The 72089-nt window shown below is 35.2% G+C and overlaps 1 protein-coding gene across 2 annotated transcripts; it reads right to left on the reverse strand.

Annotated features, from left to right (window-relative positions):
• Positions 1-6029: 6029 nt before the first annotated feature.
• On the reverse strand, positions 6030-52395 carry Vgll3 (vestigial like family member 3). 2 transcript variants are annotated; one of them, XM_071615140.1, is made up of 4 exons: positions 52256-52395; positions 40602-40884; positions 31250-31786; positions 6030-10374 (listed from the first exon to the last, which is right to left on the reverse strand). In XM_071615140.1, the coding sequence occupies exons 1-4, from the start codon at positions 52379-52381 to the stop codon at positions 10331-10333; spliced, it is 990 nt and encodes a 329-aa protein (XP_071471241.1). In that variant the 5' UTR covers positions 52382-52395; the 3' UTR covers positions 6030-10330. The 2 variants fall into 2 exon arrangements, with proteins under 2 accessions (XP_071471241.1, XP_071471240.1); XM_071615139.1 differs by having other exon boundaries at positions 40602-40887.
• Between the last annotated feature and the right edge of the window lie 19694 nt (positions 52396-72089).

Consider the following 72089-nt stretch of genomic DNA (forward strand, 5'->3'; position numbering starts at 1 on the left):
ATTAACAAATGGATTTGTGAAATTCTAAGCTCCTAGGATGTCTAGTATTCAACAACCATTTATATATTATCCCATTAATATACTGATCCTGAGATATATGTCTTTCTATGTGTTTTAATTATTTTCCCATGTTAAACTACCGGTAAGTAGAGGGTAAAATTTAAACAATTTTTCCTTCAACCTCAGCTTTGCAACAGAGAAGCTGGAAGTTGAAATAATAAATTTTTAAATGATTCATTCTATCACTTCCAGTCTTGCCCCAACTCATATTTAGGATGTGATAAATGAAGGTGCTTGAAAATATTCCCTTTATTATAAAAAATAAAATTAGGATTAAAATAAAGTTTTATTTTTTTAGAAGATTAAACAAGAGCTCATCACTTAAACAAATCAATAATTGACATTTTAGATGAAAAATAAGATGTAAATCAAAGAGACTGTAACTCTTTTGACCCATTATTTACTATTTTAATGAGATTTGAAGTTAACTTCAGTAGAAAAAGAGCCACAGTCCTTCAGACTAGAAGAATATGTTGAAGGAATTGATTCTGCATCCCCAAATTGAAAATAGCATTCTACAATTCCAAAGCTTGTCATAGGTGTATTTGGTTCATGAAAGTCACATTATTCTTTCTTACTCTCTCAAACTATCCTATTCTTTCTGGCCATTTTTAATAGTTCCTGTTATTTATTTTAGTTTGATGAAATTATTAAAATATGCTCACAGAAAACAAATTTAGATGCAACAATAACAAAAACCATTGGGATGGTGTGATGCTCTTGAGATTCTTAGACTGAACTAGAGTTTAAACTCTGGGGCTCAATCACTTGCAGTTAGGTGCCCTTAGGGAGTCCTTAACTAGTGACTTTCTCAATTACTGAAAAACAAGATTAAAACAGAAGTACTAGCTTTTGCTTTGTGATAACCAGGTTACATGCTCTGATTAGTCCCTCCAACAACTTTATATGAAGTATTACCTTTAATGCCTTCATTTCACAAATGACCACTCTAAGATTTAAAGAAATTTAAAAAATTGTCCAAGAATGTATATGTTCTAAGTAGCACTGTTAAAACTATCATATTGCTAAAAATTTTTCAAATAATGCTCTCTACATACTGCTACTCATGAGATTTAAGATAAATTCATGTAACACTCATGATAAATATTGGTTCCCATTTCTTGGAATCTGCACAGTACTTTCAGTCTTTCAAAAGCAGTTAAGATTTCCTATTTTATTTGGTTTGCATTGACAGATAAAGAAATTGAGGTACCATGGGACTAAATGATATCAATAAATTACCATGGTGTCTGTTCCTAGGATGTGGGCTTTTTTTTCTTCACATTTGTCACCTTTTCTTTTCTAAACCTTCATTCAGCCTGTTTAAATCCTGTAAGAAGACACTTTCAATTTTAACATCTTTTGAATGCTCCCTTACTTTCATTGCTCTGAGGAGAAAGGCTTTTATTTATTTTCACAAGTTAATCTGTGCCTTAATGTTACAGAATCTGATAACACACTGAAAATGATTATTCCATAATCTCTAGGATCATCCATCGCTGGAAGGCCACTCACAACAGGACTTTCCTGCCCCTTGCAATGACAAGCGTTAATGGAATCTGGCCTTCTAACCGTCTGCTCTGTGTATGAGGCTGGTGTCAAAAGCAAGTCCAAGCAAGTTCCCTTGATGCACAGCCTTTACAACATCTTATAACTCATAAATGTTCCTTCAAGCCACCACCCACCTTTCCCAGTGGGAATCTAGTGAAACCGTTCTCTTGGAAATAGCATAGTTGTATTGGGTGGGAGGAAAATCCCTGCCTTTGAAGGAGATTGTGGAGGAGTGAGTGGGTGGAGATGAGGGGGGCGGCTGGGGGGGGATTTGAACAGCAAAGATGGAAAAAATAACCACCACTGCCACCAAAATATTCTGCTCAGGGATGAGGGAGTACACCCTACAGCTGTTAGCACTGTGCAACATATTTTGCATATTTGCATATACCAAGTATTTCCAAACAGCCTTGTGTTTGTTTAAACTCCCCCCAGGAGATGTCTGGTAAAGATGTTATTGTAGAAAGCTATTTTCTTTGTGAAGTTTGCAAAATTGTTTTCAAATTGCTTAGATATATACATATATCTGAAGCTGAGAACAGCCATTGTCATTAGCTACATTATAGAGAAATGTGGACTAGTCCATCTACTCATCAACTCTTAAAACAAAGCACCCATGTTGTACAAGGAAAGAAGGTACCTTGTTAGTTGAAGCTAATTAAAAAAAAAAAGTGGAATTGTGGTTCAATTCAAAATGAAACACAGAATATTACCCAGTGATCCTTGATTCCTCCTGAAGCTGCCAAAAATGGGATTTTCTTAGTTGCTCTTAACTCTCCTCTTTGAGTTACAAGTATTTTTCCCTAGCTTTAATGAGGTATATTTAGCAAATAAACTGTATATTCAAGGTATACATGATAATTTAATATATATTCATTGTACAATGATTACCACAAATTAAGTAATACTTCCACCATTAGAGATATTTCATTTGGTAAGAAAAATTATAATACTGAGTCGATTTCTCATGTAGCTGTTTACTTTTGGAAACATAAACCACTACAAAACCACACATAGCTCATTTGAAAAAGACTAGTGAACTTTCAACACAAGGAATGGGGTAGTTTAAAACTATATTTTCCTTTTAGCAAGATCCACAAGAAAAAGGATAGAGTATCACGCTTAAAGGGAAACAGATTTTGTATTTTTTGGCAAGATCCTAAATCCTCTATTGCTATATTTGGCTCTCTACAAATAGTCTCTGTACAAGTGCAAAGCAAAGATCAATGCTGGTGTTCTTCATTCAGCTATAGCCGAACTTGGTATGGAAAGTAAAACAATTGTGTTTGAATGTTGTTTCTAACAAAAATTTGCTTCTCATCTATTGATTAGTAACATTGCATAGTGTGGATACTTAATTTGCACATTACATGTTCACTTTGCTGTCACAGTTTTTCCACTGTTTAACTGATAACAGATGGAATGATTCAATCTGAACAGAAGTGTTAAAGCTTTACCACGTCAATGTGGTCATCTGTTGCTATTGAGTCAAATGTGTATGGGCAGGTCAAATGAGATGCTTGGAGACTTAGGACATCACAGGATGGGCATATGTTCCCAAAAAAGGAAGCAAAACAATTGAGTTATAGTTGGTTGTCCCCAGAGAAAACACATTTCAGCTAGGAAGAATCTGCAGTAGATGACCAGCTTTTCAACCCCAAGTGCCTGTCTTACATAAATACCACATAACCCCTTGGATTCCAAATCACCATAATAACTACTTGAAACTTTTGAAAATGCAACGGGCGTTTTCTTTATATACAGTTGTTCAAGTGAATGAAGATGAACATGAATGCCCCTGCAAACATTGTGCCTTGCTAGTTGCAGTGAAACATAAAATCCTCCTGTTTATAGAGCTGATAAAAAAAAACAAAATTCTTTCAGTTCAATAACTGTAATAGTGACCCCAATGATATTGACATCCCAATCTTCAGAACTTGTGAATATGTTGTCTTACAAGGAAAAGGGGCTGGGAGATGGGATGATTGCTCTGAATGGTACAGGGGAAGCCAACATAGTCTCACAGATCCTTAAATACCTAAGCAGGAGGCAGAAGGGAGGGTAGGAGTGAGGCTTTGAAGCAGGAGAAGAGGGCCTTGTGCTAAGGATTCTAGCATCTGGAAATTCTCCAGGAGAATCAAGACAGAAAACTGACTGCTCTCTGTAGCCCACCAAGACAACACTTTGGCCAATGTTCGACTCACCAAATTGTAAAATAATAAACTTGTTTTAAGACAACTTAAATATTTTTAGTAAATTTATAAAAAAGCTATAAGAACATTGTATGCTAGTCAAGCCTTATATGACAGTTAAGATGGCCATGTAAATTATTTCACTGGGATACTGGAGGGTATACTTATTTAAATATTGATTTCCAGACTTTTGCATTTTCACTTTAAAGATTCACTTAATACGAAAATAGAGGAGCCCCATCTAGGGCCCACATCCACACCTTCTTTCATTCAAAATACAAGGTCTTAGAATTCTTCTGTGGCACTTGTTCAATGTCAATGAATCATAGAAAAGTTTTTGTCAGTTTGTCTTTTCATACTACTTATAGCATGTCTGTGTCAATAACTGAAAAACAAACAAATATCCCTCCAAGGATCAAATGAATACCTCAGAAGCACTGTTTAAAAACAAATCTTGATTCCTGCTGTTAATTAATTTGCATAAACCATCCCACTTTCCCTTTCATTATAAACATTTGTTTTCTACACCACTCTACACTGCAACATATAAGTGTCTTGGCTCTAAATATTAACCTCATAATTTGAAAGCCTATGATACAATTTTGAAAGATATATTTATAAGTTGTTTAAAAATGAAGGAAACAAAAAAAGAATTTAGCCAATTCTTAAGAAATTCAGATCAAATCAACATTAAAACTACATTAAAATATAAACGTTAAATTCACATTAAATTATTTATTGAACAAATTGAAGATAATGACATCTGTTTTCATTACAAAAATTTCCATCATTTTATATCATTGACACATAGGTATGAGTCCTGCATTTAAGGAGCAAATAGAAATGAAAAAGTCTCTTCCCCAACCTCCCACAAAGAAACAAAACATATGATTTCATAATTATTTTATAAAGCCAAAAGTTTTATGAATTATATATTTTTGTTAATTAAGAATGACAGCATAACTAATATTAGTTAATTTTCCTCTCTGAAATCAGGTATAATTAAGGTAGGATAATTTCTGACAAAACTAACAAATCTGGATTTGAATGTATTTCAATGCCATAAGATAATATTTTTGTTATGAGTTTTCAGATTACCTAATCAAGTGAATAAAATAAAGTGTAGCATACTGTGTATTTTTTTCCTCTATGAAAAATTTGACTTTACCTATGTTTATGCAATACCAAATTTACTCCATATTTCCCCTTTAAATATATGCACTTTAAAATTATACAAATAATTCACATGAAAACATTTCCCTATATTGTATATCCTGAAAAAAAACTGAATGGAATATTTTAAAATCAGATAGAATATTTAAGATTGTACATATCCTAAGAAATTAAATCAAGTGTGTAAATAACCATTAACTTTTGCTGTAGCCGCAACATAGAAAATGTACAACTCTATTAGTATAAAGAGATCAATAGAAAACTTCACATCTTATGCATATACCGAACAACTAACTAAAGAGTCTTGTATTCTCAAAAAATTATTCTTAGACCTAAATTTAGTAGTCCAGAAATTGTTAAAAAGGAAGATAATTGATGATAACCTGCCTTTTTCAAGAAGGTGTCCTTAGACAAAGGAATTGGTGAATGATACTTAAATGTATTAGAATTTCATGGAATTTTAAGAGATTTACATAAATTTATTAAATCAAATTAATCTTGAGATTTCAAGTGAATATTAGTTTGATTATTTGAAATCATAAAAATAGTTTTCAAGCAAACAAAAAAGCACAACGGAAATAAGAAAATTAAGACATTTAGCAATAATGGCTACTCTAAAGGTTTAAAATCCCCAGAAACCACTAAAAGAAAACTCTTAATGCAAACTTCTAAAAAAAATCTGTTCTTTGACCGCTCTCTATGACCACATAACCAAGACATTAACCTTTTGAAGCTGTTGAGATTGAGGTTTCCTTGCAGATGCCACTTATATCCCCATCACCAAAGTCACCCAACTCTTTTATAGCTTATATATTCATTTTCAACATAAATTTTGGATCAAAACATGATCCTAATTTTTCTAAAAACATTTTAACCACATTTTTAATGCCTTGATAATGGATTGAAAGAGCTCTCAAGCCTTTCAATGTTTCAAGAGAGTAAACTATAATTTCTCTCTCACACAAGTCTTATATTTTCTGAAAGATATATATATATATATATATATATATATATATATATATATATATATATATATATATATATCTTTTATCCTGCTGGGAGGAAAAAAAAAATCTGAGTCTTTATGGTCCTGTCCATTAAAATTGGCAGGCTGATTTCATTTTGGTCCCATAGTTTCTACTGTCCTGTCAGCTGTGAAGGAGATTCATCACAGGGATTCTAACTGCCATCAATACCCTTTGTAACTGCAATGGTTCGAGTGAACTCTTTCCATCTTCAATAACTGACACAGTGTCAACATCTGCTTCCAATAAAGTTGTTTCTTTTTTTCTCAAGTAGAATAAATTTGCTGACTGAGATTGTAAAGGGTTGTTTTCCCCCTCCTTTTCATGAGTTCATGGGGGGATATATTTTCCACCATATTTTGCAACTTTTCCTCCAAGGCAAATTAAAAAAAAAAAAAAAGAAAAGAAAAACTTGGATAACTTCAGATGACACGTTCTTATTCCAGGTGCCAAATAAACTCAAAATATAACTGAAAAACATAAACTTTCATGATTTAATGTCACTGTCCTCTTAATTTTGGAGATAGCAATATATAGGGACCCTAGATGAATAACATTTTGAAATATGTGAGAAAACTCCAAGTTGGGCCTTCAGAAAAGCAGTCATGTATCTATTTGGTTGCCACGGAAATGCATATGGAAAGTAAAGATAAGGGACATTTGGCCGGTCAATTTAATGACTTAATTACTCAACTCATGGACATTTTTTGGAAGCTGTCATTTGTTGAGCACATAATGTGAGCCAGCTTTTATTTTTATATATGTATGATTTACCACTTCTGCAGCCTGTTAGGAATTAGTATCCCATTTTACTTAAGAGGTAAATAAGTGAAGTCCCAAATCACACATTACATTGTGGCTAAGCCAGAATTCAAAGAATGGCCTAATATCCAAACTTTCTTCCATTAACTTATTCTGTTCCCTACTCATCTCCCACTCAAAACTCAAACATGTGTACTTTCCTTTTCCACCACTTAATGCCACTGCTCCCAGTGGCTTAATTCATCAAATACTATTTAACAAAAGGACACTGAGGAATAGAATGTAGCTTCTTAAAATACAGTTGAGATTACAACTTTAAATTACAAATACAATGTCAAGCCAGACAGAAACTCAAAGACTAGATTCTGTCACATATTCTGCAAATCTCAGGATAAAAACGGGCAAACATTATTGGCATAATAAATAATGACCACCTTAAGGGTATCATTTATAACAGTGTCTAGAGTTCTTTTCAAATGTTATAAAGTCAAAGAAATCAATTCCTTAATTATTTGCAATTCACTAATTCTCATTTTGTACATTTTTTGAACAATCTTGGCCATTTTTGCTTAGCATAATATAAATAAACTTATGATCAAAGAGTAAGAGAAAAATTAAAGCAGACAGTTAAGAGAGGGTGGCTGATCTAAGAAAACATACTGGTTTTTAAAAAGTTTGCACAGTCTCTTTTCAAATTAACAATGAAGCATCACATCTCTTGTTAGGATCCTAACTTGCCAACATTATGTTGTTTCTTAGCTCCTGGCAATTTAGTGATGGAAGCACAGATTAGATTGAGAATAAATGAGAAGATTTTCCAGTACTTACTTCTTAGGAGTTTTAGATAGTTTCAGTGGAGCATCCTTTGTAAAAGATTCAAGGGTCTAAGTCAAGTTAGGGAGACCACTGATAGCCTTCAGTAAAGTAATTTAGAAACCTATAAGTTCAACTGCAGCATTTTGATGGGAGAAAAACAGACCTAGAAAATGATAGCATTTTAAATGTAAAGGAAATTCAGATTATTGTGCTAAATTACAAACTATCCTGTTTTATAACTTCTGGTAGTAATGGTGACATGGCAGGACTAAGGGATGCCAAACAATTAAGAGAATTTGTAAGTAGGCTCTGCCTCTTTCTACTCAAATTTGGTGGCAGTGTGCTAACAATACCTGATCCTGTTCTCAATGAGATAGCTTATTGATGGAAATTTTCCTATGTAAAAAAGAATTGGGGTTCTTCATTTTCTCAGGTCGCCACAGCCAAGAAATGTTTTGTCCATAGTTAACAGAGGGACATAGAACAAAGTCTAAAATCAGGATGAAGCCAGTTGTTACTCTTTCAACTCAATTCAATGGAGACAAAGGAAAGAAGCAAAGAGTTAATGCTTTTTTCCCCTCTTCTTAATTGAGAAAATCCAATTGAATGATCTGAATGAGTTCAAGTATGACACTGTTCTAAGAGAAATTGCAAAGGAAGTTAATAGATTCCAAGGGAAGAGGAGGTAAATAAATAATCCCCAGTGAGTCATCCCATGGGAACTATTGAATGCTTGTTTTTGAAAACTCAGAGAACTCAAGACAAAATAAATTGTATAGATTCGTCAAACTGTGTGCTCCACATATTTGGCAGATTACAAAAAAAAAATGCATCAAATCAAATTATAGGTCAAAATGTACATAGTTTAATCAAGCCACTTCCCTGGAAAGTGAAGTTTATATTATAAGTGAGTGGAAGTTTCTTCAAGTTTGGACTTCACATTGGTAAAACTGTGTATATTGTTGAGAAGAAGCAAAATACGGAGTGATGAAAATACAAAAGAGTGTACAGGTTTACAAGTCAAAGAATGCATCAGGAAAGAAGACTAATGCACAAAACATAGCCAAGATAATATTTGAAAATTACATATGAGAACTCTGTCTACCTAAGCATGTTGTCAATGTTTATTCACACATATTATAAATGCAACTAAAGATGCTAGTATCACTTCACTGAAAATGTGATTTCTTGTTGGTAGAGAGAGATAGGAGAAACTTGAGAAACTTTTTATCAAATGAAAACACCTATATTACATTGACTTTTTATATGAAGCCCTGAAAGCAGTTGAAAAGAGGAGAGAATTTTGTCTTTAAATTCCTTACATTATCAATAACTTCCAACTTCTTAATCCTAATCTTTCCCTAATAGTGTCATAATGATAATCTTTACTTTAAAATTTTAGTTAGATCCTGAGGGCCACATCAAATTGAATCCTCAAATTTAAAAATTTTAGCCTAATTTCAGTAACTGTGGTATCAACATAATAATCCCAATATAAATTTTATTTTGTCCTAAATTTTTAAAAGGATTGAAACAAAACTAAATTTGAACAATAATAAAAAATGGCTTGCACAATGCTATTGAAAATATTGCATATAGATTTTTTTCCAATTTGCAATGATGAGTGGCATGATCAGAAATAGACAGGGCTTTGTGATATATCTAGTATCTTTCTAGATATTATTCCTTCAAACTCCAGGAAAAAAAATCACTTAAAAATAACTTTTGAAATTGCAACTAATGAGTAATAAGAAACACAGAAAATAAGTCACTGGCACATACAGATCTCATGGTTAAATGTATTTTATCCCAGTATAAGTAGTTGTATTAAAACTCTGGTTTGATTTATCAAAGTTGGATGGACTAAAAAGAGGAGTGTACTATAGGTAAACTTTCCATCTAACTGAAAGTTTGTGCAAACTTTCTTCTTAGTCAACTTCTAAGGACTCTTTGGGAGAAATCAAAGTAATGAAATACTCTTTCTTTAGTGTGCTCCACCCCCTGACCAAAAAAAAAAAAAAAATCTCCCTTTCCAAGTTATATATATCACTCAAAACTAAGTGAGCTAGCATGGAATTAAATCTTCACTGAGGTTTAATGTAAAAACAATACTGCATTGGTTTGGCTGTGGTATAGCTACTTTTGTTGAAAGGAGAAAATACTGAACACTTGAGGTAACCTAGAAAGCACAGACAGGAACATATCACACACATTTGAAAGATAAGCATTTAAACATTTTTGCCAGTGCTTCTCTGAGATCAAGTTCTTTAAACAGAACTCAACAATTGTTACAATATTAAAAAAACATACATCCCCCCAAAATAGCCCATCAATGCTAAACCAAACTTTCTGTATTTCTACAAAAATAGATGCACACAGAACTACAAAATTGTATTCCTGAAAGAATGAACATTTTCATTTGTGGTTCATCTTTTCCTGACAAGGTGGCCAGTTGGAAAAAAAAAATGACACAAAAACTATCCCAAGTACTGGTAAAAGCAAGAAAGTAAGGAAGAGTTGCACAGTTGACAAAGGCTCAGATGAGGGAAAAATTAAAACTGCTTTTCTTCAATGACTAGGACCCACTCTGCTTTCTCCAGAAAAGGTTCAAAACCAAAGTAAACTGCCTGCCACTTCCGCTTCTCCTTCCACGTTTCTTGTGTCCCATTGCGGAATGGAATTCCCAATGGCTTCTTTTTCCAATGGGCCTTTGGATTCAGGCTGCAGCCTGACTTGCTAACACTGGATGCTTCAGTACCAGGGTGATTCCTTGCTTTTATCTTGATGCTGCAGACCTAGAAAAGAAGAATGTGGATATGAATACTCACTGTACTCAAAAATGTGCACAACCTGCAATGCACTGGATATAAAAGCCAAAAAGAATACAGGCAGCTGTGAGAAATGACCTCAGGACAACCTAGTCTCTAAGAAAATCCTGGGCTTCTATTCACAATTTTCAAAAGGCATACCAACACAATATGTGACAAAAATTCTATATAAGTGTCATTTTGTCATATAAGTGTCATATTATTGTATAGTAATATATATTATATATTATAAAATATATAGACAGATACATTAGCTATGGTTTTTTAATTCTCCTGGTGTTGAGTAAATAATATATCCAAAAACATAAACAATAATTTTATTTGTAATTTCAAAAGGAACTGATATTTTGAAGAAAAAAATGATAGCCAAACTTTGGGGTATATTTAGCAATATTTTAACAGTTTAGTCACTATCAAAAAATGATACTTCAGTAATAAAATGAAAAACAAATTATATTGTTTTGAAATATATTCCACAATGAATTTAGTATAAATTATAGCTAAAAGCCAGATTTATATGAATTTATACTAAAAGCAATGGCACAGATTTTGTAATCCTAGCAACTTGGGAGCTGAGGTAGGAGGATCTCAAGTTCAAAGTCAGCCTCAGCAACTTAATAAGGCTCTTAGCAACTCAGCCAGATCCTCTCTCTAAATAAAAATTACCCAAAAAAAGGACTGGGGATGTAGCTCTGTGTTTAAGTACCCTCGATTCAATTCCTAGTCTCAAAATAAATAAATTATGGCTAAAATGGAGTTTAGAATTGTCAGTGAAAAACAAAACAAAAAAAAAAAAACAACAGTATCCAAAGGAAGATATGAGAACATAGATTCATTTCAACTTATAGCTCAAATTGGAAAGTTTATCAAAGAATAAAACCAGAAAATATGACTCTGATGTAAGTTTAATGCAGCTGACTGATATCTGATAGGAGCAATTAGCATAGCATCCCTAGCTTATATCCACTTGAAGTCATTTAGATTTTGTTTTGCATTTTTCTTTCCAGCTTTATTGAACTATAATTGACAAGTACAGATGTATATATTTAAGGCATGCATGTAGCACAAGGCTTTGATGTACATATATACTGTGAAATACCTACCACAGTCAAATTGGTTAACATATCTATCACCTTTTCAATTCCCCTTATTTTTGTATCTAAAGCATGTTGTTTGGAAGAGTGAAGACCCCCCAAATACTCTTAAATCCTTTAGAATCAAATATCAAAATCTAAATGGAAGCCTTACAAACAAGTGGGGAGGAATGGGATTTGACTGCAGATATGTGGGTGTGAGGGTCTCAGGATATTCTCCTGACTCTTAACACAAAACTGTTATAAATCTGGGTGGACATCAAAAATTAAAGAGTTAAATGACCCAGTATGGTTTTAGGGGTTTATTGTTACTAAAATATTTCTTCTTTAATTTTTTATATTTGTTTTAATTAGTTATACATGACAGTATGAACTTTGATATATCATACATAGATGGGATATAATTTCTCATTTTTCTGAGTGTACATGTTGCAGAATCATATTGGTCATATAGTCACATATATACACACAGTAATAATGTCTGTTTCATTTTACTATCTTTTCCTAGCCCTACATCTTCTCCCCTTCCCTCTCATCACTTCCCTCTATCTAATCTAAGGTAACGCTATTCTCCCCTAGTGCCTCCACCTTATTGTGAATTAGCATCCGCATATTAGAGAAAACATCCGGCCTTTAGTTTTGTGGGATTGGCGTATTTTGCTTAGTATGATATTCTCCAACTTACTCTGGTTTCTCTTCAGATCATATAAATCTTTCACCTTTTACTAAAATATTCCTTGTATCTCAATTTATAGAAGAATTTTATCAAATAAGTCAAAACCAGACACAATTAGTCCTTGAATGCAAGCCTTCAGATGTCAGACAAAATGGAACAGCAAAGATGAGATCAAGAGACAACACAGAGAATTTCAAATCTGTCTACATTCTATTTCGAATTAGTGCACTGGGAAAAGAAAAGGCAACACATCCCAAATGCAAAAAAGAAAAAGAAAAAAGATACCGTCCTTATTTTTTTTCCCTTAGGCATACTGGCATTATGTTTAGAAGCATAATCAATACTTTTCCAATTTCAAAAGTAGAGAGAGGGGGATGAAAGAAGAAGGGAGAAGAAGAAATAAAAGGATCTGGGTTGTATCAAGTCACTCGAAGTTTGCTTTACTCATTTTCAAATGATTCTGTGGTTAGAATAATTTGCAACCTGACATAGTCTCTGTTGGGTGACTCTTATAATCTAAACCACCTTTACTGACAATCTGCTGACTACATAAATATTTTTTTCATTATTAAAACGTCTCATCTTCTGTATGACTCAGTGTTTCCACACTTGAAGACTGCATCAATCTATAGGATGTCAGCACTGCAAGTCATGAATATTATTGTAATCATCAAGTGGTTTGACTATCTTTTTTCTTTTTAAATAAAGGCTATCCCTGGTTTGCTTTGCAAAGACATATGACTCCTTCAAAATTGCATTAGTTTTTTTGCCATACACAAGTATTGGATTACTTAAGATAGCCCCGAATATTCCAACCAGAATAACAGAAGGCATCCTCTCATTATAAATTCATCTCTTTGGTTTTTGTTTCCACATCTCTGCAATACTGCACTGTAAACCTTTAATAATCAATTCATCTGTGGCCCCAAAGCTACTACATATCTAATAGATACTTGGAGTTCTGCTTCTTTTGTGGTGAGATATAAATAAAAACTTTGCTTTAATTACCAGGAATTCATATCTTAATTTCAAAACAGGCACAAGTAATGCACAAGAAAATGAGCAATCTCCAACAAAAGACCCTTCTAAGTTGCAATAGATAAGCAGGGTTTATAATTTTTCTAGTTAAAAGACAATCACAAAGGGTAGATCAAGATATTTAATGGTTAGCCAGTACATTTAGCGTTCCCGAGAAAGGAGGGGACAAAACTGTTAAACCATGATCTTTGTGTGGTCCATATATATTTGGGATTTCCCAAAATGTTCTTGCCACAACAGCAGCCACTCTTTCACCAGTTTTGCTCCTATTTAGGATTTTGCTGCCTTTTTACTTCTTAACTCAAGCCTCCATGGAAGGAGTTCACACCACTTCCTGAGACTACTAGCTACTTGAAATCAACTATGCTTACTTTCTTTTATGGTAATTCAGTTTTAATTTTATTGTTTTAGCCTGTGAGATATCTAGAAGAGAAAATAAACAACATAAAAATGATGTTAACGGACACTTTCTTAGGGCCTGAATATGCCTGGTGCTGAACTAATTGCTTTACATGAAATGACTCTTTCAATGTTCCCAACAATGCTGGGATAATATTCACTTTATCTATGAGAATTTTGAAACTAAGAGAAGTTATGCAACTATTAGGTGGGAAGGGAGAATTTTAAAAGAGGTGTTTGATGTCAGTGTCAGCAGCCCTAATCACAACATATATGCTCACCTATATGTATATGTTGGCTGTGGGCTGTGGCATTGTCCTAATCCTCTCCACTCTCCAAATAAGAAACTTCTCCAGAATCAATTCAAGGAAAAGTCAGTCTGTTTTTTTGTTGTTGCTGTTTTTTTTTTTTTTTATTATTTCTTTTGCACTGTTTAGAAACACCCTCATTTAATAGAATTGATATAGGAATTAACAAAATAGGTCTCAGTGATTTTGCAACAGCTAAACATGTGACTTTTTTTCCCAAGATGCAATAAACGATACACAGTAATGCATTATGCTTCAGATAAAGGTCTCTTCAGTGATATAATGGAATATGCCATATCAACGGATGTGTTTTTCTATGTGTTTTTATTTAATGTGACCACTCTTCCCACTACCACCATCAGACTTCACCATTGTGAATTTTTAAAACATAGAGTGGTCATTTATTTGACTCCTGAGGTATTTGTCAGAAATAAACTAGGGAACAAAGACATCAAATTGTTGGCTTCAGAGCCTGAATCTGAAGTTCAGTTTACAGAAAAGCCTGAGAGAAAATGAAAGCTCATAGATGCATGTCCTCACTTCAACTCTAATACCACCAGCACTACCACCTGACCAACAGAGAAGGAAAGGAAGAAAAAAGTAGACACAAGAAAAGATACTTGGGAAAATTAGGGACAAGAGAGAAATCTTGGTCAAAGAAGAGGTTCAAAATTTTATTTCCTTTCAAAATTTAGAAAATCTGAGTCAGTCTGTTCATGCTGCTAAAACAAATCACTATACATAAACTGTGTAGCTTATAAACAACAGAAATTTATTCATCATAACTCTGGAGTCTAGGAAATCTAAGATCTGAGGCACCTAGAGACACAATATCTGGTAGAGGACTCTCTGGACTCTTCAAAGAAGGCATTTTCTCAGTGTGTCCTCAACAATGTAGAAAGGGTTTGGAGTTTCTCAGAGGCCTCTTTATAAGGACACTGATCCCATTTCTGAGGGCTGTTTCCCAGAAGCCCACTCACCCCCCAAAGGTCTAATACCATAGCCATAAGGGACAGAATATTAACATGTGAATTTAGGAGGAGACACAAATATCCAGATTATAAAATTGATGACAAATAACAAGTCACCGTTATTGGGAACAGGAAAATTCATAAGCTCATTATGATTTTAGGAGGGTGCATCTTCACAGATTTGCAAAAGGCTATAGGAATAAGGATAGAGAATAGCAACAGGTTGTGTCTAAGTATGAAAAGCTTGGAAACTTCCTGCTCTTCAGTTTCCAACTCCTAGAGTTTTGTGAATACATCCTAAAGTTTTCACGTACCCCTAAGCAAGAAGGGTACAGAAACTGGCGCAGAGGGAATGATGGCGGGCTTGTGGATGGTTTCCATAAGTACCCTAAAGCATAAGAAAGGGCTCAGACCACATCAGAGGAACATTTTGAAGGGATCACAAACACAAGGAAACTGAACTCACCACCAAGTTTAATAGGGGGAGACACAGTACAGAGAGTGCACAGAGAATCAGATGAAGGACTTCAGGAGGTAGATCAAGAAACAGGATCAGAATAGAAATGAAATGACCACACCCAGAAGTAAACAGCAACCTATTAGTTGACAAACTTTTCAATCTAATAACTTCCTAGAAATACAGAGGCAACCACAGGGAAAGCGCAAAGAAATAATTTGAGAAGAGGTTTCAGCTGTAAATGGGAGTTGTTTTTGAACGGAGAGCAATGGAGATATCACCAGATTGGACCAATAATAATCAGAATAAATAAATCGAAATTATCTGCAATTAAATAGAAACAACCAATTAGGTAACTGAAAAAGTTGCACCTCTGCACAACTGGGTTGTGGGGACTATCTTGATTGTCAGCGTCACATTCCACTAGAGAAACATGTTCTACTTCTAAGGAAGCATAATAACTTGACAACACACTTGACCACAGCTCTTTACGTTGAATGTGCTTCCAATTATTTTTATTGCTGGAGATAAAAGAAGTAACCATAAAATGGGAAACACACTGTTGATAAAAATAGAAGAGAAATAGGAACATAAACTCTGGGAGTGTGGGTAGAACATTCCATGACCTAAAAGTGAAAAAAGCATTTAAATGAATAAATATCAACTTTCAGGTTGTAGATATTACAAGTCTATATTTCACTTAGAAAAGAATGCTTGCCATTAGAATGATAAGATGGTAATTCTTTTCCTGTATTTTAGCAAAATGAATCCCCTATTTTACCCATGCTTTAGTAAAGGTAAGTCATACTTAGTGCAAACTTAAATAAATACAACACTGTGTTGGATACTGCATTAAGATAGCCAACCTTCACCAGCAACCTGATAGCTCATATTGACACAGTGACAAATGATCACAAAGACATGCAAGAAACAGTCATGCTATTTTCTATAACTTTATTAAATTATCTTTGTAAATGATCCTATAACTGCACTTGTGTCTCAGCCGGAGGACAATCAATTTAAGTTCAAACTAAGAATTTCTAATTAAGACCTATGTGAGCATAGCACCCTACTATCAACTTACAGGCAAAAAATATAGGAAAAAAAAAGTTGTCCACTTTGGCAACTATGATTTTATTGTAGGTGACTGTCAAAACAGATCAGGTTCACCCACCATGGAAATATTCTTTAAATGTTTTTAAAACATCTTTGTTTTTTGAATCTTAAAACATCATAAAATTCTAGTTTAAAAATTCAATATAAATAGTATTTATAAAAGAAAAACTCTACATAATATCCCCTTGTAATCAGACAACATGCTGAATATATTTTGGATCTATGTACACACGCCACCAGTTACATTGTGCTGCAGCTTATTTCACCAGCAATATTATCTTGGAAAACCATCACATTTCAGTATGCACAGCTCACCCTATCCTTCTGAAAGCGTCACAGTATTTACTCCACAGTATGTCATTTCTCAATTTTCCATAGCAATACATCATTTGAATACACCCATATACACATATACAAGTGTGTATTTATATACAGGTGTGTGTGTGTGTGTATATATATACACACACACACACATTTATCACTTATGTGAATATTTTAGTAGTTATAAATTCTGTAGAATATATTTGTATCATTGCTGAATCCAAGCATACATACTTGTTTATTGGTTCTTCTTAGTTATACATAACATTAATATTCTTAGTTATACATAGCATTAGTATTCATTTTAACACAATTATAAAGGCATGGAATATAATTTGCTCTAATTCAGTCCCCAGTACTTCCTCTTCCTCTCTCCTCCTTCCCTTCTGTTCCCCTTCCTAAACTCTACTGATCTGTTATTAATTTATAGTTCTTTTTATTAGTGTCCTGTGAATGTATATGATGGAGAGATTCACTGTGGTATATTAATATATGTACATAGAAAAGTTAGGTCATATTCATTCCATTGTGGTTCTATTCCATCCTTCCTCCCTTCCCTTCAGTACCCTGATCTATTCCACTGATCTTTCTTCTATATACCCCATCCACCATTTTGGATTAGGTTCTGCATATTAGAGAAAACATTCGACCTTTTAATCTATATATTTGTAAATGATCCTACAACTGCATTTGTGTCTGAGCCTGAGGACAATCAGTCTAAGTACAAGCTCAATGTGTGTTTGTACCTATATTTCTACTTTTTTGCTACTACTTATGATTTATATAAAATATATAATTGTTTCCACTTGGATTTCGTTCACAATTAGTGAAGATAAGACATTATGTGTTTCTTCTCTGTACTTTATCTTTGGCCAATTTTGGGGGGCTTTTTAAAAAGCAATTTGTTCACTGGCTTCTAAGTGTTTTGTTTTGTTTTGTTTTGTTTTGTATATTAGGTATGTGAAAAAATTTTTCTCATGTATTACAAATATTTTTTGCCTTTTTAGTAATGTATCTTAATATTTAATTTGTAAATGATGGACAATAATTCCTTTTAAGGTCATCAAAAATAAGATGTATTCCTCTTGGACCAGATCAAAGATAAAATTTATTTATTAGACATTTTAATGATAATGACTTTCTTATGATTATAACTCTTGCACACCAAAATATTAATAAAAGACTCCCAGTTGTGATTGCATAACTTTCTAGCAGAAAGACATTTTTCTATCCATAGAGAGATTTTCTCGAGGCACATTTAAAATCCACTAAATATCTCCACGTAGTAGTACTGTCAGAAACAATCAGGTGAAAACTGTCTGAACTTGTCAAAATGTCTTTAAACTCAAATTCAAAAGAGGAGTAGAAATGTAAACCCCAGAAAACTTGATGTTACCAGTAGACCATAATTTACAGTGTCATTGGAAGTGGGGCACCTGCATACCTGAGGCAAGCATTACAGGTGACAAGCTCTTCACTGCCCAGGTGTTTTCCACTAGCTCTTGTTTTTCTAGATCTAGACAGCAAGCCTCTGCCATCTGTCTCTCCTCTCAGAACCTTCCTTCCTTCAAACCATGAGCCTTTCTCAGCACAAAATCTCTAGCCTTCGCCTTTAAGTATCAGCTGCTTCCTCAGACTGGCCCATGTTAAAATGTGCAGCTGGAAGGTAAACTAGTGAGTATTTAAGGCATCATGATATGGAGTTACCAATCTGAAGAAGTCACTTGAAAACTGAACTTGTGGACAAACATAAAACATAAATCACAGAGTGAGGTGGTTTTTAATCATTGTGGCAATTTACCAGGCTCAAATTTTATTGATAACCTCTTAGGTGATAGAGTCTGAGGATCATGAGACACAATATGGAATGCAATTATTTACCAATTCAGTGACCTCAACTTCAAAAGCAGATACAAAGAAACGTTGAAGACAAAGAATGAAGAAAGAAGGGAATGGGAAAGAGTGAAATAGAATACTCTTTGTAATTTCTTCTACAGACTTTCTCCCAGAACAGAGAGGAGCAAGACAAAAAAAAAAAAAAAAAAAAAAGTTTGGATCACTTATTGTAACTGAAACCACAAGTTATAATATTCTCAAGAGATTCTAACTATTCAGACATCTGTTGGATAACAAATGCAGCCAAACATGCATCTTTAAAGAGGTTTCTGGGTTATGCAGTGACAGCTTTACGATTCAGAAAATAGATAATCCAACCAGAGGAAAAGCTAATCAGGATCCACAAAAATATCATTAGGGATACAATAACCACACAGGAAACACAGTATCTAGGAGTATCAAATATTTTAAAACTTCACAATTTTAAAAATTACTTCAGAACTGCTGGAATACAAACATCTTTTAAATGTGCATTTGGTTTAAATAATCACTTTCTCTAATCCCAGTGACTCAGGAAGCTAAGGCAGGAGAATCACAAGTTCGAGACTAGCCTTGGCAATGTAGAAAGACCATGCCTTAAAATTTAAAAAGTGCAAAGGACTGGAGATGTAGCTCAGGGGAGAGTGGCTCTGAGTTCAATCCCCATTATCAATAAAAGGAAAAAAAAACAGTCTCTTTATTAAAGCAACGTTTATTGTAAAAAAATTCAGTAAGAATGAGTTATGTTTTATATCTCAATTCCTGCTCTGACATGGTTAAATTTTTTTCTCATTTCTGTGTGACATGAACACAAGATTACTCTCTGACAATTTCCAGAAGAGTTTGTTCAATCCTAGCAAATATGAATCGGACTTCAATGATTATGAATAAGCTAAGCATCACCTGATATAGCACGAGCAAAGCCAGCATGAAAATAAGCATTAGAACACATGCCTGTGGTCAAACAAAATTTATGAATTTAATTCTCCAGTATATCAAGCTGGATCCAATGGCATATTTTGCATCTCACCAGTCTTTGCAAGACCTTTTTTTTTTTTTTTGGTCATCTTTTTGCCAAGGAATTTGGAACATGTTGGCTACAGACAACTGTTTGTGAAACCTTATATTGTTGATAACTAGAATAATAAGAGAAATGTTAGGTGGCCTGAAAGAGAATAAAGAATATCTGTAAGTTTTTCAGGCCATGTGGAATTCTTGTATGTAATCTTTGCAGCCTATTTGAAAATTGATGCAAAATTGGGAACAAATTCTGAAACAGAGCTCTTCATTCAAGCTGTTCTTTTGGAAGATTCTCTATATGAGATGGGAAAAAATAGCAGAGCACTAGTGAAAAGATGATTTGCTGGTACAGAAAGACCCTAACCCCTGAAAACAGACATTCCAAAGGTTTGTGTGGTTTTCCACCTTTAAGGGCCATACCAAAACTATCTAAGAGCGTTTTAAACCTCTACAGCTGCCCCTCGCCACACACAAAGAATCAGTTTCTTTTAGGAAGCCGTGGTATCATTTTAAAAGGCCCCAACTTCTAATATAGCTAGCGAATGACAACTCCTTTAAGAAATCTGTCAAGAAGGCTCTAAACATAATTAAATAAGATGAAAATGCTAATTACCCTATTCACCAATAAATATTTTATATACATTTTTATATATTATACTGTGTCCCATAAGTTTATATAATTACTTAATAAAAATAAATTTTAAAGAAAACAGTTAAAAGATAACAGTATTGCTTAATTTCACTGTTTTTGAGAAAGCAATTAAGAAAGCAAGAGATTCTATCCAATTTACACAGCAACTGATACAGTAAACATGTTTTGAATCTCATTCACATTAGCATTAATCAAAATTAATGCAAAAATAGAGGATGCACTAAATCTTTCACAACTTTGAAAAATTAACAGGTATTAATGGAGTCTTGTGGAGTCTAATTTCTAGTCTGACTTTCTTTTCTGCACCTAAAATTTCTTTTTGATCCATCTGAGTGAAAGGATGAATGCCTTGACAATACATAGGCACAATGGGATGGTGTTTTTTTTTTTTTATTCCCCTCTCCTTCCATGTGACAGAGTGCTCTAAAAAGAGAGAAATATGTTCAAAAATGTCTTGGAAATACATAAAATGGTAATTGTTATCATATATATGTATGTATGTATGTATACATGTTTTATTTTTCATTCTTGACCACACTTTACCATTATGTGCCTAACCAGTAAAAAAAAAAAAAAGCACCCAGTATTCACTGTATAGCCAACCAGTGAATACCACTACTGAGAAATTTGGCTTCAACAAATATCACAACTTATAGTCAAGAACAGAAACTAAGTTAGATGCAATCAAAACACAAAACAGGTATTTAAAGCTTGCATATAAATTATTCCTGATGCTTCACACCTCCAGTGTAATTTTCTTTTTTCTGTTTAAAATGCACCATATTTATCAAAAATCACAAGAACTTTCATTTGTTTTACTTGTCAACATCTGGAAAACACAACCATGTGTATGGGTTTATTGCAATCTTTTAGCTGGGTCATGTCAGAAAGTATAATTACTGTTTTGAATCCAGGGAAAAGGAGGAGCTAAGAGGTTATGAGACTTGCTCAACATGATACAGCTATGAAGTGGTGATATGGGTCCCAGAATCTTTTTGCTTTTTTTCCTGTGCATATATCTGGACACACATTGCTACATCTCTGTAAAAACTAAAAATCCCTGCACTTACCATTATTTTTTTAAGATTCACTAAGTGATTGGGGAGAAATTAATCTCTTTCTCTTTTCTATTCCTCCTTGTTCACCTCTTTCTTGGAGACTAAGGAGGGTATAGAGCTCAGTGGTAGAGTGCTAGTCAGTCATGCATGAGGCCCTGCTCAGATTAAAAAAAAAAATTATATATATATATGATCACAGATGTACTTATATAATTTTTTTCCTTCTTTCTGGACTTTCCTTCTTTCATTCTCCTCAAACTCTTATTAGTGAGCCCAATATTGCAGCCCCAAAAGTAAACATGATTTGACAAACTACTTTTCTCTGCTTTCATTAAATTACATGTACATGAACACATCACACAGACCAACACATTCTGGATTTTAAAGAAAAAAAAGAAAGGAGATATATATGTATGTGTGTGTGTGTGTGTATATATATTTATATATATACATATATATAATCAGGAAAGCATATATATACACAAATATATGTATATGTATATATATATATATATATATATATATGTATATATGTTCTTATACATATACATACATATGTATACATATACATATGCATATACATACATATATATACATTTTTTTCCTGCAATTTTTTCCAGTCAGCAATTCCACATGGAACATAATTCACTCATAGATTCTCCTCTTGGTGACAGTCACTGAATTCTAGTCTTATCTAGTCTTATTATGAACATTATTACTAAACATTTTTTTTTATTCAAACATCCTTAAATGCTCGCATTTATGTGTAGAAGACTCAGGGATTAAAATGTGGAGCCAAAGCTTATGAGTACTTTTGATGTTAATTCATTTTCTAGGCTACTTTTTTAAAGGTTACAACTCTTTAGTTTCCTACCAAGAATATAGGTGGAAAATAGAATTTTCCCTTAACCAAGATATCTTATACAAGGATTCAAATTTATACACTCACAATTATTTGCATTACTATACAAATTCATCCTAAAACATTCATAATGCTCTCAGAAGGCTCCTGAACTTGTCCTATCAAGCAAGAGAAGGATCTCTGAGGCAAATTCCCATGGATTGGGCATCATGACATTATCGCACTATTCTATGGTGAAAGGCCCAGGTAAGAGCACAGGCATGATGTCTATATGGCTCTGGGAGAACAGGGGAATTTTATTAAAGTCCAGCAAAATTCAGCCATGGATACTTGAAACTGACAGCAGGGCTCTGGAATGCATTTCTCCCCTCTGATTCACCACCCAGTTGCTTTTCATGCACATCTCACTATCTGGCTGGGATCTCCTGGCATTTTGCATGCTTCTCAAACATGGTTTCCATTACTCTTCTGGTCATGAAATTGTCATTCTGGACATGTGCCCTAGTCAACTAACACCATTCAAGAGTGTATAAATATTTTATCACATGTGTGATAGTTGTTTTTTTTTTTTTCCCTCAGTGAAAATAGGTTTATGATATACAGGCAGGGGGAGCTTTGTAGAAAGGGTGAAGCAATCAGTTGTTGATTACTATGCAACCCTTATTGTTATCAAAACACACACACACACACACAAAAAAAAAAAAAAACTTAAAAATTACAAAGGTCCAAAGAAGAAAGTATTTCCATTAGTTCACAAATGTCTGCCTAATATATATATATATATATATATATATATATATATATATATATATATTAATCTGTGACTATTGCTTTATGACACTTTAACTTTCCTTACTGAAATAACACGTTCAATGTAGGTATTCAAAATTCTGTAAATCTTTACTGAACAGCATTACTGCCATTGAGAATTACTGTCTAACACTGGATTCTGTATGGATATGCTATTTAATTTTTCTATCTGCTGAAATAAAATATTCAGAAATAACTTCTGAATATACAATAAATAAGATTTCATAATTTCATAATCACTGATAAAAGTTAATAATATTTTCGAGAGTAGGAATAGATGTTTGTTTACAATTCAGCCACCTTTTACAAATGTATTAGCCATGGGGGTCTAATACATGTTCCATAGGAAGAGGTGAAGTGAAAAGGAGAAATTATTTTAATGAAGCATCTACATAATATTTGTTACTTTGATGCCTTCTCTTCCCTAGAGTTAAAAGTATCATAGGGCCATGATATTTTAATATTACCTAGAGTACCCTCTAAATTATTATTGTGGATCTCTGATAATTCCTCTCCAAACTTACTACATCCCTCTTTCATGATAAAGTTTGGAATTGGAGCATAGTGATATTAATGAATATTCTAGCATCTTAAGTAACTCATGATTTTCTTTAGTCTTTCCTTATAAATGAAAATGTTTAAAAAGAGAAATTATCTCCCAGCAGTGATTGGATATGAAGCTCCATAATTTTAAACCTTTTAATAGTCCAATTAAATTACAAAATTAGTAATATTTTTAAAAGCTTTTGGAAGAATTTAGCAAGGTTATTTTATTTTGGGAACTTTCAATGACAATCTTTTTGATCCAGGTTTGTTAGCATCAGACCAGCTACAAAAAAATGCATGGCTCTCAGGATATTATCTAGAGATAACAATTCACAGGGTGGATGAAAAAGCAATGTCAAACTAGACATCTACTGGTCTTTTATGCAGAGAAACCATTCTCCATTTACTGCTGTTGTATATCAGCTGTTTCTTGTCCTGCTTTACTGTTTCCTGTGTTTAATAAATCAAATATATTTATGTTTCTACTAATGGATTTCATTGCAAAGCATTCTTATAGCACTGATTACCATGATCTTAACCAGTGAAGGAGTTTAACCTATTACAAATGAAACACTATATGTTCTATAGTAACCTTTAAAAAACTTTTCTTGAATTTTGCTTTAGTACTGAGTATTGAACCCAGAACCTCACACATGGTAAGCACATGCTGTATCACTGAGCTACACCCAAGCCCTACTACGTATCTATTTTGAGCAATAATGATTCCCACTTAAATTCCATTATAATTTTGTCATTTGTAAACATGGTCCTTCTGATAGATGTTCACACTGCAAGATTCAGAGTAAACCAGGGTTTGTTTTTAAATGTATTTTACTCCATAAATTTTCAGAAATCTACTTAATGTGATTTCACTTTAATGATTTTATCAGACACAAAGTGTCCATCAAAAGCTATGAATAGATAAATAAAGATATTCTTCTACATCTAACTCCCCCAGTGATGCCCAGTATTCCCTAATATCAAAATGCAGGTTCTCCTCATACAATTTTTAGCAGATTTCCTAACAGAGAAATTCCATTCATAGGCCAAAGAATTAGGCCCATTGACATTCATTTCTCTTCAGAAATAATCTAGTTCATTCTTCAACATCTGACACAGTACTAGAAATACTTTTCTGAACTTAAGAAAAATTTCATTATCTGAATTTCACAAGTAATTTGTAGATCTGGTAACTATTGTAGCTCTGTTTTTTCTCTGCCTGACCAAAACCAATTTCCTGTGATACATAATCTTGATTTTACTTGATATTTGAATATATCTTGTCAGTGAGAAATCAACCAGATAATGCTTATTATCTAGCTAATACCATAGTTTGGAACAGTCTCATATGATTCCCTCACTGAACCTACTACTCAGGGGCTAATTATACATATCTATGATTAATACTCTTAAGGTAGATTTTTTGAAAAGTCAGAATAACATTAGCATGTTCTATTCCTTTTTTAGCTCCACATTTCATGATCTATGTTATAGTAAAAAATGTTGTTTTGTGTTTTAATTTTAGTTTACCTAAATGTATCTCAAAAAAAGAATATGTGGACCTCAACTGTAATAGTATATATATATATATATATATTTGCATTATTGTACTATTTATCAAAGTAAGAGAGAATAAATTCATAACAAAATTTTAGCTAAAATAACAGGAGGTCTACAAAGAAAAATAAATCTGTGAATCTACAGATGAATACCATTCTCAAGCCACAAGCAGCTTGTGTTTACAGAGAAGAAGTCACATCACAAAACATGACTCCTTCTACTTTGAGTAAGTTTAAATACAGAGAATGAAGTGGAAGTTATAAATATAGTCAACTTTGTATTTTAGTGAAAAAAAAAAACTCATTGACAAAATTCTACTTGAAAAATTAATTCAAACTGGCTGGGAAATGCAAGATTGTATGTCTTACATAAGGTAAATTATGGACAATATCAAGAAATAGAAATGACAGCATTTCAATGAAATGAAGTAAATGGTTATGTGAAAGAGGATTACTAGATCAGAATTTAATTAATGTCATCACCCAAAAATGATGTGAATAAGAAGATGCATATTCTTGCATTCATATGCACGTCTGATAATATATTATACACAACCACAAACCCTCCCACACTTAACTCTCTTCTTTCTGATGCACACAGGCTCATTTAATATCCAGGGGTTGCTTGAAATTAGTCCTCCCTTTGCTTTACTATTCTAGATATTATCTCCAGTCCCACCTACCCTGAAACTAAACCACTTCATAGCTGCTTAATGGGAGAGGAAAGTTGAAAGCAATGGCTTTTACTATGAAGAAAAATTAAGCTAAGTGAGTTCAACAGCGTTTTTTCAACTAAGCCCACATGCTAGAATCAGTGCTTCTATGGAGGTCACAGAACCTGGTTTTGAGATTGCTAAAGGAAAGGGGAGAAAGAATAATAGAAGATTTGTGATAACAGCATTTTGGCAAAGATATATTTTCCCAAGAAGGACAGATATCATATCAACACACTGATCATCTCAAGGTAACTGTAATACCTGTTCAACAAGAGAGTAATAAGTGAGATAGTGCAGTACAAGGTGAAGGGGAGAAGGCTCCCTGGATACAAATTCTAAGGAGGTGTGCATACACACAACCCTGACAGTAAGGAGGCTTTAACATTTTGCGTGGCAGAGAACTTGACTGAACTCATTGTAGTTCAGTTCTTCAGAAATGATGCAACATTTCACTTAATTCTTATGGAAGAATTTTACTTACCAAACTACAGAGCTCTATTATTATGAAATGCTGTAATTAATTTTTAAAAATGAAACTTCTAAATTTATAAAGGAAATTTAAATTAATTATAGATATGATAAATGATTTTTTAAAAATAAACTTCCAGAAATACAGAAACATAAAATGAAAAGTGAGAGCCTCTCAATCCCACAAGATATACATTTAAGAGATTTGAAAACATGTACATATACTCATCATGAGTGTTCATAGCAGCATTATTCATATTAGTCAAAAATTAGAAACAAAGCAAATGTTCACCAACTAATTCATGGATAAACAAAATACGGTATATTCATACAATAGATTCACCCATTAAAAAAGGAAAAAAATATGATATATACTACAATATGGATGAAATTGGAAAAGACTGCATTAAGCAAATGGAGATACCTAAGGTTAGATAATGTATGAGCCTATTTATATACAATGACCAGAATAGAAAAATCCATAGAGGCAGCAAATTGACTAGTGGTTGATAGGATAGGATGGTAGCAGGGAATAAGAAGTGATTCCTAATGAGTACACAGTTTCTTGCTGAGGTTATTGAATGTTCTGGAATTATATTGAAAAGGATTACACAATATGGTGAATAGACTTAAAGCTACTGAATTGTTTTTCATTAATTTTGAGGTACATCAACATAATAATTGTTTAAACTTAAAAACAGTGAGTCTGTTTACCTTTTCTTATGTAACTAGAATTTAGAGACTGTTATATGCCAGAGCATTTGTAAATGTTTCACTGAAATGATACATTTAACACTCAAAATGATCGTATATTAGGCATCTTTAATGCATAAGAAACCTGAGGCACTGGGAGGGGGTTAAACAATTTGCTCAGAGTCTGCTTATTTTGTTTTGTAAATGACTAAGCTGAGTTTATGAAATCAGGCTGTCTGACTTTAAAACTCAGGTCACGTGCTAACCTACCAGGAGTAACTACCATGAACAGTTGGGAGAATATAATTCTAAATAATTTTCACTGAGGAAGTATGCTATAGTTTGGTGTCCCCAAAAGATCATGTGTGGGACAATGCAAGAAGGTTCAGAAGAGAAATGATTAGATTATGAGAGCTTTGAACTAATGGAGAGATTAATCCATTGATGTGCATTAACTGGATGTTAAGTGTAGGTAGGTAGTGTGTGGCTGGCTAGAAGAGGTACGTCACTGGGCATGTGCCTTTGGTGTTTATATTTTATCCATGAAGAGATCTCCCCCCCACCTTCCATGTGTGTGTGTGTATGTGTAAGTGTATGTGTTTCTGTCTCTTCATCCTGCTTTCCAGGTCCTGAGTTACTTTTTTCCAGAGTCATTCTGCCTTGATGTTTTGCCTCACTTTGGGCCCAGAGATATGAAGGGGGCTGTCTATGGACCAAGGCCACTGAAACCATGAGCCTCAAATAAGCTTTCCCTCCTCTATGTTCTTCTTGTCAGATCTTTTGGCCACAGTGATGACAAAGCTGACTAAAACAGAGTACATCTCATTTAAATTTGGGCTGTGACAGTTTGAGCAGAGCTGAGTAGTGATCCAGCAAAACAAACTATTATCTGGTCCTGTACAGAAAAATTTCACACTTGCACTATACTGTACATGTTACTACAAAACTTCCTTTTATCATTTCATGCTATATTGTGTTGAACCTTTTAGATTTCCTTATTTCCTTTAAATGGCTGCAAAATAAAAATGTACCCACAGTTATTAAATCATTTGCAATGAACAGAAAGTTTATGTTCCCCCCACAAATTCTTACATTGAAATCCTAACCTGCCAAGGGAGTGGTATTAGAATGTGGGACTTTTACGTGGTGATCAGGTCATAAGAATGGAGCCCTCATGAATGGGAATAGTGCCTTTTAAAAGAGGTCCTAGGGTGCTCATTTGCCCCTACCACCACCATATGAAATCATAACAAAACAATGGTCATCTATGAACTAGGAAACAGGTCCCCACTGGACACAGGCTCAGCCATTGTGCTTTGATCTGAGACTCAGCAGTCTCCAAAACTGGGGGAAAAAATCTCTTGTTTTTAATGCTATATAATGATATTACATAGTATAGTCACCAAGCTTATGTCATTTTGTTGTAGCAGCCTAAAATGAGTAAGACCACTTCTCTATGGAAACACCATGACTAAGAAAAATACCATGTCATTTAACAAACTACCCTAAAAAAGTTGAATTAATTTATTCACTCTCTAACATGACCTACATTTTGGTGGTCTAGATATCTAGACTTTGAGAAGCATTATGACTTTCTCACCTGAATAAAGCTTTCTTCTTTGGCTATTCAGTAGCCCTCCAACATTGATGCCGAGTCCTGAGCTGCAGAGTCAGGTCAGTGTGATGCAATCACATAGAGGAAACTGTCCCTCACTCTTCTCAGCTACCTTATCCTTTCCAAGCTTGTATCTTTTACATGGAAACTTATGATCTCTTACAAGTAGTTGTAAGAGTGAAAGAAAAGCTACTATCGGTTGTTGTCCTTCTATAGTGAATACTGTGGTGTGCCTTTTGTGACTGAGGCATTCATTCTCCTCCTGTTGGTAGTTCATGACTTAAGAGTTGATTCTTTGGGAACTGCCTTCAGCTCAATGAAGACAACTTTATTATGGCCTTCTACTAGAGGCAGATCACAAGCAATAACTGGTGAATGCAAAAATAGGAAAGGCCGATGTCCTAGGCTCAACGACAATGATGGAGGGCCATCCAGCTGCAGAGTTTTCTGTGAAGTAAGGTCTGTACTGACCTTAATTCAACAAGCAAGACTTTCTTGGTCCAAGTCTTATCTCAACTCACAAAGGTGATGCACAAATAACACTACCCCATAAAATTTCCTGTGGAAAATGGTCCCTTTCTAATTCATGTGATAGTTGACTTTATGTCTGAGTTTAGGTGAAGAAAATGACTATATGTGGCTTAGAGCCTTCCCATTTGTAGGGTAAACACACAAGATTCATGCCTCAAATTATTTTTTTTTAGAGAAAAGTCTGAGCAGTCATCAGTCTCTTTTCCAAGTAATGGGGTTCTGAACTGTGATAAAGATGTTTATGGGAATCTTCTCTGAGGTTCAGATTTTCCCTGGGATTGCATCTCCCAAAATGTAAATTTAGCTGCAGGTAGTAAAAAGTCCAGTTGTAGCAGTTAACCTAATCTAGGATACAAGTCTACCTCCTTAATGACTATGCCAATAATGCCATTTTGAACTACTTGATACCTTCTTAGTTGACTCAAAACTCATGGGATAGGGATAGATCATGATCATGACCCCAAGTCCACACTGACAAAGTACAACACTACATGCATCGAGTAAGGCAAGTCTTCATTCCTCGCTAGGAACTATTATGAGTCTTAGTTACCTAATTTTATCTATGCACACAGGGAACTGCTTTTCCAGCACTCCATCATAGAAGGACACGTCCAGATTCAAACCTCAGCTTGGACACAGGACAATTCTATTTAGGCAAATGGATTTCCCAAGCCTGTATATACACAGATCCTTCTCAAGACTTTTCAGAGAACAAAAAATCCATTCTTGTCCATTTCCAGAAGGTAAGAACAGGGCATTTCATCCTGACAAGACTATTTCAAGTTTGAATTCTGAACAATTCGTGAATCAGACTCACATCAAAATACACCAGTACAAAAGTAAGCAAAAGATGGCAGAATTAGAACACAGAGCAAATTATCAGGGCCACTGTCCATGACAGTGGCTACTAACCTGGGACTCCAACAATATCTGGCACCAGGCATCAAACAACTCAAGAGTCATCCTCATTCTTTTAGTGTGTGGCAATAGAAGAAGAGCAGCCTATTACAGCCAGCCCCACAACCCACTCTTGTTTAAGAAGGAGAACTCAGCTCCTTGATAGTTTTTTTAGAGAATAAGCTTGAACCCTGAGAGTGGATGAGAAGCTGAAATGGGTGAGGCAGGGCACTGACCAATATCGAAAAGCTCAGAGACAGGCCTCTGACCAAAATAAGAATGTTCTACTCATGCCAGAGTGAATGCAGCCTGAAGCTGGGTATTTCCCACTCTGGAGAGTTTTCTGTCATGAGGTAGCACAGGATTAAAGATCCCTCCCACTGTTGAAAATCTAAAGAAGGAAAAAAAAAATCTCTTTGAGCTGGTGGAAAGAAAGTTCTAGTACATCACAAAGTGTTCCAGGGAAGGAAGTTGTGATTGGAGGTGGAGATGGGTGACTTTGGAATGTAGAATTGCTAACTTGATTTTTGTTCAATTCTTAAATTTTTAATATTTTTAGTCTGGCGCCTGTGATTTCATGAACTCAGAACTAGTAATACTATTAATATCACACATCTAGTCCAAAAAACCAAGCTCAAATATTTAACACCATGACCTTCAAAGCTAGAGAGGAGATGAATGCTAGAGAAAGAAATCCTTTCCTTGCCATGTTTTTTTGAATTTGTTGAATTTGTAGATTTTATAGTAGACAAATTAAGTCTATGTTACTGAAATGAGAGTGGGGAAGGGCATGACAAATTAATCATGAATTCTATTGGGCATTACACAGAATAGAGCACAGATAAGATTTAAAGAATATGTTCCAGTCTCTATAAACCTAAGGTACCAGAGATTCCAGTGCAAAGGAACCAATCACTAACCAAAGAGATGGGAGAAAAGTTATGAGATCTTTCTCAGGCTGGATTTCATAAGCTCGTCATACCAGTTTCTGCAGGAATGTAGGAATTATTGCAAAATGGTTAGGTTCTACAAACATATCATCAAAGCTTCACTGTACATAGAAAAAAAATGTTTCAAAAAAATTTTTTTAAATAATCCATCTTTTTAAATGCCTTAACTTATTCTTCTTTGTATGAAAAGGAGGAAATCTACCAGCTCACCTGTGTCAAACCCCACACTTGGCACTATGTCCACTGTTCCATGAAAGGCTCCGGCCCACGCTGAGGTAGCAGTGGTGACTGTAGTCGGATCTGTCTTTGTGATGTCACACTGGGGAGCAGGAATCCTGGCCGCTCGCACTGATGGCATCAGCAGGGGCCCATATGAGGGATCCAGGGCAGAGCCAGCAGCAGGGTGGTGGTGGTGGTGGTGATGGTGGTGGTGACGGTGGTGCATGTGGGCATGGGGGTGGTGGTGCCGCATGTACACGTCATGCATGTGGCTGTAGGATGGGCTCACCTGAGATGCCAAGGGATAATGCCAGGACTCAGACACGGGCGGGGGAGGGGCTGGGCCAGTCTGATGCAGGCCATGTCCTGGCCAGGGGCTGGGCTCTGCAGCAGTAAAGGTGCCAGGGGGTGCAGTGACCTGGAAGTCGGGATGAACTCCCCCCAAACAGGGTGCAGGTGGGGGCTGGTAGGAGCTGGTCCAAAAGGAAGTTGGAAAACTACTCCGTGGGCTTGAGAGAGCTGAGCTGTCTGAGAAGACAGAAAACACATTATTTACATAAGATTCAATTCTGGGATAGACTTGCCTTTACTTGTCCAATAATGTTTCACAAGCAGGTGAATCAGCATGCACTCTTCCTCTCCCCACACAGGGGTGAACTGATATAAAATGTTGGCCTGTGGGCTCCCGTGCCAAGACAATGGGCAGGATTCAAAGTGCTGAATACCCCCTTCACCCCCAGCATTTGCTTTCTTAGTTTGTGCTGTGGCAGTCTGTGCTGAGGCTTGCAGTTTGGGGATTGAAAAGCTTCATTTCCTCTTGGGAGGTTTGGTGCCTTTAGGCCTGAGCTCAGGTCATGGCTACACTCTTCCTGTAAAGAAAACTTGTGCCATAGATGAGTCATGTATGGATTGAAAATAATCATTTTGACCAACTTCTTTTAAACACAAATATATATTTTTCACTCAAACCAAACATTCCAACTCAAAAAGTAACAAATGTAAGTATGATTACATTTTACTGTGCTCTCTATTTAATTTTCCTTTAAGAAAATTATATTCCTGGGGCTAGGGTTTTGGCTCAGTGGTAGCATGTGTGAATCAATTTTCCCTTTGGTGTTGGGATCAATTCTCAGCACTTCAGGTAAATAAAAGAATAAAATAAAGGTCCATCAACATCTAAAATAATATTTCAAAAAAAAGTGTGTGGGGGGGAGTGTCTTCCAACCTCTTTTTACCCCCTGTACAGAACTGGGAGTCTTTCAATTGTGATAATAATGGTTAACATTTAATGAGAGTAACCAAATACCCAACACTAGGTCAAGTGGTTTGCATGGATGATCCCATAAGATCCTCACTCTAGTCCTATGAGACCGTTATTTTATTATGGACATTTTAGAGGCAGAGAAACCAAAGATTTACAATGGCAAGCACAAAGCTGGGCTTTGAAGCTAAGATATCTGTCTTTATTTTATTATTTTATTTGTAGTGCTAGGGTTTGAACCCAGGGTCTTGTGCATGTGAGACAATCACTCTACCAACTGAGCTATATCCCCAGCCCAAGACATTTGTCTTAAGAATCAACAGCTGGCATGCTTCATAATATGCTGCAAAAAGAGATAATTATAACTACAACCTGAACATCTGGAATTTGTTGAAAAATCTAAGTAGAGTTCATGGGTGTAAGGAGGTGTTTGAAAGAGAAGATAATATCAAAGAACACCAAAGAGAGGGGGACTCTTCCTCTAACTCTGCATCAGTCCAGTGGCTCAACTGTCATGACCTATTTCTGAATGACCTAACCTAGTGTATGCCAAACATAAAGGGGTCAGGAATGACTAGACAAATGTAATTTTCAATCACCATTTGGAGGGGGACAATAAGTCAAAATGCATAAGCAAAAAGACATGGCAGGCATTCTCACAAGAGGAAGCCAAGAGAAAGAACACCGAACCAATCTAATAAAGTGGAAACCCAGTCTATGTTGAAAGGTTGAGAGGAAGCTAGTTTTGTGAAGAGGTAGGACAAAGCATTTTAAGACAATGAAAAAGCACATGAACAAAGACCACTTATCACATACACATGCACACAGCAGCAGTTGTAATAGCAATACTGAAGGGAAAATGAGATCAACAGGCAGAATTTGAAAAAAAAAGAAAGATACTACAGAAATATGAAGGACCCAGATGAGTGTTCTATGAATTATTCCTAACTACTGATACAGATTGTCAAAAATATTAGTTATGCATGTATAATAAGGTAGTATTTTCATACTGGGTTCCACATAAGAGAACCTTCTAGATCATTCCACTGAAGAAAGGATATCCAAAGTACTCTGAAAATTAAAAGTATCCAAAGTATAATGTGTTTATGGTCTCACTTCATTAATTTACAGAACTTTTTTTTTTCCTGCATCAGGGAAATAACTTGAATTAACCACTCTATATATCATGAGGTGAATATAATTAGGCTATCACCATCATGTTCAAGCATTTTCTCCAACTTCCCTGAAGACACTGGCACCAGCAGTGCAAGCACTTCTACTCTCTTCCCTGCAGCCATCATGTGCTCCATTTATCCTGTAAATAAACAGCCATTTAGAGTCTCATTGTCAAGCATATCCATCACAGCACCATGACGGTTCTGAAAGCTTTGAGGAAACTTTTGTTCTTCAAAAGGCAAAGGATGGAGCTGCACAATTGTCAAGTCTTCCCACCTTTCCAGGAAACCTAATGGAATGACTGTGCTTTGTCACAATCTATTCAAAAGATCCCACGTAAAAATCAAACTCACTGGCATTGCGACAAATACACTTCATTTAATAATTGTTTCCAATTGTGGAAAATGCTGCTAATGAAGTCAGGTGCAGTGTTGCATGCCTGTAATTCCAGTGGCTGGGGAGGCTGAGGCAGAAGGATCATGAGTTTGAAGCCAGCCTCAGCAAAAGTGAGGCATTAAGCAGCTCAGTGAGAACCTGTTTCTTAAAAAAAAAAAAAAAAAAAAAAAGCCAAAATAGGGCTGGGGATTTGGCTCAGTGGTCAAGTGCCCCTGAATTCAATACCCAGTACCCCCCCAAAAAATGTTGCTGATGAAACAAAGGACAGTTATATAAATTATGAGAAGAAAATACAATTTGCCTTAAGGGATGGTCATTTGTAGAATATTTTTGTCACATCTACAATGAAAGCCACTAGTATTTAAAATCTACACAGGGAATTTATAGATATTCTCTAAATTACATAATGCAGCTTTTGCCACCATCAATCTGTCATTTTGCTGTAGCAATTCCCATCTTTAGGACCAAATCACTCTACTCTCAAGCTTTATCTCTTGGTGTGCCAGAATCCTCACTCCAGCTCACAAATATGTGCCACAGATAGAGTTCCCTTGAATAAAGTAGCCTATCAAAATTCAAAATTACAGAGTGTAGACTGTTTCTCTGGTTGCTTTCCTTTTGTTTATTCTCATTTATATGGACATGGAACCAATCTTATTTTATACATGCCTAAACATTTTGGATATACATACACAAATGTGAATAATGAACTAATTCCCTACCAAAATATCATTGTCTTATTTATAAAGTATCAGGTTGTGATTAGTGTACTCATTATTATTGAAGGAAGACATTTATTTTTACAAATACACTCCTTAAAGATTAAACAAAGTACTAAAATGTCCAGGGAGGAAAAAAAAACAAAAGCAACTTAATATATTCCCAATCAGTATGTCTCCTGAGATCAATATAAAGTTTACAAAGATCTATGCAGCCTTTTTCAAAAACACTGTTGCATTTTACAAGTAAGCGAAACAATATTGAATGGAAAATATGTGTATGAAAAAAATGCACTTCAGAATCACTATTTGCTATCTTTTTTAAAGAAAAAAATCTTGACACAAAGAAACAGATGATATGCTTTGTTTCATGCTGGAGAATCATTGTGCTTATTTCATATGTATGTAAATTTTTTTCATTACATGACTCTTTGCTTATGAGTACTTAATCACAGCCACATTTGTTGGATGAAAAAGCATATGAAAAACAGCACGAGCTATTTCTGTGCCATATTACTTTTCAGGTTAGTGGAGACAATTCAAAACTGCATGATATTAACACTCTCTGGTGACTTTGGATTCAATATTATTCAATATTTGGGTGATATTAAACAATATTTGAATGATGTTAACACTGATAGCCTAACACATATGAAAAGCCAAAAGATAATTTGGTTCACTTTGCATTTGGAATTTAAGAATCCCCACCCCGTCCCTCTCTTTCACACAAACACACACACACACACACACACACACACACCACAGTTTATTTCTAAACAAAAAAAGAAAATGATGAAATTGATATATTTTTATTCAGTGCAACCAACCCAAAGCATACTAAGTAAATCTATCTGATTCCAACCAGAAATGTATCTTAGAAAACCTAAGGAGTTTCTTACAGTATTTCCTCCAGTTTAATAGCTGTGATGCTATTTATAGTAACCCCAATTGTTTCTTAAAAGAAAGCAAAATACTAATGATAAAAAATTGAAGAGAAAATTCAAATTTTAATTTAAAGAATTTTAAAAATATTACTTAATTTTGAAAACTATATTGAAAGACAAAATGAGATAATGAAATGCTATAGGACCTCTATCTTAAGTCATCTTAATAATCTCCAGAAAACACATTCTTAGAATAAATATTGATTAAATACATCAGTGTTAAATGATAATATTTATCAGCTTAATCTCAGTAAAGAAAAAAAAAATCAGCTCAATCAATCATTTTTAACCTAAAGGGATCCTGATAAAATCCAAGTGCCACTCTCTTGTTCAGCTTCTCATGTACACAAACTGTCAGGTCAGAGGTGAAATGAAACATGTTTCAACATTTTCTGTCATTCAGGAATTATGCATTAGCATTATGTTAAAAGATTGCCCTCTAGTTACTTTGTTGCACAGTTACTCAAAATGGGCCCCGTGACTCTACAATGAGAGTTTTAAAGAGTGACATCAGGTGCCCATATCCTTGGGGGCAGAAGAATGAGGTAAGTCAAGCCTTGCTTCCTTCTCACGTGTTCCTCCTAAACTTCCTGAAAGCAACAACCTCCAGAGCCTCCTGGACATTCTGCTCAACTCTGTCCTTTCTAGCCAGGCTGTTCCTGAGATATGCCTTCCTCGTCCTTTTTTCCAAAACTGAGTTGCCCCAAGCACACCCTATGTAGCTCAACTAACCAAAAGATAGTGGCTTTGCAACTACAAGAAAAGGAGAACAAAACACCAATAAGTTTTCCATTCAGCACAGTTTTAAATATGTGACGTACTCTGCCATCATTTGATTTGTTACTCATTTCTACACACAATCTCTCTCTCTCACTCTCTCTCTCTCTCTCTGTGTGTGTGTGTGTATAAATTAATGCACAGACATATTCAAAGCCAATGTTTTTATTTGGATGGGGATAAGGTTACAATCAGATCATTATGTTTTCTTAACTGAAAATCTCTAATTCCTGATAAAAAGTATAGTGAGATTGGAATTAATTGATGAGATGATTTGTGAAATAATGTACAAATATTTTCTCTAATTAGTTTAAGTACAAAACACATAAAGTACTCTATCTTCATTAGAAGATATACATTCAAATTATGGCTGTTGTTTGATTGTCACCTGACTTTGTTCATCTAATATGGAATATCTTTTGTAGTCAGACATAATTCAGTTGTAGCACTGTAGTATGTCTGAAGCATTGCAATAACTCCATGATATAAACTAGACCCTTTAACAGAGCTGGTCAGCAGCTCCTTTGTAAAGTGTCATAGTCACTACTATTAACATGATCAATAGCCTTTAGCACCTATTATGTCCAAAACACTTTGCTTTGTGCCAGAAATATAAACTTTCAGAAAACAACACTTCTGGATAAAAACTCAAGATTGGTTTTCTACTTACCAAATGAGTGGAAACTTACTTAAGGAAAAGAGAAATGTCATCTGACTTTCATTGAATGCCTTGATTCAAGCTCTGTGCTGAATTACTCATATACATTATCACAAAATCTTTACAATAACCCTAGGACTTGAGTATCAATAAACACATATTACAATTGAGGAAGTTGATCTCAGAGAGATTTTAAGTTATTAATCCAAGATCGCATTACAACCAGAAACTAATAAGGTTTGGACTTGAATCCAAAATAAATAGGCTCCAAAGACTGCATTTTTCAACTTTGTGTAGTTTTCTCAATTAATATTAAATTCTTGCTGGCACACGCTACAATCCCAGCTACTCAGGAGGCTGAGGTACAAGGATCAGAAGCTTAAGGCCAGCCTGGGCAACTCAGAAAGAACCTGTCTCCAAATAAAAAAGGTCTGGGGATGTAGCTCACTGGCAGAGCACTCCTGGGTTCAGTCTCCACTACTGAAAAAAAAAATGTCACTAACTATCTCCATCAGATATGTGAATCTCATTTTATTTTATCTTCTCTTTAATTTTCTGTATCTTCAATTACATTTTGGGGCTCTCCTATGAATCCTACCCAGCTTTTTATGTTTATTTAAAATTGACTAATTCAGAACTAGAAACAACCAAGGTAAACTTCTGTTCACAAATGGAAAGTAAATCATGCATCTGAAATCAAAGAATTTTACAGAACAAAAGATTTTCACAATTACTTAATTCACCGCCTTATCTTATAAACAAGAAAAGTGTATCCAAAGGTTTCATACAACTTATTGCAATATTTGTTTCTCTACTGAAGTCTTGTTTTCAAATCCTGAGAACATAGTATAAATTTGGTTCCCTTAATTCAGTCATTCAATTATTTAATTTATATTTATTTTGGAGTTTCCTCATAGAAATGCATTATCTTGAGCATCAGGAAAAATGATGTGAGATAACTAGGTGTGATATTCGTAAACCTAGTGGGAAAGAGATTAAAAAGCTCTAAAATATATGCTCTACACTACCACTTTTCCCTTCTCTCCACATACAAAAGACTTTTGCTTCTCATTGCCCATGCTAGAGTCAATCTTCTGAGTCTTTGCACTAGCAGTTCCTTTTGTGTAGAATTATTTCCCCCTAAATAGTCACATGATGAATCCTTATTTCTTTCAGGTCTCTGTCCAAATGTAACTGTTTCAGACAGAGCTTCCATTATGGCCTGCAGTAAAGTAAGACGTTGCATGACATTTTTTTCTTTATTACCTGTTGCTAACACTGAAATATAAGCTCCACGAGTGTGGGGCTTCAGGCTGTCTCATATAGTCCCAGTACCAAGAACATCAACTAGATATGCTAGGAGCTTGTTAATATTTGTTGAATAAGTCAATGAATGAAACTGGAGATAGATTTGAAGACTGAATTGAAGATTATGCCAAGAAAATTCTAATTATGGTATTAAAATATTACCATTATTCACCCTTTGTATACTAAAAGGTGCCATCAGAGGTTTTCTCTAAATGTTTCAATGAGTCATGAAAATGTTATAGAGTTTTTTGCACAGAATACAACAACCCCTTTAAAACGTTTCTGGCTATGATACTATAGACAATTTCTCTAGACAATTTGGTACCCTTTTGGTTTTGAGTTTAAATGATTACAGGCTTTATATGCCAATAAACTTAAAGTAGTAGATATTGCAATAATTATTCTCCTGGAACTGATTAACCTGATAAGATTTCTTATTGATGCATCAAATTGTTTACTAAATAATCTGATTCACAGAAACATTCTAATTTTCACCCTCTAAAAATTATTTACCATGTGCTATCAAATAAGACATTGATTGATATCATAAGTGTCTTAGGTTTTCCAAGGACTGTTTTAGTTCCTGTAAGAAATCCATAGTATTTACTAATCAAATAAGCAGGATGTTTCCCAATTCACTTCTACTGAATCTTGGTATCTGAGTGTAATCCACCTTCCCCTATAGTCATGACAGAATAGTTTATATTTGCTAGAAAAAAAAAATAAGGAGGAAAAAGGGGAAAGGAAGGAGGGAAAGAGGAAAAGGTAAGAGGAGAGGAAGGAAAGAAGAGAGGGATGGAGGAAAGCAAGAAGAGTGAAAGAAGAAGGGTAGAAGAAAAGGAGGGAGGGAAGGAGGAAGAATGGGCAAGAATTAAAAAGGGGGAAGAAGGGAAGGGAGAAAAGCCCTGTATCTACAGATCTACAGATCAGGCTCAGCGATTCCAGGCCAGTTCTCTGGCTGTAATAGAGCAAAACCATTCCTCCGACATTGAGAAAGATATCAGTTACCTCTCACTTGACCTGCTTGCAAATGGCCAGCCTGTCCTTATCATGGGAATCACTCAAGACACTTGTTAAAATGTGATTCCCCATGTCTTCTTCCAGAAACTACTATGCTTCAATAGACTTGAGGGAAGTGGCCTTTGATTTGTTTTCAACAACACTAAATCAATGATTACCAAATTTGAGTTTGCCTCTCAATCACTGGGCATATTGGCTGAACACAAGTGGACATTATCCCAGAGTTTCTGATTTAGTAGATTGGGGGATGGGGTGGATAATTTACATTTCTAACAAGCTCCTTGTGATGTTCAGGGTTCTGATCAGGAACTTTGAGATCCATTTTATATGCACTTCTCATAACCAGGTGAATTTGTAAGAAACATCTGTACCACATTTCTCTGAAGCTACCATTGGATTGATGCATTATATTTTTCTAACCTTGTAATTACCATGAAAATGTCACCCAGTGATTTTTTTTTTTGTTAGAAATCAGATTCAAATAAATCTCTGTGTCCTCCAGTATAGAAGAAAATGAGAAGATGCTCAATCTGCACCGTTTTCTTTATTATGGTGAAACATCACTTTATATCATAGAAATGCTGCCAACAATGCCTAGCTGTACACTTTAAAGAGTTAATCCAAAATCGGCTGAAAAGCAAGCTATGGAGAGAACACAGACTGTGTCCCTGGGTCAGACTCAAATCTCCACTATGTCACCACGAAACACCTACAGGAATGGGCAATAGCTAGCTTTTTTTAGAAGAGATTCCGGCACGCCTATTATTTAGAGATCCAAAATTGGGCCATCGGGGCTTCAGGAATGGTGCTTTGCTTTTTGATTCGGCCACTATAAACTCAGGCCGGTTGCATTGCTACTTTCCATGAGGAATTTAAGGGGTGTGACTGCATCCTTTCCAACCCTGCATTCCACATGTGACAAAACTGATCCAGCTGTTTGTCTGAAAGAAATTCCTTGCTGTCCTTAAAAATTAAAAAGCAAGTGATATCCGTCCTCCAGAGGCAAGTCTCCAGCTGGAACCTGGTACAGGCAGTTGCGAAACAGAGACAGTGCCCTGGAGAGCATCTGCTTTTGAATTCTTACCTCGCCATAGGGGGGTTAGCCCCATCTTGCTTTTTGAAATGGCAGATTCTGGATGGAAGGTGCTGGCTTGGCCCAAAGCTCTTGAGAAGTGTTCATCCACTACTGACCCAATGTCTCCCTGGAAATAAGTGAAAAGGACACAGCGAGAGTTAAGGTACTCCATCTCGGCAGGCTGGTCTTTCTCCTCCTCCTCCTCCTCATCCTCCTCCTCCTCCTCCTCCTCTTGTTTGCTGGGAAGGGTGACTTCCAGAGAGTCCTGCATCTTGCTGTATACCGCTAACTTCTTCTGGGATGGAATAAACAAAACACAGTATCAAAGACCATTTGTAAAAAAGCATTAACCAGTTAACTTTTCACTTAAAAAAAAAAAGAATCTAAATATTAACATATGTTTGCAAATTGATTCTTCTTCATCTGCTTTATTCCATCTTTTCCCTCCCCAAACCAATTGCCTCCTTCCCACACTAAAAAAAAAAAAAAAAAAAAAAAAAAAAAAAAAAAAAAAAAAAAAAATCTACTATTCCAAATCAGTTAAAGGAAAAAAAAAAGCCATTTTAAAATTGTATATTTTCAGTGTCAGAATTTCATTTTTGTTTGTTTTTCTTTAAGTTAGTTGTACTACAAAAGATAATAATTTTTTAAAAAAAGTGACAGATTCCTTCTATTTTTTCTTCCCACTTTTGATTGACTTTTAAAGATGTAATCTTCAGTAGCATTATAGTTTAAAACAGGGAAGAACAGTGGATAGGAGATCTAACTTACTCAGGGCACGATGGAGAAGAAAAGAGCTTTTCATAAACGAAATAAACTAAAATAAAAACAGGAATGTAGCATCTTATAAAAGGATTTGGCAGATGTGCTGAACTCATTTCTCAAAAATCAAACTAAAATGACAAAATAAGTCTGTGTGAAGATCCATTTTGCATGGAACATATTTTTCAGATGTTCCACTTACCGCCATTACATAGAGAGAAAAAAAGATTTTATTGTGGCTTACTGAAAATAATACAAAATGCTGGAAAGGACTAACTTTCCAAATAAAAATGAGAAAAGCCTGATAATTTAAAAAATATTTTGAAATATATGATCATAACACCAATAACAATTAATACATATTAAGCCAGGTACTCTTCTAAAAACCTTGTGTTTAGTTCCTCATTTAATCTTGACAATTCTATTACATGGTTATTATTAGTATCTGTATCTTAGAGAAAAGACATTAAGGCATAGAGAAGTTAAGTGACTTCTCAAAAATCACAGAGCATGTTAGTGATGGAGGCAAAATGCATAATAAAACATCGGGGAGAGATGTGCATGCATATGCATTGCAGGGAACAGGAGAGGAATATCTAGGGTGGAAGAAAAGTCACCAATATGTTGTATTTGGTATTGTTTCTTTGAACAGTAAGCTGTAGTTTATTTTTTTATTCTTGCATTTTGATATTTCCACATATTTTTTTCACTGAGCATGTATTATTTGTATTATCAACTACTTCAATATGAATTAAATATACACTGTATTGTTAAAGCTTATAAAATGCATTATTTCAGTGACCAAATAATCATCTGCTTATTTGTAAAACCCCATCCCTTCTCATATCATTTTTCTTATTTCAGGAAAAAAAAAAAAAAAACAACGAACAACAACAACAACAACAACAAAAAAAAAAAACACATGCTAGAAAATGAGTGTGAATAGACAAAACTAAACTAAATCATTACAAAATACTACTCGTTAGTTCTGCAAATGTTACCAAAACACGTAACCTAGATTCTATGTTTCTAATGTAATTACTAGATTCAAAATCCATAGCACCAAACTATAAATGATGTTCTTTTGTGAGGCGGGTCCTGGATGTTTAAACACATTGTGAGGTGTGGTTATTAGGTTGGGGCTCTTATTTACACAATATATGTGTTGCTTTTAATTTAAACTTTGTGTCATTGTGGTATCATTTGTTAATGAATAGATAATGAATAGCTAATTGCAAAGACTGCCTGATATATTTCTTATAATCTATTTTTGCACAGATTTAAGCCTGTTTAATTTTACTTGAATGGTAAAAACAACATAATAACATAGATTATGTATAAAAGGAGGGGGTTAAACTAAATCAGCTCTAAAGTTAGTCCTAGTTTCAAATTCCATTAAAAAATTAAACAGATATTGTGATCAATTAGTCAAACCACAGTGCTGTTTCCTAGTGTGTAGATATATATTTATTCAAAGCATGCTTTGTTGAAGGATATGCACACACTTTTTCTTGAAGAGTCTGGCATACTAGAAAGAAGCACTACATTTTTATGGAAGGGATATTAAAACTGATCTACAAAGCAGCTTCACTGTCCATAGTGTTCATTATAATCTGTGAAACTGATTCTCAGCACAATTTGTGAGAATCAGGCTATGCATATAAAAGGTTCACTTGTTTAATTCTAATATGTATTCTTCAAGTAAAATAGCCTTGGCTGTGTTAATTATCCAAATAAAGGCAAGAGTTTTTTTTTTTTTTTTTTACCCTCACTTATCAAGAATTAATTCTTAAGTGAAATAAATTTAAAGTTATATATACTGAAAACAAATTTGAAAACTGCATATCCTGATACAAATGTAAAATATTGTGATCAATAACAGGAATCATAAAATATTTTAATTTGTAATTGATGGCTGTTGAATTCAAGATACAGATTTTTCAATCTATTTAAGATTACATAATTTTCCAAATGCTGCACTAGTTTTGTGGGGTTTTTTTCTGTCAGTTATTGAATGACTGAATGCAAATAAATTAATGCTTGAACTCATATACTTTTCAATATACATGGGCGAAAAGTAAGCAAAATCTGCCCTTGTATCAAAACAGCTGTCACTCTAGTTTTTAAAAATCATTCTTCTGCTCATTCATGCATTGATTCTCTATATCCTTTATATTTCACACACATGTAATATCTCTGTTTATATTCTTATAAATATACATGTCAAAATACTTCATTTTGATATTGCAAACACTTGTGGTTCTAAAAAAAGGGAGCCTATGATGTTCCTATCAATAAGCAGTATTTAAGAATATTTATCATTCCCATCTGCACTTTTTTTACAATAAAGTGGATTAAATTTTCATAAAATATACAGAACCAATTTAAATATTTATATCTCCAAAACTCACATATTTATAGCCTCACAGTTAACATCACTGTTTAAAAGAAAAATTTCAAAGTATCCAAATGACCTGACAACTACCTGAAATGCTAAATATGAATTAGTATAAATTTTTTAACATTAATTGTGAGCATAAAGAATACAAAAACAAATTTTAAATAGAAATGAACTCATATGCTGACATTCACACCACACTAATTTTCTTCTTTATAGACTCTTGAGCTTAACTACTTTCTTATATCTGTGCTTTGGTGATTGTAAATCAATGATTTGCTTTTTTTTTTTTTTTTTTTTTAAATCCAGCATACTACTTGTGTGTGCTTTTGCCATACTCTGTATTCACCAATGTTTACTTTTTTGGAATGAAATTTCCCTAGAGTTACATTCTTTCTTGGGAATCATATGAAATGTAAAATATTGATATGGAATCTAATATGCACAGAACATAAACTTCCAAAATCAAATTAGAAATGTAATCCACTTATATTATTCCCCAAATACACAATCACTTCCTAATAACAACTCTATCTCATAAGTATTCATAATTCCCTCATAAGCCTCTGAAGAATTGTTAACAGAAATCAAGAAGATGTCAAAGGTGGCCTTAAAGACTACAATCACTTTACCTAATGCACATATATGTCTCACTGTCACTGCCTAGTAATGACAATATTTCCCCAGGTAATATTACTTTGGAGTTAGGTAAGGCAATGAATGGGTTAACTGACATACAGTGAAAGCTAACTCACAAAGGTGTAAAGCAGGAGAGTGAAGGAGAGTTGGCCCAGGCAGTGCAAGCCTTAGCCACCACCTCAATGCCTGCCATTAGGCACAACAGAAACAAACTGCAGCAGGAATGTGCAGGGGAAAGGATTTGTCTGACAAGAGAAAGACTTCCATGTCAGGAGCCAAATACCACTAACTCCCCAAGGCTTAAGCCTGCAAAATGCCAAATGATTACTGTGCATATGTGGAAACTTTTTTTCCTAAGGAAACAAAAGTATTTTAATGAATCACTGCAATCATTGGATATTTAGAAATAGCTTTTTCTTTTTCCTTCCTTTCTTATTTTTTAAAAATTTCTTCTACTAGCTCTCTTCTTTAAATGCAAGGATTTTGGGGGGTTCAAAAACATGAGCAGTGCTTTTAGAAAGAACCATTGGCTTTTAGTAAATGTTTCAAAACTGTGAAGCTCGTAAGAGCAGCACATTGCTCCTTCATCATTTTTTTTTTAATTTACTTTAATAACAGAGTTCTAAAAATATCTCAGAGAGACTTGAGCTTTGAGATCTTCACCTGTTTGGAGGTGAATGGATCAGGAAATGCAAGGTTGGGTTAGGTTAGTAGAAACATGCCATAGACCTTTTATACATTTTATTTCATTTAATATCTCACTCTCACATGCAGAAATATTTTGCCAGAATTCCCAATTTACATATGCAAAATCTGGCTAATTTAGCCAGGATCATCCAAGTAATAAGAGGCAGACATGGGATTAGAACCTATTTCTGTATTAATACAAATCATGCGCTAGGAAAACAGATTGGAGAAGGTGAGTCTCAATAACATAACTTATTTTGATGGAATAAACAAACATAATTCCACGGTCAATATGGCATTGCATGACAACTAGGATAGTCTAATGTTATTTATAGCATTAAAAATTACATTATAAAAAGGGATATAGTTATTAAGTAATGCAATGCTCTTAAATATATATGCAAGTCTGGATGAAATGTAGTGTCTAAAAATGTACTGTCTCCTTGGTAATCGGACACATAATCCACTGGTCTACAATTTTTCTGGAAATCCTATTTTGGAAATGTGAGAAGAGTCAACTTATAAGAAACAATCACCTCAAGATCCTCTGTTTTTTATTTATTTTTCTTAATCTGAAATGCTATTACTTAGCATAACGAGCTACTTTTGAGCACTGTGCCTCTAAATGATTCTGGTTATTATCAAAACTCCAACCTCCAAAGATGAAAACTTTTCCATTTTTATGATGTTCAAAAAATTGTGCCACAGGCTTAGAAGCAATTTCAAAATTTGCATTCCCAAAATGTTTTAAGCAATGATCACATCATTAGGGTATGTGTTTTTTCTCAAACCAACTACTTTGAATGAAACAACAGTTTCCATGTATAAATTTCTGGTATGTTTTTTATAATCCTTTGTCTAGACTTAGTGTATGATTTTTAAACAAATTATCTATTATTCATTAATTCACCTAATCGTCCATTGATTCCTATTTTGTGTCAGTAATTGCACAGAGGTCTGGAGATACAAAGATGAAAGGTGTAGCCGGTGCCTAAACTGAAATTACTCATGGTGGTTGGAAGAGATAGTAAGGATGATAGTATATTAAGTGGGCCTCCTGGTTTAACTACATAGTGAATTGTGTTATTTCTCCAAGGAGCTAATATTCAACAATTTTAAAAAAAGTAGGGAAGTAAACTATGAATTTTTTTCTAGTTTCTAAGGAGGCTGAAATGACAAAGAGGACTTGACCAAAACTAGTTCCATGAGTCTAAGCAAGCCACTGAGCCTTCTGACCCTTAGCTTGATCTTTAGAAACTAAGGAATTTTGACTTGATTTCATCTCAGCAGTCTCATCCAAAGCTATCATAATAACAACACACTGGAGCTCTAGACAGATTCACACTTAGATGTTTTTTACATTGGCTACCTCTTCTGATATTGCAGGATACTAGCCAAAAAAAAAAAAAGGAAAAAAGAAATCTACAGATTAAAAAAAAAAAAAAAAAAACTACTTCCTATCTAGACAAGGGTCATCTAGCCCAACTCCTAGCAATTAGTTATGGTTCTTCCTATATTTATCTTCATATAAACAAGAAAGAAGAGGTCTTCAGAATCCTCCTACTCCAGTCCCCAAGAACAAGTTATTTGGCATACTAAAATGGTATCTCTTTAAGAAGAAAAGACACCTGTTGAGTTTAGGTCATTTTTTTTTCCCTCTACAAATATTAAGAGACACGTGAAAAATAGTTCAGTTACCCCAGTTCAGACCACACTTATAAATTACTGGCACAAATCTGGTATCCACTGAAATATCTATAAATATGGCATTTATGAGTTGTTCTAGCAACAGCTGTTTGGATCTAATGGTTCGAAGCACTCTCAGGGTCTTCCTAAATGAGTAGTTAAAGCAGAAAAACAGCTGTTTAAAGAGGTGAATTTTGAAAGGCTCAGGGCAGAGCTTTGCCCAAAATTATTGCCTTCACTATCTTTGCCAGAGCCTGAAATTCAACAATTAGAGAGCCTCTGTTTCTTGAATTAAAATATTTTTCTGGAGATACCTTAAATTATTATCTATTAGCTGATGTATTCCTTTAGGTATTAAAAAAAAATAAGAGGTTAACTAGAAATAGGACCTGTGAGAATGAGATTCAAGTTAAGCACGCTGTTTTAAAATTATACTCATCTCACTGATAAACTTGCTTAAGGATCTGCCCTAGGCATCATATGCATAATTGTTTTACTCTCATTGAAAATTCTCTTTTTATAGATGGATACAAGACAGAAATACACACACTACTCAGCGGGGTCAGCTTAGTGTCTCTTCTGCAGTAGCCTCAAGAGATGCTGAGCAGAAGAGCAAGGTTCTTGCTCTAAACACCCACATTTCCCTTGCCATGGCTTGCATCCCTGCCATCTTAAACTTTTTGAGATTTTACCAAGTGCTAGGTGAAGTAGGACTCCCTTGCATTTAGTCAAAGTATCCTTCACTTAAATTTCTAGGATCACCATGTGGGTGTATCTGGCTTGTTAGCCAACATATCCTCACTCTGCATGATAGATTCAATCCTCCTCTTTCCATAATTATTGTATTCTCCATTCTGGTTGACTGCCAGAGCCAATAGTTCAGTTATTTGAAAGTTTAACTTTCCCTCTATCTTTGAATTTTTCTGGCTAGGAAGTTCCTGGGAACCCAAAGCCATGGGACAGATTAATCTAAGTCTTTGTAGTCAAGTTAATTTGTGTAGTGTGGAATGGTAGAGGCTGCTTTTTCTCAAAGGAGTCCTGTATGAATTCTTATAAATCCATTTAAGTCTTTGCTTACAATTTCAAGAAAATTAAATCCTCTGCCTTAAATAAGTTGACTGTATATTGAAACTATTTAAGTTATAATTGTATTCTTTCTTTTTAATGAATATAAACTTATGCTCAAATAGCAATGAAATACAAGGCACTTAAAGCTGATTGTTAATGCCACTGCCTGTAATTTCTTTTCAATAAATAAATGTTCATTTGCTAAGTGAATATTCTGTCTCATAGATAAAACATGCAACATGGATAGTAAAAGTCATTAGCATAATACAAATGCTTGCAAAAGGCCTTTGGAATGCCTAAACTTAAAAAAGTACACTACCAAGGACTTGGAAAGAATCTCAAACTTCAAGGCCAAAAATCCACTGCATATTAATCTTCTTTATCAAAAAAGTTGATTGGGGCACTAAAGACAAAAATAAGCCTATTGTGCAAGAGCAAAAAAGAGAGGAGAGAGAGAGAGAGAGAGAGAGAGAGAGAGAGAGAGAGAGAGAGAATATATAAAAGACTGAGAGACCACATGGTATGGTGGAAAGATGCTACACTGAGGCAAGGGGATCTGGTGGCCTTGATTTTTTCTCCAATCAGCTTTTAAATCTCTAACCAGGCATTTCAACTCTGTGAACATGCATTTTCCCATATGCAAAAAGGAGAGGGTGAAGTACTTTTTCCAGGGTTTTTCCATGACAAACAATCTCAGAGCAGTTTTATTACTTAACCAAGGTGGCAGAGTCCAGAGAAAGAGTTTGAAAAAACTCTACAAACTTATAACTGGAGCTTTGCTTCCCAAGGGAACTCTTTTAAGTGAAAGCACTCATGCAGATTCACCCAGCTGTTACCCTTGAAAAGCACAGAGTAAATATGTTCTAACTTTCACAAAGCCGGAAATGTGATTGTTAAAAACTTCTGAGCGTAATTAGAAATTTGGAGATTGTTTTCTGGTTTTGTCATCTTATTTATAAACTACTTAATTCTGAAAACTTTCCTTTAAGAATCTTCCTAATGTGAACATTAAGAACATGGTGTAGGGTGGGTAGACAACAGACTGTCTGCATTTAAGATGAGAAGTCCATGGGGTATGAAGGGAATCTATGATTTCATATCATTGCCTTCAATTTTTTCTGACACATATTTCGAAATTTTCTGTTGATTCCTACTGTCACTGCTAGTATACAAGTGCATTCCTTTCCACACACGTTCTGCAGTGTCATCAGCCTCCAGAGCATGTGCTAAGAAACACGAGTCAAGAGTTCTCCTGAGGAGATGTTAGGATAGATGAGTGAGGACAATGAAGAGATGGTGGGCATGGGTAATAGGTGGCTTAGCATCTCTCAGAAATACCTGGCACTGTACAACTCACTGTAAGATATATGCATAGCATGTAATTTATAGGATTTAATTTACTCTTCAGACACTTACAAATTACTTTGATTCATGTAGCCTACCATATGCCTCCATAACAGATTATAGGACAGCCTAGGTGTGTGCAGCTTTCTATATTTTTAAGACCACTCACCAACAACATATAATATGTTCTATAAAAACCTAAACTTAAAATATCAGCTGTTAGGGGAAAGGCTGAGAATACACTTGCTTGGAAAATAAAGTTCCGTTAGTTCAAAAAGAATTTTCAGTATATGATCATGCATTGAGAAGAAAAGCATACCTATGCTTAAGATTCATTATAATGATAATGAATCATGTTGATACATTAATTTACAAGGACTTCACAACTAGGGGTATAGCTCAGTGGTAGATTACTTGTCTAGCATTTGTGAGGCAAAAGCAAGCATTCGAGCACCTCAGAGCTATGCAGATTTGAAGGGAAAATCAGTGCAAAGATACATTAGGACAACTGAATAAAAAAATATAAAACTTTAATGTTCTCTCTCCTAGCATTTTATAAATGACCATTAAACTTTCTTAATTAAACTGTCAGACTTTTTATTCCTTTCCTTTTTATTTCCTCAATAAATAAGTTTTTCAAGAGCACTAGGAGTTGAAGCCCCATTTTTTTGTCTCACAGGCAAGATGCTATTAGGGGTCACTTCCCATGTACGGTGAAAACAATCTTCTTGGACAATAATGATAAAACCTTATGGAATGCAAAAACAACCAAAATATGTATTCTCGGATGACTGCATTAGGGCCAAGTCAATATTAGTCCCACTTCACCCACGCACCGCATAGTCTAAAAATGCTGTCAGCCTGATAAGAATTTCCTGATTTACTCTTTTCTCCAATAGAAAATATAGGTCATCAAAATAAACTCTTGACAGTAAAAGAAGAGTAGTCATACTTTCAAGTCTCTCTTTAGTTCCCTAGCCAGTCAAATGTCAAATAGAGAAAAAAAAAGAAAGAAAAAGAGAGAGAGAGAGAGAGATTTGAACAAGACATTTTAGTAAAAGCAACATGAAAATTCCAAGCACCCCTTTCAACTCAATTCTTAAGATCAACTCAGCCAAACTTCTACTTAAGCAATGTCTACAGGAGCTCAAATACAGTAGAAGTTGATCATAGTACAACATAAATGTAGACAACTCAGGTTTACAAAGATTTTTTTTTTTTTAAGTTCATTCTTCAGCTTGTTGATAGCTTTTAGTAAAAGAATGAATTCATTCCTCACGGAAAACTAATTTTATGATTGGTAATTTGTAATTTTTCTAATAATGGATTGCATTTTCTAACACAAATAAAGTATTACAATACTAATCCCTACACAGAGGTTCATTGAATTAATTTCACAACTCTACAAAAAGACCTTATTTGCAACTTCTAGCTCACCAGATTTCTTTAAGAGGGGGAACTATCTTTCTGAATATTTAATAAAGTTTGAATCTGTTGCTTATCTACACTCCAACTGTTAACTGAAGTCCTCTAGAGTTTCAGAGATGGAGGAAAAGAGCTTCATTCTGGACTGGATGTTAAAAATACCCCAGGGTCTCCTTGCCTCACTTATCCCACTTGAACTCCCATAGGTTTAAACCTCTGTTACTGATATTTTGCATATACCAAAGAAAAACAGCTAAACTAAATGTTTTAATCTGTTCATCCTCAGTACAAATTACAAAATGTTTCCCCATCCTCCTCTTCAAAAGTAATTTCACCTTGAAATGCTGAAGCTGTTGAATAGTACAAATAAATAAATAATAGCAAGAAAGTAGGGCTTCTTCCTTTTTCACCCTATCTGGTACAAGTTAAGTTGGTTCTGTGTTGCAGATGAATCTGGGGCATGTACCCTTACAGAATCAGTTGAATTTTACAGCCCCTAAAATTTAAATAGAAAGTCATAGTTTCTTTCCAAAGAAACCTATCAATCCAGGAAAGGAACAGAAGAAGAAATATAAAAATTCGAGGTGCGAATTAACTAAAGGGTCAAGTATGTAGAGCCACAATAAAACATTTGTTTCCTGAGAAACAAAAATCAAGGAAATCAGTAAATTCTGTCAATGATAATGCCCTAACCCCTAACTATATCTAGTTGCATTTAAGACTCTAAACCCCACAATCTGAGGAGGATCCTATTTTGGTACAGTCCCTTAACACACACATACATTTTTTAATGTAGTGCTAATTAAACCTTGTGGTGTTCAGTGAGTAATATCCAAGGACACCTAGTGTCTGATTCCACAGAGCCCTGGTCTCCCTTCTAAACTAGATCGTCTCCTTGTTCTGAGTCCCCCTTTAAGGATGCATTCAGTCGCCTAGCATGGCGGAAACCCAGCTTCCAGGGACTCAAGATTACCTCTGGAATGGGGAACACACGTTTCAACAGACCAAACACTGTTAACAGGCTCTGTGCTTTGATGGAATTAGAAAATGAATGAAGAACCTTGACATCACTGCCGTCTAAGTCACAGTCACAGAGAAAAGCTCTTCGAGAAGTTATAGAAACATTCAATATAGGTTGCATTAGGCCAGTGTTCCACCCTAAAATTCCCCAAAAAGTTCATGTCATGAGCTCACTGTTCAGGTAGCCTCTTATACCTCAGTGGCACACTTCGTTCTCCTAATCCCGAAAAACCTGGCTGGCACACTCTCACCTTTCCAAAGAAACAAAATATTTGATTTAAAGGAAGTTTACTCACATAGTCCTAAGTCAGATGCCCTTGGTGAGCTTCAGAGAACTGAGTCCTAAGAGTCAGGGTGGCTTTGAGGATCAGCCTCTGAGCTCTGGTGACAACAGCTCAATAAAGCCCCCAGCCAGGTAATGCCTCTTATCCCACCCATCCACCTGGCTGTTCTTCCCTCCCCAAGCCTCTCCTCCTATCTTCTGTTAGCTTTCTGCTCAGGGACGCTTCCGCAGGTCCCAGAGCATCCTTTGCGCCACCCGTCCCAGCCGGACAGGATGTCGCAGGAGCCCCAGACCGATACTCTCGGTGCCCCTCGCCCCCGCCCCCGGCAGGTTGCCTGCTCGGTGACTCACCTGCTGGCCAGGTTGGGGAGCCGAATGATAGCAAGCTGTGGGGCAGGTTGCAGCTGCCACAGGGTTGGGCAGATACTGGGGCGCTCCATACGGCTGGGGGTGATACATCACCTCCGCACAACTCATGGCAGCAAGGGCAGCGGCGGACCCCGAGTTGCCGCCGCCGCTTTACGCGCTGGCGCGAGGGGCGCCGCTGCCACCGCCGCAGCTGCTGCCTCTGTGGCTGCTCCAGCTGCTACTGCGGCGAAGGCGGGTCTTCGGCGGCCTCCGGCTCCGCGCCGGGAGCGAGCTCGGGAGGGGTTGGCAATCAGCGGCGGCCCATGCGCGGGCACCTTCATCTTCAGCCCCTCCGGGTGCCCCCTTGCCCGAGCTTATATAGCGACTCCGGGACGCAGCCGCCCGCCCTGCAACGGGAGCATGACAGTGCTGGGTTCCGGAGAGGGCAGCGATGCCCAAGGCAGCGGCAGCCACAGACCTGGCCCGGGTTAGGTAGCCCTGGGGAGCCGGGACACTGGTTTGCATATACACAATGCACGCCCGGGGCTCGTCCTATCACCAGCGCTAGCTGCTGGGCGAGGACCGGGAGGCGGGGGCACGGAGGGAAGAAGGTTGGGGAGGAGGGGGAACGCTTCACCTCCCCAGGCTCTGACGCCGAGCTTTGCAAAGTTCCCTCAACTCTGTCTGCGGAGGGCGGGTCGCCCAGCAGGGGGACCCTGGAGAGGGCTGGCTGCGGATTGGAGCGAAGTTTGCAGCCCTCTCCGCCTCCCAGCATGGGACGGTGGTGGGAGGAGAATGGTATGCTAGAGGCTGCGCGCCCTCAGAGTTCCACAGGATCCCACCCAGTCTGTGTCACCTGGACACCAGGGCCAGAGCTTCGCAATTCCAAGAAGCTTTTACAGGGCGCATCAACACTAGACCCAAATGGAGGTCAAATGTACAAAGAGGTAAAACCTCGCAGGCGCAAAATAAACTGAGATTAGTTCCAAACATTAAAAATACCCCGAAGTGAAAGTTAATATTATCCCAAGTGCTCACATGCCAAGAATGTAACGCGGTTTTCTACAAGCAATTCCGCTTTAAATTTAATCTTCATGGTAAGACATTCCTGTGGGATGTGTACCTTTTCTGGCTCTTACCACCTGGTTTCCATAGAGCTCTAGGGGGAAAAAAATTGATCAAACCCATTCAGCTACTATTTAAAGATGTATTGATTTGCAAGTGGCTTATAAATCCTCTCCAAAAAGAAGAAAAAAAAAATGTTTGTAGGAATATAATTGTTTTCCGATATAATCAGTTTTAGAAAAGAATTATACATATTTTATAAATGAGCAAACTCTAGTTCTGACCTTTACCTCTTTTATGACACACAGTGATCTCTTGGTTTTGATCTGTCCTTTCTCAGAAGAAAGTCAATTTGGATGTCAAATGAGCTGATTTTGTCATGGACTAAATAGCGTCCCTCACCAAAAATTCACAAGTTGAAACCTCAGCCCCCAATATGATTGTATTTGAACACAGGCCTTAAGGAGGCAATTAAGAAGTCATGGCTTTGGGACTTATTGGACAGACTGGTGTGCTTACAAGAGGAAGACACCTCAGATTGATATCTCTCTCTCTCTCTCTCTCTCTCTCTCTCTCTCTCTCTCTCTCTCTCTCTTCCCCCACCCCTCCACTGACAGAGAAGAAAGTCCATATGAAGAGTCAGTGCCAAGGCAGCTGTCTCTACAAGCCAGGAAGAAAAGCCTAACTTAAAATCAACACTGCAGGAGGATCTTGAATTTGTAACTTCCACAACTCAGAGAAAATAAATTTTGTTGTTTAAATCACCCAGTCTGTGTGTGGTATTTTTCTTATGCCAGACCCAGCATACCAATGTACATGTATAGTTCTAATATATTGTTAATCTTTATATCCTCTCACACAAATGCACACACACAAAGACATAAACTATACATAAACTATAAAATTGAATAGGAACATTTTGCTACCCCATAACATCTCCTATTAATTCATTCATTTTATCATCCCTTGATTCTTAAAAATATATTTATCAGGGACTTACACTGTTAGACCTTTAAATTATGCTTTTTTAGCATTTTTATCAATAAAATAAATACAAATTTACTTCAACTGTTTATTACTGTATTTTCCCAAATTTACTCTCCTTGGTTATACCCCAGACTCATCTATTTGGATTCTTTCTAGACCACTCTACACAGGTGCTCCATAAGGACTTTGGTCATGATAGCACTGATCTCCCCACACCCCAAATTGATCCTGCTTTCATGTCTATCCCAGATATTGAAACATCAGTGATCAACTATACCAGTAGACAACTTAGAATCTTCACACACTCCTTTCTTCTCCTCAGAGTCCCTACCTCCAGTCTTGGAGTCCAGTTGATCCCAAATCTTACATTGACGCTGACAAGCTGACAATCTCCTCTCCTTTCCTTACTCTTGTTGCTATGATCTTGAGTTTCTCAGTATCTCTTCCCCAGAATTCTGCAAGAGGCTTCTTGCTGATTTTCAGGCCTCATGTACAGATCCATTCTGAGCGATTTTTATTTATTCTTTTATGATCCAAACACAGCAAATCAAACAGATCAATGAGGTTTTATCCCTTTTAAAAAAATCATAGTAGCTCCATAAAATGTGTCATTACTTTTTTTTTTTTAATCTTCCAATCATGGACTCTGCCTTTGTGACTACCATGTAGTCATCTGAATCAAGAGCTCCCATTCTAGGTAGGATCCATAGAATCTTCTACCACTATGTCTTTTTATAGGTGTGCAGAACATCTGATCCAACAGCCTACTTCCTGTCTTCTTCACTTGCTAATTCTTTCTTGCTCTTCAAGGAACCATTTTTTTAGAAGATCCAATGAAGGGTAGCCTTAATGCCTCTATTCTCAACAGACACTGCTCTTATTTTACTAATAATCAATTACTTGACCTGAAACTGCTTATGTGCTTGTCCTGACAATAACTGTTTGAGAGCTGAGACTGTGACTTCTACTTCTGAATCTCAACCCTATAAAGTGTCGCTTAATAAATATTCATTGAATAAATTATAAAAAGGAAGGAATAAAAAACATTTTAGAAGAATCTAAAAAATCCAAGCATATATGAAATCAATGAATGTTAAAACGGTGAACATGTTTCTGCTTTTCTCTCAAATAAGAGAATGAGAAGTTACTGGTGGTAGAAAAAATTCAAGACCTATAGGATAAAGTGACTGAATTCAACCACAAAGCTAGGACAGCCTCTCAAAACACTTAATAGCTCCAACTTTTTCTTCAGATAATATAATTATAATTAATTACATTTTCCAATGATGTGTTTAATGTCTATCTCCTCTACTAGAATCTTGCAGAGATCATTTCTATCTTATTTACTCCTACATTTAACATTTACGAGGTTGATTGAGAAACCAGAACTAGATTAAAGATATGATATTCCCACTTGTGGTACTTTCCAAGTGCCCAAAGGTCTTGCAAATCTTCATTTTGTGACAAAGATATTGTTCTTAGGTCCTAAAGTCATGGACACAAATGTCTGGAAGTAGTTGATAAAATCTTCCTACAATGTAATATCTTTTTTGATAGCTTCCCTTTTTATTGTTGAAAGAAAAAAATGAGAAAGTAAAGATAAATTCTGTCTAGAATTAGAATCTAAAGAATAAATCATTGCTAAGAGTCACAGCCAAGTAATATGATGCATGACATTTTTGGTTGAAAGGTGACGCCAGCAAGCCATTGAGATGATATGATTATGTTAAGATCTGCATTCATATGGATATTGGACTCCTGCTGTCCACCTTGGCCTGCTAGGGGACTCCTGGAGAGTTCCCATTGGTTGGGGAAGTGCTGTAGGAGGGAATTCCCGAGGAGGGACTTCCTGTTGGGGTCCGGGAGAAGGCCTCGTGGGTTGGTCGGAAATCTTCCCAGGAGCGTACGGGGCATTGGTGGCAGTTTCAAAAATAAAGTTTGTTCCTGCTTGAGTGGCTCGTGATTTTGTGCCCAGCCAGACTGTGGCAAATCATAGAAAAGAGAGAGAAAATATCTTGTCAAAGACTGTAGTATTAGTTGTCTCCTTGGTAAAAATTAAGATAATTCCTGTTAGAACTAAGTTAGAATTCTGGTAGAAAAGGAGATATGTCTGACTTATCCAAGGTATATGTTAAGGGTTTTAGAATGGAAAAGAATCAGAAGAGTCATTTAGTTTAAAACATCTTGTTTCATAGATAAGTGAACACATAGCCTGAGAAAGGTCTCATAATGGACTTGTGGTAGAACCAAAGCCCCAAGTCTCTTGAATCTTGATTCAATTTTCTTTCCATCATCACATGATAAGGATATATGAATAAACACCACATAATAAGGATATATGACTAAACACTTCTGTTCACATTTATATTCACATTATAGATGTGTATGCATATTCATTTATGCAAATGCAAGCATGCATACATGAAAAAAAAAGAGGTTTCCTATTATATTATCCTTTGGTCACCTTGGAATGTGTGGGCAGGAGTGCAGACCAGTTGTATTTAGCTGTGTATAATGAGTCACTCAGATCAGATAATACTATCTGACCACTGCATTCATTGTCATCGCTATTATGTACAAGAGTCACAATTGCGTGGAGAGAACAATGAAAGGTAATGCAATTTTATGAACTTCTCAGCCAATGTTTCTCAAAGTTTGCCCTCTGGTATTTTCTTCTCTTTCTTTAGCACTACTTACCTTCTCTTCTGATTGAATCTATATATGGAACCAAATCTTACCTGGTCTGATATTTATCCCTCTACTTTTTTCTATCCCAGTCAGTGTAATACTAATAAAATACCCAAATGACCTGAAATGTTCCCAATTCTTCAGATTCAGTAATTTACACCCACTATATTTTAAGACTCTACCTGCAAATTTTCCTAGAATGTTCCCAAATTTTATAGCTGACATTTAGTGAGGTGAACCTCCCATTTACTTATTCATTTATTTATTTTAATTTGGAGAGGCAACTTGAACTGGATTTTTCTTTTTTATATATTTTATTTTTTAATATATATTTTTTAGTTTTAGGTGGACACAATATCTTTTTTTTTTTAATTTTTATGCGGTGCTGAGAATCGAACCCAGTGCCTCACGCATGCTAGGCAAGCACGCTACCACTTGAGCCACATCCCCAGCCCTTGAACTGGATTTTCAATTATCTCTTGGGATAAGCTAGGGTCAAAAGTGGGGGAACTTCTTTTTTTGAGTGATGACAGCCAGCCTGCTTTTAGCTTGGGGTACCAATGTAAGAAAACATAGAGGACCTATAAATACATTTGCATGGCTATCCCAGGCTATATTTTTCCAAATCCTCTCCCTACCTATTCCAGCCACTAAACAGCGACTTTGAGGCAGCCTCTGGCCTAAGTTGAGCCCACTGATAAACCAGTCTGCTCTGGGCTCTGAGGATATGGGTGTCCATCATTTGTGTAGAGGTTCAGCAGGTTATGAGTATCAAAACATGGTTATTTTAGGCAGAAAAAATGATCTGCTAGAGTTTTCCATAGTCTAATATCTGGAATCTATGAACACGTTATCTTACATAGTTAAGAGAGTTGAGATTATTGATGAAATGAAGATTGCTATGGAGAAAATTTTAAGATAGGAAGATAATTATGATTATCAGGGTGGGCCCAATGTCATCCTAAGGGCTCTTAAAAAAAAAAAAAAGAGGAAGGACAGAGAGGAGTCAGTCTCACATTGATACGAAATAAGGTAAAAGACTCCATAGGTCATTGCCGACTTTGAGGGCAGAAAGAAGGGAATCAAAAGCAGAGGAAGAGAGGCAGTCAACTGAAGCAGGACAGGGAGGAAAATGGAGTCCTCTAGAGTCTCCAGAAATGCATGCAACCTTGCTGACATCAGTAACAAGCTGAAGCTTGGGATTTCTGACAAGATATGAACGTAAGATAATAGATGTGCTTTGTTTAAAATCACTATGTTTGTGGTTACTGGTTATAGCAACGATCGGAGAATGATACAATAGTTTCATGGGGCAAGGGTCACTAGAAAGGAGGGCTCTAGAGGAGCAAATTCCCTTGGTCCTGCAGTGTTCCATGAGGAGATCTGCAATGGAAAGGTTAGTGAGAGGGACTCTGAATCTCAGAGGCCAGGGAGAGATTCTGATTGCCTGGATCTTAAGGTGGTACCAATGCAATAGAAAATAAAATATGAATTCAAAATGTATAGGCAAATAAGAGCTTTTTATTTTGTGTCCTTCACATCCCCTGCCTTAAACGGTCCTCTTCAATGCCCACAACTTCATGGTACTTATGCATATCATCTTAACATTTGTCACCTCCTGTTTATTTCACCAGTCTCAAATCTTTAACATTTAACTTTTGTTCACTTTCTTCCTTTTCACAACACTCTTCTGCCCCATCTCACCACCAAAAGTCAGTAAGATCACTGGTAATTCACATGTTAAAAAATACAAAGTTGATTATTTAAACCTCATCCTATGTGATACTTCATAATGTTTGATATGGTGGATTAATCTCTCCTTAAATTTCTTCTCCTGACATCTGTTTTTGACATCCTCCTCTTTTAATCTGTTTTCCTCTACTCTGACATTCTTTCTGCTTTCTTTGTTCACTACCTAAACTTTAAATATAGAGTTCCATAGTGCATATGGTCCTTTCTCATCTTATTCTATACTCTCATCCTAAGAGATCTCATGCATCTTTGAATCACCCCTATATACAATATCTTAGAAAATTAACCTCCCACCCAGAGGGTTCCTCAGACCACATGACTTGAAGACATGCTTCCCTATGGGGGTTCTGAAATCAATAAATAAGAGCAAATATAATCATGCATGGCCCAAAGGAGTATTTTGTTTTATATGTTTATTATATATATATATATATATATATATATATATATATATATATGTAATATTATATATAATAATATATTATAAATTATTACTTATGCATATTTGTATGTATTATAATATAAAAATGTACTGGGATTGAACCCAGGGGCACTTTAGCACTAAGTTACATCCCCAGTTCTTTTTAATTTTTATTTTGAGACAGGATCTCACTACATTGCTGTAACTAACCTCAAACTTGTGATCATCTTATCTCAGCCTCTGGAGTCTCTGGGATTAAAGACATATGCCATCACACCCAAATGTTTATTTTATTTCGATTTGCTATTGAAAGTTTTCCCAATCCCTTACAAAGAGTTAAATACACTAATACTGTATCTCAATAAATTTCACATGGATTCTAACATTGAAAAGTCTTTATTTTCTGTGGTTGACCACCACCAGATGAAATATTGGTTCATGTTTAAAAGCCATTTTTAAAGATATATACTATTTTCAAAGTGCTAATGCTAAAATCTCATTCAGCTTGGCAATACACATAATGTAGGAGGGGCATGGGAGAGTTTAGATGACTCAAGGAATGACAGACTCACATCTCCCACATTAATTTTATTCTCTGTTGGGTTCAATGTTGACTACATTGCTTCTTTATCATAAATTTTATCTCCCCATCCTCTTATATATATTTCATTTCTGAATGGGGATAGTAATATTAATAGGGCTTCTCTGTAGATTGATAAATAATGTAGATAAGACTCATAGTGTGGAATATGAACCATGTTGAAACATTTGTTTGTTTTCCTGTTAAAATAACTACCTTGGAAAGTTGTGGAATAGACCAAGGTCTAGAATCGTGGGGCAACAAAAACCTTTTTTAAAAGCATAATTTGGGAATCATTTTAAGAGTTCTGATTGAACTGTTCACAAGCACACTATTTAGTTTTGTCAATTAAAAAATAATCTAAGGTTTCAGACTTGTGTGTAATGCATGTCACATGCCTACTATGTTTTGCATTCTTCTATTCTCTCCAGCCTGGTAAGATTTAATAGGCAAGCTTGTAATTGTCTTTTAAAACCCATGCAAGTATTTCTTGACAGTACTTCTTGCAGAGATTATAATTGTAATCTGATTCAAGATGATATATTTTATCCTGATAATTTTTAACAGTAGTAAAGTGGTCCCTGCTTTTATTAATTCCTCTTGTAATGTTGTAGTATTGAACTCCAAAGTGCTAGTTACAAACTGAAGAGCTCATCTGAAGACTCGGAGGCTGGGATTTCATCTGTAGCAATTAGTAATGAAGATGCTCTTAATTCTCATAGTTTGATTTGTTTACTGAATAGTGAGACTAAATATATATTGTTGACCCAAGAGACACATAGCAATTGTCATCCCTTACTTCACACAGTACCTCACTCATTGGGAACCCAGCCAGCATTTGTTAAAATCTATCACTACCTCTAACCCTTGAAGGTATTCCTGAGCCACAAAGGATGCTCTCTCTGTTGAGTGCCTTTTTGTTGTTTTGTGTTCTGTTTTGCTTTTGTAGTCTTCACTGGAGTTGCAGAATTTCATGGCTCTTAAGATCTAGTGTACTTTGTAGATATTTGATAACAAAGGAATCCAAGTTGGGAAATAATTAAGTGGAAAGAAAAAAATATCAAGACACTACTTAGTCTGTATCTTGAAAATCATTCCACCTCATATTATTTAATGTATCATAATATCACTTTATACCCAAAAGTATATACAATTATTATTTATCAATTAAAATAAAATATTTTTTTAAATCTCAAGTTAGTCTAACAAATGTTCAGACATCATCATTTATCCACGTGTTACTAAAATTTAATTATCAATAAGATCAGTAAAGAGCACATACTAAACTGTAAAATAGGGGCATTTGTCCTTATGGATGATATTGGCAAACCATTAATTCAATGTTACTTTGAGTTAGTTGTTCCTTGCTTTGTTAGGTCTCCTGGTAGTAATGACAGGTATAGAGTAATTCAATGACATCCTCTCTGTCAGCTCTGACAAGTGGAATGCATTTGCATGAAGTCTGGCCTGGGTATGAGTACCGTTCTGTGTATGGAATGGAACAAAGCTAAGTGGGCCAGGGAGGATTAAACCCTTGATCTTGGCATCATTAGCACCGTGTTCTAACCCATGGGGCTAACTAACCACAGACAAAGACCAATTGGACTAATAAATCACAGCAGCCAGAAGGATCTGGTTTGCATTTATTTCCCATTTTTAATACATTAGTTTTGAAATTTGATTTAAATATTTTAGAATAAATGAAGCCAAAGGTCCATGTTGCTGTCATTCAGAAGAAAGCAGAAGAAGAAGCCATCCCACACCAATCCCCCATAAGCGCTAGCTACAAAGTGACACTGTGAACTGGGCTACCGTTTTGCATGGGAGGTGTCAGTCAGGAACACTGAGAGTAAAATCACAATTCTTACATTTATGTTTAATGTATAATATAACTTATGTTTAAGAATCACAGAAGAGACTTTTTATTTAAGGAAAACTTTTTTGAACCACTATGAAGGCCAAAAACTTTTATGAGAAAGAAAAATCACCTCTCTATTGTTTCTGTTTCCAGATTTTCATTCTTTGTTTGATCCAAAAATGAAGAATGAGTGTATCTTTAAATCTGAAAGTATCTTACTTGAACCTATTTCATTCTCATTGTATAAATAGGTCACTGGAGAGGATGGCTTAACTTTACTGTCCTGTGCTTTTAAATGGCTCCAATATATTCAAATCCCACCTATTTCCAAAGTAGCACCTCCTTTAAGCAGTACATCTGAGCATCTGAAAATTGACTTCCTTAATAACATTATAATTAGCATTGCTTGCACCTTTTATTTGGATAGTTGATTGTATGCAATTAGATTACTGCTAACTTTAGGTGATCATTTCAATTGTGATAATTACCTATCTTATGAAAAAGTAAATTCCATGAGGGAAAAGACAAAGTTAGATACATCATTGGTGAATCATACAGCTCCAAAGCTAGGTACAAAGTATAAACCTGCTGAATTTAATTTGAATTTAACAACTCTGTCTGTGCTTTGTGAATGCTGCTTTTTAATCTATAAATGCTCTTGTTTGGGTCTCTTTCAACCAAATAAAAAGGATACAGAGGCTAAGCATTTTTTATGAATTTTATATAAGGAATACACCTTATATTATTTTTAGCCTAATTTCAGTCTTTTCTTTGATGAGTACATTTCATATTTTTAAATGGGTATCTTTCTTTATCTATTGAATAATATGAAAACGTGAGATGCTTGGGAATCCCTCTGACAATATGTTTTCTTTTCGTTTTCTAAGAATTTTAAAGAGAGTAAACCCCTTACTACCTGACAATTCTAGTACAACTGAAAAAAATAAAATCCATTAGAATTAGGATTTCACAATACATATTATTTTCAGTAAGTATAAATGGAGCAGTTCATCCTCCCTATGTTAATATCTTGAGAACTTGAAAAAATCAAGTTCATCCTGGTGGAATAGTGAAGAGCAAACCACCTGAGATTACAAAACCATGACATTTTGATCAGAATAAGGAGATAAAATAACAGTAATGATAGTAATAGTGATAATAATCATAATTAACCTCTGAAGTACCTATAATAAGAATCTAGGCAAGCCTTAAGCATTTTGCACATATTAACTCATTTATTCTTCACAAAACTCATGAGATAAGAACAATTATCACCATTATACAGATTAGGAAACTGAGGCACCATGTGTTTATGTGATTTGCTCACCATTATCCACCCAATATTTTGATAGCTTTAAACCAGTGCACTCCTTTTGAAAGGAAGAGGGGGTTAAAAACAGTTGCTGTTTGATTTAGGCAGTTCCAGGTCATTTGACTCATTCTAATATAAGATTCAACCAGCTCTTGTCTATCATGTCTTATCAGATGAACAGACAACATCATCTCTGGAATATACAATGACATTCTGTACTCTAAATGGCAATGGTCTTCTCCAAGGGGCAAAGCTGTGGTTGTAGATAATATTCCATAAGCACTATTTTCTTGAACTCTCAAGGAGATAGGGACCACAGAAATAATCAAACCAAGATAAAATGGTACTTCTATTGCCTTAAATCTTGCCCAAATTTCTTACTTATAGTATCCAAATATAAATTTGGTTCTTTCTTAAAAGCGAATAACTGAAATAATGGCATGTCTGCTGCCAACTTTGTGGAATTAAATCTCATAAATTCTCAAGGACTGAACTGTTTGTTTATACTTTCCCTGGAAGCACATAATGTTCTGTATGGATAATAACAAATATTTAAAAGAAAAAACCTAAAAGTAATTTCAGAGAATTTGATAATCAGGTCATAATATCATCAACTTCAGATATGCTTAGAATAGGAGGAACTTGATGTGAACAGATGGGAGTAATAAAGAAATTCTTGAGCAATGTGAGATGTGATATTCAATATTAATTGTTACTTCAAGCTCAGGAAATGCAAAAAAAATAGTTCATTAACTAGAGAATTGCTGCTCAAAATGTGGTATATGGTCCACAGGATGGATGATGATCTATGTTAAAAACAGATCATCTCAACCCCTATCCCACACATGGATCTCAATCTGCATTTAATAATACTCTCCAGGTGATTCCTTTGCACATTAAAATTTGAGAATCACTGAACAAAACCCAATCAAATCACTTAAATTACCATTATTCTGATTTTTAGACCATTGCCACTCGACAAAGATAAACTAATAAAGATACATTTCTGACAATTTAAATATTACAAAGTGCTTTCTGAGTCACCTCATGTAATATCCTCGTACTGCCTATGAGAAATTCAGAATATATACAGGTTTTTTATGATAAATTATTGCTGAGAGAGAAACTATCATGAGGTCAAATACAGAAATGTGATTATTTAAGCCTTGGTCTTCTCCATCCAAATCCAATAACTTTTTCCATTCCTGAACAAAGCATCTACAGTTGTCAGAATATTTTCAAGTTCTGTTCTAGAAATGCTAGAGTTGGATAGTCTTTATTATTTTAGGACCTAACATCCTAACATTCCCTATTAGAACATTCACTCTTCCTGAGGCATAAAAGTTAATTTTAAAAGTAAAGTATTAATCAGCTCAATTACTTCAAGATTTTCACAACATTTTTGAGTTATGTTATTCAAACATAGTGATTTGGAGTTTCAGTATAGACCTTTCAGATTTTTTCTTCACTTCCTTCCCTGAATGATCTTAGGCTATTTGGAGGTTGGGGAGTGCATATGTGAAAGCAATAGCATTAAGGGGAAGCCATGATTGTCTCAAAGTTCTCAGTCCTGTCACCATGGATAGCCACCTCTACCTTCTTCCCAGGGTTTGATAGTATTCTTAGAAGGCTGTTGCCTCTCAGCATGCCAGACATGGAGCAGAGGAACAGGAACAGGTGATTTGTCCAAATAGGACTAGCTTCTATTGTTCTTTTTCCCTTGTAGGAACTGACTCTGAGGATGAGGGTGGAAGAAGAGTGGAGAGGGCACAGGAGCCACCTCATGAGTCCTCACCAGAGATGAAGTCTGTAGTTGCCTCTATAACTCTTCCCTATTTCTTCTAGTCCATGGAGTTCTTATCACTTCAAAGGCAGGGAAAACTTGATTTTCAAGTATTGTACTATGGCTTTTTTTTGAAAGCTAAGAAGTCAGGAATTTGATGTTTTTGTTCTCTGGTTTCCACAGTTGCTGCTCCGCCTGGAGGCACTGCCTGTCTAGTGGCCTAAGTAAAGAAGAGGTGACAGGGTGCAATGGAATGAGGAATGGCAAAATGGCTAGCATTGGTTAATACTTTAAAATAGTTTCCTTTCTGATGTTCTGTAATTCTTACAAGATAATGTAAATGTCTAGAGGAACTAAACTCTATAGAGTTTACATCATAGGAAGTTAGGCTCACACGAATCTCTCTGACAATATGTGAAGTACTGATTTCAGTCCTTGGTAGCATTCTTCACATGTCATCAACAACCTAAGAGTGCTGCGAGGAAAAAGATCAAAATGGTATGTTATCTAGGAATGATTTTCAGGTGAGACCTGATTACATTAGTTATAATTATTTGAAAAAATAGACTAAAGGGAAATAAATATTCAAACATCTATCTTATCATGTGGAAAGGTGAATAAACTTTTGTTATTGTTTGGAACAAGTGCAGAAAAAGAATCAGTAGATTATTTCAAAGAAGTTAAATGCATGTCCAAATTAAGTATGCCATTTTCAATTTACTCCTGGTAAAGCAATGTTATAGAAGTACCCCAAGTCCTGAGCCATCACTTGATAGAAAAAGTCCCCAGGAAGGCCAACTTCCTGACTCATATCACATGCTGACATGAGTACAAATTAAAATTTGTATTATGTAAGGCCATTCACAAATACCTTGTGGATTTTATATCATCACAGCATAGTGTCTCTTATCTTGAATTATAAAGTAAGAAAGACTGTGTAGAATATATGTTTACCAATGGACTGAGTTTCTCATGCAGAAGTACCTACAGTTTCATGGAAATTGACAAGCATTAAAGAAAATGCATTTGTTAAATCAATGTATTGATAAATAAATAAATATATATGTATGAGTGTGTGTTTATATATATATGTGTGTATATAGATAGATGTGTGTGTGTGTGTGTGTGTATATATATATATATATATATATATATATATGGATATGGATATAGTCATGGAGTACAAAGTATATGCCAATGTTCTATTATACTCCAGAGAAAAGGTGGTAAACCAGATGAATGTGAATTCTCAGTATTGTCTAATAGTTTTGATTAGGAGTTTCTTATGTTTGCTACTGAGTCTAAGAATTTTAGGGTCAGCTCAATACATTAATAAAATATTACTATCCCTACCTCCTACTGTACAATGAAGCTGCTATAGCATTTTTGTTTTTCCACATACAAGAGTGCATATATGAATACATACCATTTCTGTGTTTAAACAGACATGCTCTGCATCTACGATTATTCACCTAATGTCAGGAATTATAAAGAATCTTTTATTCTGTTTGCAGGCTAACAAATTAGCTTGCCCTAGTTTCATGGATACTAGCAGAAGGAAAACATGCCTGGATCCCAAACAAAAGACAATTTATTACATATAGCAATATCAGGAGCCAAAAAAAAAAAATCAGCATTTGCACTAGCTGCCTGCATCCCAATTCCTTGAGGATATGATGAGGGCCAGGTGACACCTGCACATGCTATGGGTTGCATCAGGCAAGGAATCCCAAGCTTAGGAAATCTTTGTCTTCTAGAAGGGCTGCAGGCAATCCGGCATAACATGGCTCTAGAGGAAAACATAACATTTTTTTATTCTTATTTTTTTAACAGTAAAAACAAACAAAAAATCCCCCCTCTTTGCTGTGAATGAAGATGCCATCTTCCAAGCTTGCTATCTACACAGTCTGAGTTCTATCTGGAAAGAGGGAACTAAAGGCTGCCAGTGTTTCTTACTCCCAAGACCTGCAGAAATGTAAGAGAAACAGAGCTTCCTTGCAACAGTGCTGCCCACTAGACTTTAAGCTTCCATGGACCAGACACTCTTTTTCATCACCACACCTGAAGTTCTTAACACAGTACTTAGTGCACCATAAAAAACCTAACGTTTACTGAGGTCTTATAATACTCCAGGACTTTTAAAACACTGCATGTGTTAACTTAATTCTAACAACTATTTTAGATAGTTACAAATATAACTTGGATTTTCATATATGAAAGCCAAAAAGTTTAATGTCAAAAATTAAGAAACCCATCCAAGACCATACAGCTAATAAGTAGTGGGACCTACACATGCATTTCTTGAAGAAGACAATTGAATGACTTGATACATGAATATTTTTAAGCAGAAGAGAAGCCTTTGTGATTATCTGTATCATGCCAGACTGCATTTATGAATTTGACCACAGTGCAGTTCTGTCTCCAGACCTCACATATTACTAAAACCAGAACAAAATCAGAGTCCAATGTGTATATTATCTATCGATTTCTACAACTGCAAACTGCTCTGGGACTCAGCAAGGAAATCTTTGCTGCAAAATCTAATTGAAGCTTTATTGTGTAGGTTTAATTGACTTAACGTGGTCAAATTTCATGGTACAAAACTAATTCTCTCTGAAAAATGTGAGAATTTATTTCATACTTATTGTTCTTAGCAGTATGTTCATTGGCAGAACATTAAAAACGAGTAGAATTGCTCTGTTTTATTAGCTGTGGAATAAATGTACAATGGAAAAACTAGCTCATGACTAAAACAGAAAGAAATAATTCCTATGCTATGTAGCTGTCCCTGGACGTAGATAGAACGATAGCTACACAGAGCACACACTGCTTTATGTCTTAATTTTTGTTTTTTTGGAAAAAAGTTCAATCTGTTTTTTTAAAAATTTCTATTTTTCCTCTTAATTGAATGATCTGTTTTGCCAAGTTTTAAATGAGAAAGGGCATGTGCTTTGGTAGAAGGCTCAAGAAATACATTTTTGAGTATCAACAAAAAAATATATGAAGAGGTAGAAAAAGTGGTAGAAAATGTTTACAAATTCAAGAAAAAGTTAAATGGACCCAATATACCACAGCCAAACTTGGAACCATTATCACATTAATTTGCATATTGTTTTTCAATATTTACTTTAAATTATTCATCAGTATATTAATATGACACTTATTAAGTGTCTATCAGGTGCCAGATACTATAAAAAGTCCTGGGTGTATAACAGTGTACAACATAAAATAGATAAATATACCTGCCTTAAATCCTAAAGATGGCTTTTTAGGAAATATTTATCATATTATGAAATTTAATTTTTAAATTTATTATAATTATTTTTACCCATTACTTTTGGGGTTTTATAACCATGATTTTAAAGATTGAAAATTCTTTTTATAGCTAATAATTTAAACTACTTTTCTATGGTTGCTATATTTTTTGTTTTCAGTTTTCTCTCTCCTCCCTCTCCTTGCTTTATTTCCCATCCTCTGCCTTCTTTCTTCCCTCCCTCTCCTTCCTTCCTTCCTTCCTCCTTTATTCTTTCTTTTCTCCTTCTTTTCATTCCAAATAACCCATAATAAACATTATTGTGTTTTTCTTCTTGAAATAAGCATATTCTTAAAGATTATATTTCCTCTGGACTTGCATCCATTGCCTTGGGACACACTCCTGCTCTTTCTTTGAGCAAGAGTCACATTACAGAGTCTGAATATTAACATGTTAAATTTTCTGCCCAAACAATTGTCCTCGAATAATTTCAGAAGTGCCATTGAGTGATTTTTCTCAGGAACTTCTTCATCCATAGCTGATATCTGACATTTAAACTTCTATCTTTGTTCTCTTTTAAGATGCACATAACACTGCAATAATTTCTTGCATTTCATAATCATCTACACCATTTTAAGAACAAAGAAGAAGACACCAGACTTGATAGAACATAGGAGGAAAGTAGGAGCCCATGGACACCCATTGTATCCTATGCATAAAGTTCAGACAACTAGTCTCTCTCTTCCTTCTCTCCTAGCTTTCACTCACTCACTCACTCACTCACTTATTATATAAGAGTATGCAAGAGAGAGAAAAATGTAGTTTTATATATTTAATGTAAATATATATGATATATATTATATCTTCATCATTATCATGAAATACCTAGTACAGAGCTAACTGATATTAAAGACTTCTCTCCAAGTCCAAGTTCACTGAGTAGAGGGAGCAGGTATAAATCTTATCAGTGCAACAGGTAGTTGTCTGAAACCAAAAAATAAGAGTGACTTTTATACATCATTATAAGGTTTAAGAATAAGAAAAGGTTGGGGATAGGGTTAAGTTCACAAGTTATTAGTTCTGCAAGATCTTATAATATAATTAATTGGTTTTCTAAATGAAGAACCGAGGACTAAAGAAACTGAGAGACCTGACCAAGTCATAAACATAGTAAAACATTCCCATTCTAGTATCCCTCAGCTGCAGCCTACTGCTTCTCTGCTTTGGTGAACATTTGAATATTTTATAATATTCTTTGAAAAACTCTAAATTGTTTCTTCTTTTTGGAGGGAGAGGAAATAAATAGAGGCTCTCCTATGATTTTATTTTTCCCTTTTTACCTGGAATCTTGATAATTTTTCCAAGTTTATGGACATAACTTATGCAAATGTAAATAGGAGAAGAAAAAGAAGAGAAAAGGAAAATTCAGAATGAAACAACAATTTGAAAGTGAATTAAACTTTTCTTCTTTAATTTTGTCAGTATATAAAACTGCAACTTGTGTTTTTGATATGAAAGTTTAAGTTTCCTATGCATTACGTTAGAGCCATTCAATCTCTCCCCTGAGGGTCATGATTCCCAGGACAAAACGAAGCATCTTTTTTTCCTCTGTTGGGAGTTTGGCCAAGTATGAGCATTGGGTTTCTTAAGACAAAGTCCCCTCTATCCTTAAAGAAGGGTAGATAATTTTTTAAATTGCTAATGGATTTGGGCTTTATTCTGACAGACGATTATTCTTTTAAATCCTTTCATGAGAGAAAAAATAAGCAGAAAAACACTTCATGTACTCATTTTGGAGGAAGCAAAATGGTATGATTGAAAATTTGGGGAACAACTGGGGAAATTTGAATGAGTACTTAGAGAGGTATAGGAACCGAGTACCAAATGTCTCTAAGCACCGTCCTACAGTGTAGCTACATTTCAGAAGGCCTTCTTTTCTAAAGCAAGGAGGAAAGGACAAAGACTTTAGAAGAAGCCCCCCTCTGATGCCCAGTAACTGTGCGGAACAAGAAACGCAACTTCAGCCAACTGTCTAGTCATGACATAATGGGAATACAATCCCTCCCTGCTGTCAACTTAGTCTTCAGGAGCAATGATCTGGGCATGTCACTCCCATCCTCTCAGGTAACACGCTTACTCTATGCTGAGGTTGTAATATTTGTAACACAAAATTCACATATTGAAGACTAATCACCAATGTGATGGTCTTTGGGAAATATGAAGGTGGAGCTCCCATGCGGGGAAATACTGCCCTTATTAAAGAGGACCTAGAGAGTTGCCTTGTTTCTCTTACTGTCTGAAGACACAGCTCGAAGCCACCACTATGAACAAGGAACTGAGCACTGATTACACACTGAATCAGCCAGTGCCTTGATCTCACAGTCCAAGTCTCCAGAAACCTTAGAAATTAATTTGAGATATTTATTAACTACAGGACATGCCATTTTGCTATAACAGTAAGAACAGACTGAGATGCCTCATAAGGTTAACATCTTACAAATTCCCCAGGTATTTATATGCGAATATAATATGAATTACTTATCACTGAGAGAAAATGTAAGCCTGTATTTGGGGGCAGAACAGGATATACAGAGTAGAATCTGATACCCTTAAACATATCTTATTTCTCACTTTTTGTTAAAGTTGATCTTTTTTCACTACCAATATATTTTTCTGAGAAGATTGATAAGTACTTGTATAGTACTTCCAAAAGTCTTTCTTATTAACTCCCGTGGTCTGTAAATGGTTTGTGATTAGGAAGTAGAAGTGAGAAATAAAAGCTAGATAGAGTGTCTGTGTAATACACATGCTATTAGTTATGAAGTGGTTGCAATGCTCCTGATTAAGGTTGCCTAGGGAATGCTTATGGTTAGACAGGAAGGGTCATGATACTGCACCAGTGGGGAACCTGCTTTATATTCAGATTTCAAATAGGTCCAGACTCTTCCCACCAAGAGACTTTAAAATCCAATACAAGATTACAGAATCAACATAGGAAAGCAAGAGCATAGAATGTGTCCCCCGCCCCCCCCCACCACCACCACCCTGGCAGCCAGCAATCCTTAGTAATCAAGACAGAGCAAGATATGTACAGGAGTGTTACTTTTTTACCTTGGAACTCACTAGAAGAGACTCAGAAATGCAACTGGTAAAAAGCTTTTTATATAAATGTGGGCGGAGGACATAAGAGGGACTAATACATAGCCCTACAAGTGTCTTTGTTAAATTTAACCTCCACCTTGCCCTCCCAGAAAATGCCCAACTAAGCCATTGATGTGATTTGTTTTTGTTTGATTTTATTTTGTTTTAGAATATTTAAAAATCAATCTGGATATTTATCTTAATTCACCAGTTCTGTAACTGAATTACTTAAATTATGTAAGACTCTATTTTAGACAAAAACAATGCTTTGAACTATTTTTCTCTGTACTTTAGAGCTTATTTTTACTTTTAACTGAATCATTACTGGAAATAAAAAAGTAATCCTTTACCTCTTTTCTCTGTATTTTACGATATTATCTTGGAATGAAAGAAGTGAAATACAGAGAGTGGGGGCTCTCAATTATATTCCATTTTTTCTCTCTACTCATCTTTCTTGGCAATTATTTGTTCTTGAATAATGCATGTCAGTTGAATTTTTATATGTTTATATAATTTATAAACTGCCAGAACACAGTTTTGTGCAACTACCAAATTAAAATATTATGCCCATTAAAGTGCAGCATTCCTTATTTAGATTATGCAGTATTTCTTAGGGAATGGGAATGACTCAAAAGCCTTTTACAATTATCTACTGAAGCCAACTTCTTTTATAAAACCCACAGACCATAAAATCCATGATAGACATTACACGCTGAGGATTATTTTCTTAAAAAAGAAAATAAAATAAATTTCTTAATTGCAAATTTTCATATTAAAGTCATGGTTATCAGAGACTATATCTAAATTCATGAATTATTTGCTGCTGCCTCAAAAAGCTATAAATGAATATTTTGTTTTCTTTGTCTGTTAGTTTGTTATATATTTCAACTATTAGTTCTTGAAAAGTATATTAAGCAATTTAAGCATAAAATAACACAAAAGTAAATATGATTTTTATACTTTAAGCTAATATATATACAAGAATAATTTACATAAA

Source organism: Marmota flaviventris, chromosome 8 (genome assembly GCF_047511675.1).
Source record: "Marmota flaviventris isolate mMarFla1 chromosome 8, mMarFla1.hap1, whole genome shotgun sequence".
In the NCBI taxonomy this organism is placed as follows: Eukaryota; Metazoa; Chordata; class Mammalia; order Rodentia; family Sciuridae; genus Marmota; species Marmota flaviventris.

Coding starts and splice junctions, on each gene's coding strand:
- Vgll3 (XM_071615139.1), bottom strand. CDS start 52,381: ATGAGTTGTGCGGAGGTGATGTATCACCCCCAGCCGTATGGAGCGCCC. Junction 40,888..52,255: donor CTCCCCAACCTGGCCAGCAG/GTGAGTCACCGA, acceptor ATTCCATCCCAG/AAGAAGTTAGCGGTATACAG. Junction 31,787..40,601: donor GCTAACCCCCCTATGGCGAG/GTAAGAATTCAA, acceptor CTGTCTTCTCAG/ACAGCTCAGCTCTCTCAAGC.